At 40.1% G+C, this 61595-nt stretch overlaps 1 pseudogene across 1 annotated transcript; it reads right to left on the bottom strand.

The window, feature by feature from the left end:
- Nucleotides 1-1358: 1358 nt before the first annotated feature.
- LOC306652637 (5'-AMP-activated protein kinase subunit beta-2-like) lies at nucleotides 1359-7041 on the bottom strand (annotated as a pseudogene). Its single transcript has 5 exons — nucleotides 7004-7041; nucleotides 6583-6775; nucleotides 2618-2784; nucleotides 1714-1807; nucleotides 1359-1481 (listed from the first exon to the last, which is right to left on the bottom strand). The product of its transcript is annotated as a 5'-AMP-activated protein kinase subunit beta-2-like (transcript).
- Between the last annotated feature and the right edge of the window lie 54554 nt (nucleotides 7042-61595).

Genomic DNA, 61595 nt, shown 5'->3' with positions numbered 1-61595 from the left:
TACTATGCAGTTTTGGAAACAACATGTCACCCTTATGCCCTGTGATTATTAGTATGTTCCACTTCAGAACTTGTGAGTGCTGTGAAACACTGAGTCCAACCCCTGATTTTACTGTTATGGAATACAGAACCAAAAGAATTGAGGGCCTTGTCCACAATGGTAAAACTACTTAGCAGTAGAGGCAAGTTTTGAATTCAAAGTGAGAATACTCCGTATAAATACAGTGCACAGTTCCTTAGACAGGAATATCTCTTACTGTAAAGTAGCAAAATGGTAATTATGAATGTGGTTTGGAGAATATTTGCATTACTGACATACTAAATTAAGTAGAGATGAAGGTCTTGGAAAAATAATATTATAGAAAACAAAAGGAGCTGGGGATTTAGCTCAGCTGATAGAGTGGTCTTGAAAGCCCATGGTCCTGGGTTCAATCCTCAGTACTGCAAGAAAAAATAAAATAAAATAAAATAAAAGTATATAGAGATCTTTTCTGATACTAGGAAATTTTTTAAATCAAAAATTTACAAAATTTTGATTATATGCAAAAGAATTGCCTGATATTGTGTGTGTGGTTGTTTTTTAAGCTACTTTTCCCCAATGACTACTATACTTGTAGGGTTTCATAAAACTACAGAACTTACAACTGATTTATCAAACTGGCAGATTAAGCTGAGGCAGCTTAGTAAGACAAACAAGGCACATCTAGTCTCTGCTGGATGATAACACCGCAGGTCAATGGAAAACTTGAAATATTACTAGAAAGAGTTTTCAAACAATAGGCTATAGCCCACTACTGGTCTGTATAAAATACAATAGCAGCCATGTTCTGTGGCACATGCTTGTAGTCCCAGTGACCCAAAAGGCTGAGGCAGGAGGATCTCAAATGCAAGGTCAGTCACAGCAATTTAGTGAGACCCTATTTCAAAATAAATGGGGTTGTGTTTAAGGCTCAGTTGGTAGAGGGTCTCAGAGTTCAATTTCAGTACCTAAATAAATAAATATTTTTAAAAAACAAAAGAAAACATCGCAGGGAATAAAGGCAAACATTATACCACATATTACACATCTGTATATCTGTGTATGCGTGTATTGGGCTGCAATGCAAAATAAATGTCTTACTGTAGATACTTGGTTAAAAAGTTAAATTACACTAGACTGAGACTTTTTTGGTATAAAGAATAGGATCTAAATGTTTATATAAGAAATATGTGCACATATATAAATGATTCAGAAGATTGCTGAGAAGAAATGAAAATAAAAAACAAAATTAAAAAATTACTTTCAAGAAGGAAATTTAAAAACCACTTCAGTTTTACAAGAAAGACAAGGCAAAAGAGAGCAAATATTATAAAATTACTTCAACAAGATGTCTCACAGCTTTCCATGAATCTAGTTTTTGTTGAAGCATCAAACACCTCAAAATCAGATTTCTTGACATGGGTCAAATTGGTAATCCTGCCAACCTGGCTCATAACCATAGACTGAAACAATAAGCAGAAAAAAAAATTCTTGAATTCCCTTTTCAAATCCCTCTCTTCCACCCATCCTCCTCTCTGCATCTATTAAAGGTTACAAATGGTCATACTCAGCATCTCCATCTTTTATTGAGAGGAATTCTTTAGGGTAAGGGAACTACTACCATCAATTCAGAGAGCAATGATAGTTAAAATGAGGCTGCTAAGTCATGGTGACCTTTGGAAATCAAAGCCTTACCTCTGATGGATCATGAACCCACTGTCCAACTACAAAAACTTGTATTGGTTCTCTCCCAGCAGAGAGATACAAGATGGCAATGAAGTCATTATGGCTGTAGAAAAAAACAGAAGGTCAGTCAAGTTCCCTTAAGAAGACAGAATATAGAAAACCAAGTGGTAATTATAGTATTATGCCAATGACTTCCCATATCCCTAAGCCACTGTGTCCCTTCTGTAAAAAATAATGTATACATCCAATCTCTTTATCTATATCATCTTGGACATATGTTTCCAACCCCTCCAACAACTTTGTTTCTTAAGCCAATGCCTAGAAAAAAAATAGCCAATGATCTCCCAAAATGGTTCACCTTGGTATAACTATTTTGCTCTAGCAAAACAGAACCCTCACAAGTATAAGCACCTTAACATACTTGGGATATAGGAGTCCTTAAGATACTTTCCATATTTTGGTGAGCCATTACTGGAAAATGACCTATCTGGTTATCTGGGCCATTCTAATAATCAGTTAATTCATCATTGCTCTGCAAGTACCACATAACACTACCACCTCTAATTTTACAGTGCATTTTGCTTTAGCACAGAAGTAACAGAAAGATTCTGTCAGTTACAGGCTTCCTCCAAGCATAGAAAGACTTGTGTAACACCATCCTAAAGAATACACCCACAAAGCTATTATAAATTCTCTTGAGGTAATGAGATTCTAAGTGGTAATGCATATGACTCACAATGAGGTTAAAAAATAATGCCATAGATACTAAGTGATCACAGAATAGGACATATTCCAAAGAAAGCATCTAGAGGGTGGAGATGGGAAGTCCAGCCTGTTCACTTCTATTAGAAAGGATAACAGGTCAGGCTCTATTCCTGGACCCCTCAGACTCAACCAAGACACTTATCTTCACCTCTTAATCAGCAGAATCTTGGTGCTCCAGTTAGTGAAAGACCCAGAAATGAAGACCTCCTTGCCTCCTTCAGACCAGTGGATAACAGTAGGCTGGGCCTGCTGGGTGGGCTTTATGGAGTCATGCAAATCCTGCTGCCATGATACAAACTCTTTGCCCCCAGGGAGCTGTAAGAAGGAATAGGTTATCTGTAGAATAAATTGTAACCCAAGAATTCTTACAAAAGATCATTCTCCTTCTTAGAGTAGTGAGAGGTGCTAGGCTTCAGCTAAGTAAATAAGCCTTAAAATTAGAATAAATCAGATTTTTAGAAACCACAGAAAAAGAACTCATCTTGAACCAAAAATGGTCAAAGGGCTTATGTTCAAGTGCAGCATAAATCATATTCTAACTTTTGAGTTTGCATAAATTACTTACCCTTCAGAGTCTCAAAATTGCCCTTAAAAAAAAAGAAAAGAAAAAGAAAACCCTACTCCCTACTGCCAGTTTAATTCATAGGCAGGCAATTATAACACACTTCTGAGTACCTCTTAAAAGAGAAAAAAAAATTGAAGACCAAAGATGGCTGTATTTTTAAAAATTAAGTCAGGTATATATTTTTCACAAGCAACTATAAACAGATCTCAAACATCAACTGTAAGGAAGGTTACAGATACCAAACTTCATGAAAAAATTATAAACTCTACTTTAGATAAGTCACAAAAAGAAGAGACATTAAACATTTAATATTAAAGGTCTGGGGAAGTAGCTCAGTGCCAGTGCACTTGACTAGCCTATGTGAGGCCCTGGATTCAAGCCCCACAAATACAGATTAATCAGTTAATTAATTAAAAATTTTTAAAAAGACCACTGATTTTATAAAATGGAGAAATAGTGGGTGTGAATGTAGCTTAGCGGTAGAGGACTTGGCCTAGTTAGTGAGAGACAGTACTAGAACCAAAAAGTGGTTATGAAATCATACTTGCTCACCTATGACAGCTTTATTTTATTTGAGGTACAGGAATGCAAATTTTGGCACCTCAAACAGTGACAGACAATAAAAACATTTTCCTTTAACAAAAACAATTATATAATCAAAATATATAATCAAATAAAGTTTGCAGGATTCTGAAAAATATTCACTCCTTAGTTTGTTTGTTTCTTTTTTATTACCATAACTTTAGACCAGTAGTTGGCAAACTGCAGCCAGTAAGCCAGGTGCTTTTAGAAAGTTTTTACTGAAAAATAGCTACACTCATTTGTATGCCTATTATCTACAACTGTTTTCATGCCACTGTGGAAGCAGTTGTGAAAGATTGTATTATCTACATAGTCTAAAATATTTATCATGTTGTTCCTTAACAGAAAATATTTGCTAAGCCCTGCCTTAAACTGGTAACAGGTAAAAAGTATTTTACACTGTTAAGTAAAGATATTACCAAACAAAATAAAGTGCATCAAAAAAAAAAAAAAAAACCAGCTAATTTACTTAGGATTTTTTTTGTGTGTGGTGGTGGTGGGGAATGGAAAAGTCTACTTTCCATACTGTCTCTCACTATTCCTCAAAGCTACAGTCTGAGAAACTAGGCACATGATCTAAAGTAAAATTCAAGGTCTGGGGATGTAGCCTGGTGATAAAGCACTTGCCTAGAATGCATGAGGCCTTGGGTTCCAGCCCCAGAAGCACAGATTAATTACTTAATTTACTAAAAGAAAGAAAAAAATCTGAAAAAAAAAAAAAAACTGAAGAGGCTTTTACAATATTACAAGGAATTAGCATAAGAAAAACCCTAGTATCCATATTCTAAAAGTAATGCATTCTGACAGGCTGCATTAGACAGGAATTTTTGCATATGCCTAAGAATAACCTAAGATTCTGATTCAGACATAGGATCTGGGAATCTATTTTTAAAATCATCCCTGATAAGACTGTGATTATGTTAAAATAGAGGGAAAAAAAAAACTCTTCTTTTGAGGTACATCATAATTTGTTATGACATCTGGAATTTGCTTCAAAAAATTGGTGGAAAAAATTGGTGGAGGAATAGTAGATTAGGGTATGGATTATATACATTCATTCATGCTTTTATCTATATCTAAACTTGGTAAGAGGTACACAGGGTTCTTTACACTGTTCTCCCTACTTTGTGAATGATTCAAATATTCCATAAAGCATTTAAACAAATCTCAGGTGATTCCAATACATAAATAAGATTGAGAACCACTGAATTAGTCTGCTGCAAAAGGCTGGCATCCAATGGAGCCCCCACTGCCACTGTTTCTATCAATTATTTTACAACTTAGGATTTTCATTTAGAATTTGAAAGCCACAAACTACGAATGCTCCAACATTTGGAGCAAAGACCTTCCACTTATTACATGACATTTCTGTGGTAGGATTGAATGCAGCTGACTATAAAAAAGGTTGATTACTTTTAGTAAAACAGCAGAACCACTGATAAAAGAGGCAAAACAACAATTAACATTATAGTTTGAAGAGGCTATAGTACAACACGGAAGAAAAGGGTCGGTCAAAAACCCTTAGATTTGCATGGGACCATAAGAATTATATGAACCATTTTCTTGTTTTCCAAATGGCAAGAATGGAGTCAGGGAAAGATTGATTCAGAATAGGCCCAAATTCACACAGAACAATTTGGCTTTAATTCAGGATACCAATGACTTCAGTCATGGTTTGACAAATATGATGTACTTAAATCCTGAGTGATTGATGTAGGAAAGGGGGTAAAAATACAATGAGGTTGATCACCTTGGGAAAGTTTTAAAGAAGTAAATACAGATAGCTGGGTAGAGAGACCACATGATGAGGAAGAAGTTCTGAAGTGGGAGAGGAAAGAAAGGAATGGAGAAAAAGTCCCATGAAATCCCCCTTTCAACCACTCTATTTCTCCCTCTATGATGATGTTCTCAATTGGGATCCAAAAAAATAAAATAAAATAAAATAAACCATAGCATCCAAATTCCATGTACTACTTCTGTGGCAAATAAAACTAATTTCTCTATAAAGCTTCAAACATATCTCCCAATTTCCTCAATCCCTCCATTTTTCTATTTCACCCCTGAACAGCCTACCAGAAAGAATTAAATGAATTTATGCTGACCCTTCTAAGTTATTAGAAACATTAGAATGGTAATCACATTGCTGTCAGCTCCATCTGCCTTTTCTGTTAGGGGGGAACACAATTGACCTCTTCCTGTAACTCCTTCAATTGAAAGCAAGGTTTTTAGGGAAGAAATGAATTGTTGTTGTAGGCTAAGGAAAAATTTTAAAGGACTACTGTGGAGTGGAGCTATCTGGGAATCACTGGCTCTCCCTCTTGAGAAGTTGGCCTGAAAGCACAGCTGGCCTGAAAGCATAGTCACCCACAACTACAAAATATAGGACAAAAACTGAACAGTCAACTAAATGATGCCCTTTATTGATCTCCAAGTCTAGGCACAGTATTCTAGTTAACAAGTGGTGGGTGCCCACAGCCATGCCAAGGAGGAAAATAATCTAAAGTGCAGAGTTCCCAAAAGAGCAAAAAGGATCCAAACAAAGAGAAAATTCCAGGGAAAAAAATCACTTAGCCATTTCAAGGAAAATGTAAGCAACTGTGCTAGGGCCAGTGGCTCAATCTACCCCTCAAGTTTTCCACCAAAGCTTACAACCTATAAATTGTTAGAAGAATCAAGGATGGTGAGGGCGGGGGAGAAGTCTATGGTTCCTGCCCTAAATATGTGGCTCAAGGCTTAGTCAAACCACCAAGAAAAAAAAAAAATTCCACGTCTGCCTTATATTGAGGCAGCATCACAAGAAGAATTTACGATTCAATGCCTCCCTCCCCGGAATATGCCTTTAATTAAAAAAAAATATATTCCTGTAACTCAGTTTAGTGTGTTGAAAAGGAGCCAAGGAAAGGAGGAGGAGTCCAGAAGCCAAGTAGCAGCTGCACCACCACGGTAGGGGGCGCGGAGATGAGTACCTTGCAGTCCAGCAGGCTGAAGACGCCTGGGTCGCTGATGCTCCCCACCATGATCTTATGCTCCTTGCCCGCGGCATGGCCGTGTTGCCTTCTGCGCATGCAGCCATGGTGCGGTGACACTCCACAGACACCCAGTCGCTGGTGGTGTTTCCCATGGCTGCAGCTTGATTCGGGGGCCACTTAGTGCAGAGAGCTATAACTGGTGGGGAACAAACAACCCAGTAGCCGAGTGAGGGGCACCCCGGCCCCGCCTCTGAGCCTGGGGACCCGGGAAGCGAATCCCCGCCACAGGAAACCATGCCCCATGGTCCCCAACCTCATCACCTACAGGAACTCCCGCAAGCTCCCAGGGTCTCCCGCCACCCCCACTCTGGAAACCCGCCCTCGGGACTCCCCTGCAGTACCACGCCCACTCCTGCACCCCGATCACCTCCAGCGATGCGCTCCCTCTTCCGGGCACCACGGGAGTGTTGGTCGTTGGCAGTTGGGCAAGCAAGGCCACCAATAAAGTTATTGAAATTGAAGCTGAACCCCTGGCCAGGGATCTGGGTTTCCTCCTAAAATGGCTACAAGTTCCTTGGCACGAGGCCACTCTTGAGCACTCCTGCAGCCGGCTACCCACGGCTCCCCAGCTCACCCACCTCTCTAGCTGCTGCCACCTCCATGGTGGGTGCGCACAGCCTCCAGCGCCTGCGTGGGGGTGCTGGACAGGGACCGCCCTGTGGGGTCGCCACAACCGAAGCACCAGAGCTGTGGGCCCCGTGCTGCCTGGCGAGTGGACAGCTCAGAGGACGCCAGGGCCTCAGTGCCACAGGACCAGTGCAGCTTTCTCTATGGCTGCCTCACGTGGCATCAGGTGTGCTGAAACATTCTATGAGTCGCATCTCTGAGCGGTGACCAGGAGAGGAATAACACCATGGACTTCATCTCCAGACAGAGGGAATTAGAGGTCAAGATTCGAGACTGATACTGTGCAGAGCCACAGGAAGAAGTAGTCAGCCTGAATTGGGGTCCTGGGGAATAATTTGAGATGGAGTGTCTAATAGTAGATAGACAAATTAGTGAATCGTTAGAAGAAGGAGAATGGTCTTATAAGCTAAGAAATAACATTTTTGCAATGATTAACTCCAGAAGAAATAAACTCCAAGAGAAAGAGCAATAAAAAAATTAACATTAGGAGGCACACAAAATGTATAAAAATGTCACAGACAATTCTAGGGTTGGGAGGAGACCAAGATTTTATGATAATGGGACTTATCACTACCTATGAGCAACCTTTATTACTCAATATGTGTTATATATACAGACCAGCAGCATTCATGTATAACCTGGGAGCTTGTTACAATCTATGCAGATCCGAGGTCCCATCCTCATGTACAGAACAAGAATCTGCTTTTTTTAAATTGTAAACAAATGAGATGCATCTTGTTTCTCTGTACATGAAGTAGAGGCATACAATTTGTGTAATCATTCATTTACATAGGGAAATAGTTTTTGACTCATTCTGTTTTTTCCCTTCCTCCACCACTCCCACCCCTCTTTTCACTCTTTATAGTCCCTCCTTCCTCCGTTCTTGCCCTCATCCCATCCCCCATTATGTATCATCATCCGCTTATTAGCGAGATCATTCATCCTTTGGTTTTTTGAGATTGGCTCATCTCATGTAGCATGATATTCTCCAACTTCATCCATTTGCCTACTAATGCCATAATTTTATTATACTCTATGGCTGAGAAATATTCCATTGTGTGTGTGTGTGTGTGTGTGTGTGTGTGTGTGTGTGTGTGTATCACAGTTTCTTTATCCATTCGTCAATTGAGGGGCATCTAGGTTGGTTCCACAAACTGGCCCTTGTGAATTCAGCAGGTATGAACATTGATGTGGCTATGTCTCTGTAGTATGCTGATTTTAAGTCTTTTGGGTATAGACCAAGGAGTGGGATAGCTGGGTCAAATGGTGGTTCCATTCCAAGTTTCTAAGGAATCTCCACACTGCTTTCCAGAGTGGCTGTACTAATTTGCAGCCCCACCAGCAATGTATAAGTGTACCTTTTTCCCCACACTCTCGCCAACAAATATTGTTGCTTGTGTTCTCGATAATCACCATTCTGATTGGGGTGAGATGGAATCTTAGTGTAGTTTTGATCTGCATTTCTCCTATTACTAGAGATGTTGAACATTTTTTCATATATCTTTTGATTGCTTGTTGGTCTTCTGTGAAGTGTCTGTTCATTTCCTTTGCCCATTTGTTGGTTGGATTATTTGTATTATTGGTTTAGTTTTTGTAGAATCTGCATTTTAGCAAGTGTATTTTAAAGTGTGAGAATCACCGCTTTGACAGTTGATAACAGCATAGATCCAGATTTGATCCCTTTTCATATTCTGCACACACTGTGTAGAAAGCAAGATATCAGTAAACATTTGCTGACTGAAGAGTACAGGAATACTGCTCACTACATTTCTTACAAGATATGCCACTTAGGGCTAGTGATGGGGAAGGCAGCCAAAGCTGGGGAACTCCAAGTCACACAGGCCATTGTTTCTGAGTGAGTGGCATTGTTTGTTGTAAAGTTCATTCTTATATTATGAAGTTGAAAAATCTACTTAAAATATACTGCACCCCCATTCTTTGCTCTGTTTCCTTATGAACTCATCTTCTTGCTGTTGATCAAAAAAAGTTTAAGGGAAGAGGTGCAATTTTACCAAAACTGCTTGCTCACCCCTCCAAATTCTTGACTGCCTGAGTACCTCCTTTTAGTTATCCTTACTTTTTCCCCTCTCACCTCCAATTCCTTTGTCTTTCCCCGGGGAATGACTGGGGATTGAACCCAGGGCTTATGTGCATGGGATGCAAGCACTCTACCAACTGAGCTATATCCCGAGCCTTGCTTCTGTTCTCTTAGAGGAAGAAGAGCAGCAGCAAGATGATTAGTTGACTGAGGAGAGGAGACAAGTATTTGACATTTGAACAGGTAGGAGGTGTGAAATAATCAAGTAGAATAGTAGGATAGAGAATTGACTAGAAAACCTAAGTGCTAATGGCAGATTGTACTGAAGGTCTAGGTATGTTTGGTGGTTATGAATTTAAGACAAGCCAATTCACCATAGTGGTATTTTTGTCTTACCATATTTAGTTTTTTGGGTGCAGGCACATACCAAGGTAAAGTTTATCCAAGCAGGTTTGGAGAAGGGCAACAAAGGAGTTGAGAGTGTATATCAGAGTGGGATTATAATGCTGGGTGGTGGAATTTAAGCCTGTTGGTCTGGAAAATGAAGAGCAGATTGATGGAGGACCCAGTGGAGTCAAAGAACTGGCTGATGGCAGTAAGTACCAGAGGGGATGAGCTTAGTATGTAAGTGATGGTTTGGAGAATAGAATTTTGACATTGAGATTTCAGTGATGTTGCATTTATTAGCACGGTCTTAGATATGATCATAGGTGTAGGTAGATGAGATGATCATAAAATCCTTGGAATAAGGTTACAGAACTGAAAAATGAGATGACAGAGAGCAGTAAAGACCCACTTTAATATTCATTCCCTCATCCTTTTCAATAACCTTGTTATGTTGTCTTTCTGTATATAGACATATTTCTCAGTTTCCCTGGTATCTAGATATGTGATTACATTCTTCCAGTGAGATCTAAGTGGAAATTCTATATGGAACTTCAGTTAAATCTGCTTAAAAGAAAGGGTATGTCCTTACATTTCTCCCCCCTTCTGTGTGACTGTTCATTGAATGGCTGAAATCCAGCAGTCACCTTGGACCGTGAGGTAGCTGAGAGTAGTACAGCAGAAAACAACAACAACAACAACAACAAAAACTATGGAGCTGTTATATATCAGGCCTGTCTACCTCTGGACTTTTTTATATGAGAGGAAAATAAGCTTCATCTTGTTTACATCATTTTATGGGGCTATTCTATTATATATAGCCAAACCTAATCCTAACTAATATGTTGGATGGATGAAAGTTATAACCTAGATACTATGAGTAGTATCTAGGACTAGTTATGTTTACAGAGAAAGGCACAAAGCTTGATACTAAAATATTTACAGAATGAAGGGGAGTAAATGGGTCTGAAAATAACTACAATGAGGAGAGGTGGTGGCCAGTACTTCAAAGGAGCAGGATCAACATAAAAAGCAAAGTGGGGTATATGTCTTCTTCATTCCTCATGCTGCCTAGAGTTCCTCATTGCTGTTTCTCTTTACTTTATCAAATCCTCCTGCTCAGTTAGATTATGTTATATTAGATCAACTTAATTTGAGAGTTATCAGGTAAACACATAGTAATATAAATGAATGGTATAGTTAATGTTCTTCCTCTAAGAAAATTTCACTAGATTGTAGCTCTGGGTCAAATCCTGAATCAAATAAATACATTTCTTTTTTTAAAGTAATTTTTATTTTTGAAATAGTTTTGATTTAAGAAAGGTTGCAAAGATATTTCAAAGTTCTTGGATATACCACACCTAGTTTTCCTTATTGTTTACACATTATTATGGTACATTTGTCACAACTCATAAACCAACATTGACACATTATTATTAATCAAAATGCCTACTTTATTTATATTCACCTATTTTTAAAATTGATCCTCTCTTTATTCCAGAATATCCACTACGTTTTTTGACAGATCTCCTTAGGCTCCTCTATACTGTGACAGTTGCTAAAAAATTCCTTGTTTTTGATGATCTTGAAAGTTTTGAAGTGGTCAGGTAGTTTGTAGAATATTTTCAATTTGAGATTATTGATACTTTTATCATGGTTAAACTGGGTTATGGTTTAGGGGAGAAATACCACAGAAGTAAGTGACCCTCTTATCATATCATTTCAAGGGTACATACTGTCAGTATGACTTATCATGTTGATGTTAATCTTGATCACCTAGCTGCAGTGGTATTTTTCAAATTTTTCCACTGCAGTCACTTTTTCGTCCTTTCCATACTGTAAGTTTTGGGAGGAAGTCAATCTATGCAGCCCATTTTAGAAGTAGAAAATTGTGTTCCATCTCCTTGAGAAGAAACTATATAAATTCAGAATTCTTTTGTATGGGAGAGTTGTCTGTTTTATATCATTTATTAATTTATTCATTTATTTATTTAATCATTTATTTATATCACTATGGACTCTATTTTTATGTCTTATATTCTAATACTAGGTTATCTATTTTATTGTTCAAATTTTCCACTATATGATGGCTCTGGTGTCCCTTTGACATATGCTTATTCAGTCTCTGTTTTGAGCACTTTCTTACTCTCTGGCATTACAAGAATGCATTTTTCTTTGGTAACCAGATTTAAAACAATTGGAAAAATTTTACATTAATGTATATAAATACATGTATATAATCTTAATATAAAGAGCAAAATATGTAAGTAGAATATTAGTACATATGCATCAATAACTAAGGCTTTGCATCTTGAATTGTTTTGAGTGCAATGTTCTATTCACATCTTGCTTTCAGCTTCGTTGAGAAAATGATCAATGATTTCATTTTTGGTAGCCTTGCATAATAGAAATCAAATCAATTTAAAAATAAACACTTTAAAGAGGATATTGGGATGTTATTAGTAATAACTAGAAATTATTAAAGGATTATTAATTCAATACACTTACATTCTAAAACAGAGGTAAGTTTATATTATAAAAGGAGAAAATTTAAGAAGAGAAATTCAATTTACTTTTGAGGAAGAATAATCTGCAGATCAAAAAATACTAGTTCTACTTTAATAGATGACAAATCCCCTGTATCATAAATATTAGACAAGGAAAAAGACCTAAGAAATAATATCAACTTTCAGTACTTTAGTTCTTGAAAAAGTGAAATGATAGGCAGCTGTCCAATAATTATGTGAGGACTGGGGATATAGCTCAGTTGGTACAGCACTTGCCTTGCAAGTACAAGGCCCTGGGTTCAATTCCCAGCACCACCAAAGCAAAACAACAACAAAAAAAAATCATGTGATTAAGAAGTTTTAGCTCTCACATTTCTAATTCTCTTATGTACATTTGTATTTGTTGGATGTACTTTTAGTTGTTCAAATTTATCCTGTAGTTAAAAATTTGGCAGCAATCCAAATTTATGAACATATTGCACAACAGCTATTAATGAATATACACTTGACTGGTACTTTCAGCACCTTTCCCTATGGAGTTCATTGTGCTTGACAGCTACCAATTTCTCATGAACTAGAACAAAGCAAAACTTCAACATACGAGAAAAAAATAGCAGCAGCAGCACTGGATGTAAACCCAAGTTTCTGCTTTCTATTTCTTTGCTCTGTTTTTGAAAACTACACAGTATGACAGAAGAAAAAGAGCTATTAGAAAAATATTCCTACATTTTAGACATAACCTCTTTAAATTTTTATTACTTAGAATCTACTTGAAGGAATAGGAGAAAATTAGAGTAGGAGGAGACAAAACACATTTGTAGTTCACATTACAATAGTTGGCAGCTACTTATTTCCTAAAGTAAAATTCTGATTAGATTCAATCTGAAAACTAAGAGATCAAAAAAGATAGGACAACTACTTTAAAAAAATCCCAATTGTCTAAACAAAGTAGAACCCATGGGTTGTTGCTAAATTATTAAAACAACCTATGAGCCTAGAAAGTTGAAAGTAATTTTTTTATAAAGAAAATAAAGACATGTTGCTTAGGGAGAGGAGCAAAAATGACCACTTATCAGGTACATTAGTAAATAATAAGTAAAACAAAATGTCTTATCATAGACAACTATTTTAAGATCATTATTTATATTATCTCTCAGAAAACATAGTTATAATATTAAAAACAAACAAAAATTGAGCTTTTAATAGAAAATCAAATCCTACCAGAAAAATTACATGGAGTCAGCCATTTGTTAGAGATGCTGATTTAGGGTCCCCACCATAATATTTGATAATCAACATGCCTAAGGACATAATATAAAAATGACTAAAGAACTTCCCTGAGTTCACAGTCTAGAAATTATTGAAAGAAAAAAAGTGACAGATTACAAAAGTAAGGGGGGATGAATCAACACAAATGAAAACCCAGGATTTCATTGCAGAAAAAAGCAGAAAGAGGATCAATGCTTCTGAAAGAGAAATAAAAGTATTTTCTGGGAAATTTGAATCTGAGAGTTGTTCCATCTTGTTAGGTTTGGAAGCCATCTCTAGATTGAGCTTCCCAATGAAAGCCAGGGCATTGACAATGGGACATCTAAAAATAAACCATAATCACCTCAAGGAAAATATCAGCTAACATAAACCTGTCCATTGTCTTTGTTGAAGCTATGGAATTACTCTTTTCAATTACTCCTGTCTTCATAGGCTTCCTGATATGATGATCTGTGGTTAAGATGGCTTTTCAAACCCCATCACACTTTCCAGGGACATATAGATGAAACTGGAGCAGAGTACATGGTCCCCAAAATAACTGTAATGTTAGCTTGGGGTCAGTGAAGGAAAGAGATAGATTAGGCTTGACTCCCAGCAAAACAGTAATCCCTTCCATGCTATCAATGCAGTCTCTCTGAATGGTATGATATTGGCTCTCCACGTACCTAAAAGTAGAGAAGATAGAAGTCATGGCCTATCAACAAGGCATTCAATTATATGATCAATCAATCAGTGATTTCTGAGTGCTGGTATTGATTTTATATTGGACTATTAGCTGTATTAAATAGTGAAAAAAAGATATTTGTCACCATCCTTAAAGATCTTACAAATCTACTAGTAAGAGATAAGATATGTATACACGTAACAGAACTCAAAGGTTTTGATAAATTTCGTGGGTTTGACTGTACAATAACTGTACAAAAGGGCACTTAAGAGGGAGTTATATTAGGCCTTTGAAGGATGTAAAAGATATAGATAAGATGAGAACAAAGAAAAGTATTAAAAATCAGGGAACAGCAGCAAAGTGAAAGAATAAATCAGGAATGGGTCAAAGAATATTTATGGTCAATGCCTAAATTAGTAGAAAACAAGAATAGACAGCATTGCAGATTCAGAAGACTGATGCAAAAGAGGGAACTCACCACAAAAATCCTCAAACATGGGATTCTCAATTATTTTGATGGCAATGGTGGTGGGGTGGTGGGTGTCCACAGATCAGGGCTTCCCAGGGAAAATGTTAACTTGGAATCCTGAAAGGATGAGGAAGGGTGACTTATCCTACAAAAGGACATGGCCCTCCAGATGGATCCAGATGAAATGATTACAAAAAGTGCTTTTGGAGAGCTAAAGAGACTTTTTAGTGGGAAAATGCAGTGAACAGTAAAATATGTGGAAGAAGTGTGACTAGGAGACTTTCACTTGCTACTTTCTGTAATAAAAAGAAGGAACAATGGAACACAAAGGAAATAAGAGGAACGTTAAATTAAGCCGGCTGAGGGATCCAAAAACAAGGACAGAAAAAAATGATTAGAAAATAAATTCTTGAGATGGAATTCTGAAGGAACTGGTAGATGGTCAAGTAGTACTTTATCAAAATGGGGCTGGAGTTTCAAAGAGATTAAATAGGAAAGAATTTGAGAGCTTTGCTCTTTGGAGATGATATTAACTCAGGTGTTTGTATGCATGCTCTTATTTATCTTATAGAAATAGATCAAGAGCTGGAGTTTTCATGAAGGTTTCACAAAAGGATTCACTAGTTCCAGTCTTGCAGGATTGTTATGAGGATTAAATAAGTTCCATGTACATGAAATGTTGAATGTAACTGTCAACCCTTAATAAAGTTCAAATTATATCCTTGGGGACTGCTTATAGTAAGAAGGTGGTGGGACAAGAAAAAGTCAAAGGAAGGACAGCTGAAAAGTCCAAATAAAACAGTTTAGTGCCAGAAAAGAAGGGAAAGAAAGCACTCCAAGAGAAAATGTTTAAAAATGCCAAGCTCAGTAGTGAAAGACTGGAACCTGGTCATGGATGACCTTCAAGGGAACAGTGTCAGGAGTAAGGAGGTGAGTTTAAAATGCAGGGACTCTGAGGAGCAAGGGGAGAGGACTAAGAGATTAGGATGTAGAAACTTTAGATGTTTTGGCAATCAAAGAGGGGAAGAAAATAGGAGAGCACCTGGTAAGGATAAGAAGATTAAATAAAAAATTACTTTCTCTTCTTCCAAAATAGGGGAGTTATGCTAGTATAGTCAGTTGCAGAAAACCACCATTTTGGGGACTTCAACAATCAATTTCCAATTTTTCTGAATAAAAACAACCCTAGGTTTGAGCTCAAGTTCAGACTTCTGAATCACTGTGTTCACCAAAGCACAAAGCAGTCAGCTGATGTTATTATCTTACCACATCACATTCACTTTTCATGCTCCAAACCAGTCTAACCTGCATGTGCTATTCACCTGATGATAGCCAGGAAAGCAGTCACTTCAGATTTGAAAATCTACTTCACAGGTTTGAAATTATTAATTCAACATAATCTTCCTTCCTTTGGCAGCTCTATTACTGCTTCAAGTAATTCCTCCCAAAATAACATACCTTTTCTCCATGAGTTTTTTTCTATCTAACTTTTCTTTTAAGTCCTAAACATAGTCTTTGTACACTTTTCTTGAGTTTTCTCTCCTTTCTTATTCACATTGAAACTGTTAGTAATATTTCCCCATTCAGTTGTCACCAATATTGTTCCATTTTTCATAAAAATTCTCAAATTAACAAGAGGAAACTGAAATGTAGTAAAATATTGTTTGAATTAAGAAATATGTAGAAAAAATTACCATACATCATCCTGGGAGAATTTCTTATATTTTTGCCATTTCCTCTTGAATTTTAGTTTTTCCTGCCATCTTTTACTTTGTGAGAAAAAATTCTTTAGCCCTAAAGAAAAAAATTTAAAATTTGAGTGTAAATTACCTCAGTAAAAACAATGATCCCATTAACAATTACTGTGTTACAAGAAATTCAAAGAAATATAGAATAATTTTGTGTACTCAAGAGATTACAGTGTAAGGCCCCCAAAAAGGAAACCCCAACTCTGTCCCATGGATGGACGACAACCCTAATCAACTGCAGGAGGCGTCACTTGATGCAAACCGCAAGAGGTGTTTATTCCAGCATGCTGGGACCCAACTTAAGGAGTCGAGTCCCTAGCAGAAAATCTTGTAGGTTTATAAAGGCAGAAACCACACATCGGGAGGGGTCGCACATGAAAGGGAAAAGGGGGACAAAGCTGCCGGGAAATTTCAAAGGGGGTCTGGGTTTGCTGATAACATACAACATGTTTCACAATGTTTTACAACAGGGCGTAGATTCTGGTCAATAGTTTCTGGTAATTCTACTGTTTGAGCACTATCTAGCTATCTGGCTCAATTTACCCTTTTACTCCCTGTTTGGGGCTGATTTCTTGGAACAGCTTTAGGGGCTTTGTTCCCATTACTGGGAGGGTGACCTTAGGGAGTTGAGACAGTGGGAGGGAGACCTTAGGGAGTTGAGATAACTGGGAGGGTGACCTTAGGGAGTTAAGATAAAACAGACAGCTTAAAAAAAATGTCCATTCTTTCATTTCTCCATTTTCTTTCCTGGTAAGTTCTAATCATGGAACTTCTGTCTCTATGTACTCTTCTCCAAAGCTATTTCCTTGGCGGAGGGACTGGTATTGTTGCCTGAGCATTAGTGCCTGTACAGCACTTACTCTTCTCCTGATGAAGGTGACTAGGCGATTTCAGGCAGGCAAGAGCCGAGGGGGTGGGCCACCAATTAGCAGCCCCTTGTTTGAAGTCCTTGATAAACAGTCCTTGATAAAGGCAGGTAAATTTGGTAATCAATGGCCTCCAGAGATCCTTGACATTCCATTCTTCCAGGGGCAGTCTCCAACTTGCAGAGGCAGATGACCTCATGGCTTTATTTCCTCGATTTGACCCGATCCCCTATTTCTACACTAACTACCTATTCCCAATTCTGGCTTCATTCCCCCCTTTAGCTGTAGGAACCCATAACTGCTTATTAAGGAAATGAAAAGGGGCGTCGGTCATTCTGGCTGCTTCGAAGCTGAATGGGGGCAGCGAGGGGCAAGCAGTTTGGAGTTCCCTCTTTTTTAAAAAATCGGGTCAATCGAGGGGTCCCAGGAAGAAGCCTGGTTGGGGAAGAGCAGGTTGTAAAGTCATCTGGGGGTGGCTGCTTCTATGATAGAAGAACAAAAAAATATGAGTACTGAAATGAGATTAGCACAAAGTAAATGTTGCAGCATCTGAAACATGCCACTGAGTATCACAAAAATGACAGAAGTTAATCTCTTACCAGGAGGTGAAAGAACTGAGAAATTGTTCCCATAACTAGGCCTAGCAAAGGCTGGAGAGGGCAAGGCCTTTATTTGGGGACTTTAACATTGTCCCGAAAATATAGTTAAGCTACTTAATGTCATCTGATTTTGTAAAATATCCCTTTATTGGTATAACCTGTGTTTAGTAGAGATCTCTATACTTCTGTTACTTAGATATAGAAAATCATACTGGCAAACATAGATTAAGTCTACCTGTGTAGCTTAGGAAGGTCTGCAGGCCTTAAACTGACTAAAAACTTCTGACTCTGGCAGTTTCTTTGATAGTTATCAGGCTACATCTTAAGTTACATTTAACTATTATTTCCTTTAAATGCCCAAGAATGGCTATACTTTGGTTTTAACTGTTTTGCTGGGTGTCTAAGATCAAGCTGGTCAAATTGACCTGGTTCCTGTCTTGTTAAAGAGTCAGCCGAGTTCCCACAGGGGTCACTCATACAGAACTTAAGAGCGGCTCCTTAGCTCCACCAGTGACTTTGATTAGGCAGGGTCTCTTGATGAGGTGACTTCCTTTAGAAACATCAAGGGACGTTTCCCCTTTTCCATGACCCTCCTCTGCAGCAGATGCACTGGATGATTTTTCATCCTCTAGTCTCAACAATCTCCTTGATCAGGAGGTTGTGTGACCCAGAGTTGCAACGCTCCTTAGAGAAGTTCTCTTATTCCCTGGGTTCAGGCTAACGATGAGGGCAAGACCCAAATATGGACTTTTCTTGACCTCTGTATTTAACTCCAATTTCTAAGTTTGATCTTAATTATCCAGCAAGCCAATCTCACCAGTCATAAATTAAGAGTAATGGGCTTTAACTTTAATGTCCACAACTTTACAGTTATTTAACCTTTTATCTAACTGGAGTCTGCATTAGTACTGGAAGTTACCACTATCTATTCTATAGGTGATGGCTTATTATCACAAGTTACCTAGGTTGTGTGTTCTTGGAGCAGCTACTTCTGCAAAACATTAACAGGTAACAGTTTTACAAAATGAAATTAGCAAAAGTAAAAATATATTCAGCTTTCATAATAGCTATCTTGAATTTCGATTGAGAACTACATTCTATCCCCTATTTGAGATCACAGTACTTTTACAACAAGAACCAATCTTTTGACTATAACTTTAAATAAGCTGAAGTCTGACTTATTTTGGAGTCACTCTAACATGCAGTAAGGTGGGAGGCAGAGCCTTATGTCAGGTAAGGCAGGGCTCTTTACAGATCTTAAGTGTTCTAATTCTGATGTTGATCTTTGCTTCTTCCTTAAATATCATTAAGTAGTTTACATATACTGTTTCCTGAGTCTATATAAATTTTATAATTAACACAATTTAACATAGTATCTAAAACATGAATCAAAGAAAGGCTGAGAGAGCTTTTGTTATTTCCACAATCCGAGAGTGCTGAGACTCGAACCCAGGCCTCCCGCTTGAGAGTCAGGAACTCTACGAGATGAGCTAAATGGCCTGCACTGAGAGAGCTTTTAACTTTCCTCTTGTGATTAAATGGCAAAATGTTTTCATGTTTTCTTTCATGTTTCACAATATTAACCTTTAAACAAATCAGACTCTAATGTTTAGAAATACATTTACATTTGAAATTCTTTATCCCAGTGTAAAAAGTAACAAATTTTACACAAACCCTATTGATAGCAGGTCCTTTTATAGAACATTAAATGATAGAAATAAATCCCCAATAAAATTTACTCTTTATAAGTTTAAGATTATCATTACAGACAAGTTTAATCTGGAGGATAGCAGAGCTTAATAAATTCCTTGCTTTAAAAACTTGTGGTCCTGAAAAATATGAACACATTTAATATACAACTAGTGACCATTTCACAAATACCTTGACACTTTTATCTTACCAAATTGAATTTTTAAAGAGAAGTGTAGACTCTGTAACAAAGTACAATACTCTATAATAGTTGTTTAACCATAATTGTATACACCCCAATTTTTAAGACTAATTGTTCTAAAGAATAAAACTTAATAGACACAAAGTTAAGAGTAAATTAGTGTTTCAAATCCTTGTCATTTTACCATGTCATTCTACCATATAGATTAAACTTTGGTTTATATCAGAACGTTAGTATTTCACCTTAGGAAAAACCTTCAATAGTTTTAGCTGTCTCACATACATATAACCAACTTAGTTACACACAAACTTGTTGAAAATTGCCCTTTACTTACACAGACTTTCTTAGCACTTACTTAGATCCTCAGGTATTTCATCACACAAGCACTTTCTTACCCAGAAACATTTCCTTTTTCCTTTTACTAAATATATTTCCATACCCAGAACCATTTATTTTCTCTTTCCTATTCGTTGACCCCTTTTTGTTCACATTCTGAAACAACTCTTATGAAATTTCTGAATTTAGATAAATTACTCTATTTTAATAAGATTAAATATTCTGTTGTTTATAGTACTCTAATTGAAACAGTTGAAACTTTTGGGACCCTTTGTATATAGAATTGCACTTGTTAGGACATAACTCTTAGTAACCTTGTTTTTAGTTTAGTGATGACACAAAGCAAGTTTAAACCCTTTTATTTACCAACCTATGAAAATACCAATAATGTTTAAGTATGATACCCCATGGAATTTAAGGAGTTAAAAGTACTCGATGTTATTTAACAATTAGCATTGTAACTTTGTAAATTAATCAGATGTCTCTACAAACACATTAGAGTAATCCCATACATGTTAACTCTAATTCACTTATTCTGTAAAAACCAAGATATCAGACAAGTGTCCTGTACAGTATTCGCTGTCTCTTTCCTATTGAAGAAAAGTCCTAGAAACAATTGATACTAGACACTTTATTAACATCAATATTTTATTAGCTTGACCACCTAGAGACTTGTGAATTATTTTCAAAGACATTTTGCTTTTATTAGTTTACCCAATTTGAACCTTTTTAAATCATGTGAATTAAAAGTAGCTGGATCCATTTTTAAATCTTAATTTTAGGAGCGCTCAGTTTTGATACAGACAAAACATGACATCAGACAGCACAACATACAAATAACACAAAATCAAGGCCTTGTAACTTTATAGGTGAATCTCCATTGCAATGTAGCAGATGTTCAAAACCTCTAGTTGAATAAAAATAGAACTGATCAAAAAATCATGAGCTTAAAAAATATAATTAAAAACCCCAAGAGTCCTGGAAAAAATCATATGGCCATTAATTACTGTAAGGTTCCATATGCAGTCTGATCCACACAAAAGATGGCCCCTGAGCGGCTTCTTCTTCCCATAAGTCTCAGCTTCCTGCCACCTATTTTCCCGCCGGCGGCAAGCTGGACCAATCAGAAACCCACACGTCACTTTCTCCCTTAACCCGGAAGCCCCAACAGTATATATGTAAGCCTCATCTTGTAATAAAGCAGACTTCTCCGGTGACTTGCCAACCGTCTCCATCTTTTATTGGTGCCGAAACCCGGAACGGAGTTAGCCTTCAACGGCACTCCGTTCCTCTGTTGGCAGGCCACCCTCGTCCTCTTGCTCCGGCGCTGGCTCTCGACACTCAACACCGGCTTCGAAAATTCGTAAGTTTCCCCCTGGAAGAGCACACCTTACCTCAGCTATACGTGGGAGTACTAGCCGTGACCGTCCGGTAGCCTCCCGACGCTGAGTTAAGGGGGGACAACCTCCCACCACGACCTTCATGGTCACAGTGGACCCCTGTGCCCTTCCGTCAGAACACAAAAGAGGCCAATAGAAGACACTTTATGAGGAGTGAGGAGCTTAATCTACCCCCGGGGAACCCCAGTCACCTTTCCTCTCCAACTGCCTAAATCCAGTACTGGTAACCTCGTGGCCATCCGGGTTCCTTACCCCTTTGGGAATAGCGATTGATGTGATGATCTCCATCGTGCTTTCCCTTCCGTTCCGTCTCCGGAACCTCCGGATCCTTCTCAAGGCATTGGGGACGCCCTTTACCTTGTAGATTGATCCCCCTCCGGGTCTCTCTCGAGGCATTGGGGACGCCCTTTACCTTGCAGACTGCTCCCTCCTCGCCCGAGGTCTTCCGCTCCCTACACCCTTCTTCCCTCTAACCATGGGGACCTCCCCATCTTCCCCGGTGGCAGACATGCCCCTCCAGTGTCTCCTCAAAAATTTTGGACCTCTTTCCCTTAAGCCTGACATCAAACCCAAATTATTGACAAAATTCTGATCCAAATCTTTTAAGGGACCTTTTCAACTATTACCAGCGCCTGAACAAGTGGAAGGAGATCCCTTATGTCGTCCTCCCCTCCCCCATCCTCCTCTCTTGATTCTTTTGACCCGGCCGATGAGCCTCCCCCTTATAGGGCCCCTCCTCTCAACCCTATACTCCCGGAGCCACCTTCCTCCCCTCTCCCTCCCCCGCCACCTTGGCTCCCGCGCCCATAGCTCCTACACCCACCGCTCCACCTATTTCCTTCAGCCCGCCGCTCACGCGCTCCCATGGACCCCCTCGGCCCCTCCCACTTTTATGGCCCCATTAAGGGAGGTAGCTGGAGCTGAAGGTATTGTCCGTGTCCACGTCCCCTTCTCCCTGGCTGATTTATCTCAGATGGAGCGCAAATTGGGCTCCTATTCCTCCGATCCTACCACTTACATAAAGGAATTCCAATGGATTTTACAAGCCTACAGCTTAACTTTTAAAGATATATTTATGCTCCTCGCCAACACCCTCCTGACTGAGGAACGGCGACGAGTTTGGGATGCAGCTCAAACTCATGCGAATGAAACATATCGCACAGATCCTACTTTCCCTCTAGGGCCTGAAGCGGTCCCAGAAATCGACAAGCCCGAGATCGGTTTGCCTCGTGTCTCATTATGGGTTTAAAAAAGGCGGCCCGCAAAGTAGTTAATTTTCAGAAGGTCCAGGAAATTATCCAAAAAAAGGATGAAACCCCCACTGAGTTTCTAGAGAGGCTTATTCAGGCCCTCAGGCAATATACCACACTGGATCCGGACACAGATGAGGGCCGTCATATCCTTATGACCAGTTTCCTAGCTCAGTCCTACCCCGACATTAAGGCAAATTAAAAAAATTGGAACATGGACCGGCAACTCCTCAAAGTGAGATTCTGTCGCTGGCCTTTAAGGTTTTCCATGGACGAGATGACAAAAAAGAACGCCTAAGGCATAAGGCCAGGCAAACTGATTTACTAATGGTTGCTCAAATGATCAGGGGGACTCCTCATCCTGTTCCCCATTCACAGAAATTCCCGATCCCTACAAGGGCCCCTCCTGGAGCTTGCTTTAAATGTGGAAAAGAGGGTCATTGGTCACGCTCCTGTCCTCAGCCACGGCCCCCCAATAAACCCTGTCCCAAATGTAAACAAATAGGACATTGGGGCTCCGATTGCCCCTTCTCCCGAAGGGGTGAAGGGCCAATCGCTAGAATGCCCCCCTCTTGTCCTCCGATAGTGGGATTAGCTGAAGAGGACTGACGGAGCCCTGGGCCACACCCGACCCTCAATATCACTCGCGAGCCTAGGGTAACCCTTGTAGTGGATGGCCGGTCTGTCACCTTTTTATTAGATACAGGAGCAACCTTCTCACTTTTGACAGAGTTCCATGGTGCCACCACTCCTAGTTCCACTCCTATTGTCGGGGTAGGAGGGAAATGCATATATCCACTCAGAACTCCCCCACTTCTGTGTCGCCTTAAGAATTCCTCTTCACATTTTATCCACTCCTTTTTAGTCATGCCTCAATGCCCAATTCCCTTGTTGGGACGGGACATTCTTTCCCAATTCAAGGCGTCTATTTCCTTCCCACTTTTCGATGCCTCTACTTCCTTTTTTATGGCCCTATTGCAGGATCCTACCTCCTCACATCCACGTATCTCCCACCCTGTTAACCCCTCAGTTTGGGACACGGACAACCCTCCATAGCTCAGTGCCCCCCAGTCTCCATCCAATTACGGGACCCTACCAAATTTATTCATCAGCCTCAGTATCCCTTAACCACCTCTACCCTTCTCGGACTTTCTCCCATTATTTCTGACCTTCTTCACAAAGGATATCTACGTCCCACTCAGTCCCCCTATAACACCCCCATTCTGGGTATAAAAAAACCTAATGGTTCCTACCATTTGGTACAGGACCTCCGCTCCATAAATGCCGCTGTCATACCCATCCACCCTCTTGTTCCCAATCCCTACACTCTACTCTCTCTCATCCCAGCTTCTTCCACTCACTTCTCAGTTCTGTACTTGAAGGATGCCTTCTTTTCCGTACCTCTAGACCCTTCCTCACAGGACCTTTTTGCCTTCACATGGACTGACCCCCACACACGACACTCCGAACAGCTCACTTGGACGGTTCTTCCTCAGGGTTTTAGGGACAGCCCACATCTATTTGGACAGACCCTCTCCCATGACCTCAAAAATTTCTACCCCACTTGTCCTCTTTCCACACTTTTGCAGTATGTTGATGATCTCCTTCTCTGTAGCCCTTCTTGGGATATCTCTCAACGGGACACGGCTGCCTTGCTTAACTTTTTGGCCCAACATGGATACAAAGTGACACCTTCTAAAGCTCAAATCTCAGCCTCCCAAGTCACTTACCTAGAGTTCTTACTCACACCACAACATAAATCCATTACAACTGACAGGAAACAAGCCCTTTCGTCCTGGCCCGTATCTAAAACCAAGGCTGAAATTCTCTCTTTTTTGGGCTTAGCAGGGTATTTTCGTGCTTGGATCCCTAACTTTTCTCTTTTAGCCAAACCCCTTTACGATCTCTCTAAAGGAGACCCAAATGAACCACTCCCCTCCTCCCCTAAAACGCCTTTTAATAACCTACGTCTCAAACTCCTATCTGCCCCTGCATTACACTTACCAGATTTAACAAGGTCCTTTCTTCTCTATGTTCATGAAAATCAGGGACAGGCCCTAGGGGTACTGGGACAAATGCAGGGCCCCACATTTGCCCCAGTAGCCTATTTATCAAAACAACTTGACCCCACAGTAAGGGGATGGGCCCCTTGTCTCAGGGTCCTTGCAGCTGCCCAAAAACTACAGCAGGAAACTTTTAAACTTACTTTTGGAGCCCCCTTAACTATATGCTCTCCACACCATCTAAAGGATCTCCTAGCTTACAAGTCCCTGCATACTTTACCCTCCTCACGAGTTTTAGCCCTAATTACTTCCTTTTTAGAAAACCCTTCTATATCCTTTCAATCCTGTTCTCCTCTCAACCCAGCCACTCTTCTTCCTGTTCACCCTACCCCAGATTTCACACACATGCCTCCTGTTCGCCGACACCGGTACCTCCTAGTTTTCCTAGATACCTTTAGTGGCTGGATTGAGGCATTTCCTACTACCAACAAAAGGGCCTCCACTGTCACCAATCACCTCCTTACCTCCATCATCCCACGCTTTGGGATGCCTACCTCCCTTCAATCGGACAACGGACCGGAATTCACAGCTCAAGTAATCCAATCTCTCTCTCAATCTCTAGCCTTACCCTGGCATCTACACTGCCCATATCGTCCCCAGGCCTCAGGTAAGGTTGAAAGAGCAAATCGGTCCATAAAGGAGACTCTCACCAAACTTTCCCTAGAACTCCACTTAGACTGGATTCGCCTTCTCCCTCTGGCACTTTTTAAACTACGCTTACTTCCAAAGAAACCTACCAATTTGTCCCCTTTTGAGGTGATGTATGGAAGATCTCCTGTACCCCCCGGAATCGTTCCTACCTCCCTAAACATCCCAAATATCCTCAGCCTTCCTCTCCTTTCTCACCTTAGAGCTGAACTTTGGAAACATCAAGACTGGTTACTTCCCCGTCCTCTTGCAACCTCCCCTCCTCCCTCCTTGAACCCAGGGGATCTTGCCTATTATACTCCACCAACCAACCACACCTGAACCCTTATCTCCTAAATGGCTGGGACCATACCCAGTAATCCTTAGTACCCCCACTGCAGCTAAACTCAATCCTGACCCTATAAATATGGGCAAGCCGAACATCTATACCAGTTCCGTGGATCCCTCTAATCCTTTGAAACTCCATCTCTCGCACCTCTCACCCATTCAGGAGGAATGCTGCTTTTTTCCCCTTCTTTTCCCTGACCCTAGCTGGATTTGGTCCACCTGTCAACAAACTGGAACTCATTAAAACCCTATATGGACAACCCTGTGCAACTTGCAAAGGGGCCTCAACCCCGGGAGCAGTGACCACCACAGGGAAAAATTATGTAGTTGCCTCCCTCTATTAGGTCCACTTATTGGAGTTCTTTGCATCATTTTCTTCCTCCCCTGTCTCATAAGGTTCGTTAGAGACCAAGTACAAAAAATTTCTAACCAAGCCTTTAACCAGCTTCTCCTCAGGAATTATCAACTGCTACCTACTGGGAACAACGCCTGGTGACATCCTGCTATGATGGACTTCCCCCAACTTCTTCCAAGGCTAATATCCTTTCTACGGACCTTGGACACTGATGCATGGCTCCTCCACCTGACTAATGACTGTTCTCCCCTCACAACCAACCCCCCCTGCCCTGGGCCCCTTGACGACGCCCCTGATCAGCAGGAAGCAGCCAGATTGAAAATCAACGTCCCGAATTCCCATAAACCAAAGAGGGGGGAATGTAAGGTTCCATATGCAGTCCGATCCACACCAAAGATGGCCCCTGAGCGGCTTCTTCTTCCCATAAGTCTCGGCTTCCCGCCACCTATTTTCCCACCAGCGGCAAGCTGGACCAATCAGAAACCCACACGTCACTTTCTCCTTTAACCCGGAAGCCCCAAGAGTATATATGTAAGCCTCATCTTGTAATAAAGCGGACTTCTCCGGTGACTTGCCAACCGTCTCCATCTTTTAATTACTTTATTAAAGTACCATAAAATTTACTTTGCTGGAGTTTTAAAGACTCTTTTTACCTTTTCTTTCCCTGGGTTTGAGACCAGTCTCCTACTGAGCCTTTAGGCTTCTTTTATTTATATTTCAATGCAAGCCTGGACTGAGATCTGGAAGGATCTAACAGGTTTTAACAGAAACTCTGGGTCTAAGGAATTTTAGCCATCTCATCCGGACAGGTTGGATGTTAAAATTATGAGACCTTATTTTTCATTACTTTTGAGACTGAAGCTACTTTGCTAAGTTACCCTTCAGGGTTGTTGGGAGAGGGAGTCCAGACAAGGAACCTTTGGGGTCCACCTGAGAGTAGCCCGGGCCGAAAAACACCAGTTGTTCCAACCCTTCCTCCACCTCCGCCACAAACACACAACAGAACCAGATACAGACGGGCGCCAATCTCTGATCCACCAATTGAACCCCATCAGTGCCCTTACCGACAGAGACTACCAGGCGTCCCTGGCTCTCCTTCCACCCTTAGGGCGTCCCCCAGGGCTGCAACCTGTGGCCCCCCAGGCACGTCTACCGACCACTGTCCGGCCACTCTCATGGGTCACCGAATGGTTGCCACTGAAACCGAAAGCGCGCTCACAGAACCAGACCAACTAACAAAACACAAGACAAAGACAGACAACTTCGGGGTACCCCCTCTTACCTCCAAGGTCGACTCCGCGGATGAGAGGGGCCATCTTTTCCCGGACGAGCCCCCAAATGTAAGGCCCCCAAAAAGGAAACCCCAACTCTGTCCCATGGATGGACGGCAACCCCAATCAACTGCAGGAGGCATCACTTGATGCAAACCGCAAGAGGTGTTTATTCCAGCATGCTGGGACCCGACTTAAGGAGTCGAGTCCCTAGCAGAAAATCTTGTAGGTTTATAAAGGCAGAAACCACACATCGGGAGGGGTCGCACATGAAAGGGAAAAGGGGGACAAAGCTGCCGGGAAATTTCAAAGGGGGTCTGGGTCTGCTGATAACATACAACATGTTTCACAATGTTTTACAACAGGGTGTAGATTCTGGTCAATAGTTTCTGGTAATTCTACTGTTTGAGCACTATCTAGCTATCTGGCTCAATTTACCCTTTTACTCCCTGTTTGGGGCTGATTTCTTGGAACAGCTTTAGGGGCTTTGTTCCCATTACTGGGAGGTTGACCTTAGAGAGTTGAGACAATGGGAGGGAGACGTTTGGGAGTTGAGATAACTGGGAGGGTGACCCTAGGGAGTTAAGATAAAACAGACAGCTTAAAAAAAAAGTCCATTCTTTCAATAGTTTGCTTGATTACCCAATCCAGCCACCTTCAAAATATAATAAGTAGAGCATACCTAATTGGCAAAATAGAAATCTGAAATGTTTCAAACACCAATACTCTTTTAACGCTGACAAGATGCCACAAGTAGAAAATTCAGCACTTGACCTCATGTGATAGCTCACAGTCAAAAAACAGGCACATTAAAACTCTTGTATAAAATTACCTTATGGCTATGTTTATAAGGTACATATAAAAATAAGTGAATTTCATTTTTAGATTTGGGTTCCATCTCCAAGATAGGCCATTATATATATGCAAATATTCCAAACTCTGAAAATGCATGAATTTCAAAACACCTGTAGTCCTAAGCATTTTGGATAAAGAATATTCACCTGTATCAATATGTGTAGCTTACTTTATTCTGCTTTTTCTTAACATGTTTACTGTACTCTGCTTTCCAACAAATACCTGCCTCCTCCCTAACAGAGTCTTTGAATTGGTATGGACACATGGAAATGACAAGTGGTCTTAAAAGCACATGGAAAATGAGATACAAGGTCAAAGGAAAGTTGGATGTGGTGACACAACCTGCAATCCCAGCACTTGGGAGGATGAAGTAGGATAATTTGAGTCCAGGGGTTAAATCAGTCTGAACAATGTAATAAAACACCATCTCAAAAAAGGAGGGGTCTGGAGAAATACACCTACACAGGTATCTTAATAACCAATGTATTTTTATACAATGGAGAGTAAAGGAAGTAAACTGCCTGGGTCCAGCCCTAGCAGGAGTCCATGGGTTCCACACTGGTAAATGGGGCGTGGGGAGACAGCCTAGGCGATGGATGGAGAATGAAAGACACAGACTCTAGTTCTGGTGCAATCAATCCCACTTTATTCTGGGGAAGGCTGGGTTTATATACACTTTTCTTCAGGCTATTGAAGCCAGAATTGGGAACAGGTAGTTAGTGTAGAAATAGGGGATCAGGTCAAATCGAGGAAATGGAGGCCACAAAATCATCTGCCTCTGGAAGTTGGAAACTGCCCCTGGAAGAATGGAATGTCAAGGATCTCTGGAGCCCATTGATTACCAAATTTACCTGCCTTTATCAAGGACTGCAAGCCAGGAGCTGCTAATTAATGCCCCTGGGCCCTTGCCTGCCTGAATCACCTTATCCCTCCCCCTGCCCATGGCTTCTCACATAATGCAAAACCAGGCCTAGTCAAGTAGGCAGGAAGGAGAGATAAGGGGGACAGAAAACTAGAGAACAAAAGAGAATTTAACCTATAAAAGATGTAGGGTGCGCTCACTTCTGGGGACTTTAGAACATCAGCCATGGCCCCCTTCTCCCTGCCGGGAGAAGTCTGTATTATTAGCTTTAAATAAAACCTGCTTACTATGCTTGCCTTGGCGTGCTTCTCTAGTGTTCAATCTTCAACATTAGAAGGAGCAGAACTCGGCACCAGTAAATGGCGGTATCAAATTTGGAGGTCCCACCGAGATTTACGCCAAGGTAAGTAAGCTTCTTTCTCCACGCACCTCACATCTGTTTGAGGTGCATCTTTCTGTCTCTTTATTTTTGGAGGGCAAGATGGGCACCCGCCGTCGGCTACTTAAATGCAGTTAGTGCAGCCGCCATTCTTAAGACTCGGGTGAAAGGTTTCCCGGCCCAGGCAAGTTTCCAATCACCTGCTCTGTAGGCACGTTGGACTCTGCTGAAGCTGTTTCCTACTTTTCTGTCCAGGCCTGGAGTGCATTTGCCGCCAGTACACGGTGTCCCTAGTCCTGATCTGCCCAGGATGCGTGGAGGTGGAGGAAGGGTTGGAACAACTGCGGGGTTCTCGGCCCGGGCTACTCTCGGGTGGACCTCAAAGGTTCCTTCTCCGGACTCCCCCTCCCGACAGCCCTGAGGGGTATCCAGAGTGATTGGTAGAATGGCACCGAGGGAAAGCGCCAATTACCTTTGCCTCCGTATGGGCCACACAGTGCACAACACTCTCGCACATCCACTCCCTCCTGGATTCTCCCCTTCCCTTGCCAGTCAGACATTAGGAATTCAAACTGTAGGATTAAGGCCTGGGATGATTAGTATGAAAATGCCCAGGTTCCCTTTGTTTGCATAGTTAGCCTTCACTAGTCTAGACACTAGAGTCTCCCCATTACTGTTCCTGTGCTTAAATGTGCTCATGGTGTTCTCTTTAAGCTGCAAGAGGGAGGCATTTAAAAACCCCTCCCGTGAGACCCTCCAAGCAAAGGGCGTTATACGCCTAACAACCAATAGATGTCCCCTCACCCTCCGGAGATTCCTTTAGTCTACAGGACAAAAAGATTGGCAAAAGGCACACTTTTTACTTTTGTCATCATTTTTCATAATTAGGAATTTATAGTGGCAGGAAGAAAGCAGTAATGCCCTTAAGTCTGAATCCTCCCAGGGTCTCTAGCACAGGGCAAACTAGGACCCTAGCACTTTGCCGAAGAAGGCCAGAAATAACTTTGGCAAAGCCAGGTAGTGAAAGATGGGTTTTTCTGGACCATAAGGAAGCTCAAAGTTAGGGAGACGTCTCTAATATTTCTAACTCAGAAGGGAGCTTCTCTCTCAACAGTATTGCCTGTTTCACCACTAGCCTGCATACTGCTAAATTGCAAATGATCAAGAAAAGTACCTTTCATATGTTACCATGCTTGACATCAATAATTTCTACCATGAGAGGAGAAAGCCTTGAGGAATCGCCCACTAAGGGAGGAAAATTGAGGGGACCCTCCCAACTTAAGACAGAGAAAAATAAATTTAAGGAGGCTCTTGGAGGATCCTAATAAATATTGAGATGTTTTAAAACTTATGCCAGGTATGACTTCACCTGGAAAATTATGCTATTAACCATCTAGAGAACAGGCAGTTCACAGAAACCATCCTAATTGGGATTCGAATAATGAGTAGGATGCCTAAAAAACTATTATGCAGCCTTCAGGAAAGTCCTACTATTTTCATGGAGAGACTTAGGAAAGCAATAAGAAAACACACCACTCTGAATCCTGAATCCATAAAGGGCCACCTACTTTTAAAGTATAAATTTATCATTTAGTCAGCCCCAAATATTTAGAGGAAATTACAAGAATTGGCACGTGGCCCTGATCAATCCTCAGATGATCTTCTCCAGCTTGCATCTTCCGTTTTTTTAATAGACATCAAAAAGAAAGAAAAGGGAACATATAGGCAAGAAAAAGGACTTATTAAAGATCATTCAAACTGATAGAAACTTTTAATGCCTTGCAATAGTCCATGCAATTTGCCCATTTTAGGAGTTAAAAAGCAAACTGACTAGTCCAAAACCTTAGAATAATGAAGCAGTAATTTCCCCCACCCTGTAGTTCTTAATCCATACACTTTTATCTTGGATTCCAACTGCTGCTTGGTTTACTAAGTTAGATTTAAAAGATGACTTTTCCTGTTTATGCTAGACTCTGAATGGCAATTTCTGTTTGCCTTTGAGGAACAAGATACTGTATCTCAACTAACCTAGACAGCGTTGCCTCAGGATTTAGATGGCCCTCACCTGTTCCAGACAAACTTTAGCTAAGGACTTAACAAAATTCAGAGATAAAACATCTGTAATTGTTCTCCAGTAAGTAAATGACATCCTTTATGTGCCTCCACCCAGAAGGAATAACAAAAGGACATTACAGAACTCCTAAACTTCTTAGCTAATAGGAATTATAAGATCTCAAAAAATAAAGCTTAATTACATCATCAACAGGTTCAATACTACAGGAAATAGCCACCATAGGACAATATTCTGCCCCAGGAATATCAAGAAGGGGCCTTACTTCAAGCTCCTGTCCTCAGCTTACCTATGAAGCAAGATTTATCTTGTTAGTCACAAAGGGGAAAATAAATCCTGGATAAGAAGCCATAGGCAGATCAATAACCAATGGCATATCTCACTGAGGAACTTAGCAAAGTGGCTTCATTCTCAAAAGTAATGGAAAATAAGGTCTCGTAATTTTCTTTAACATCCAACCTGTCCTGATGAGATGGCTAAAATGCCCTAGGCACAAAGTTTGTGTTAAAACCTGTTAGATCCTTCCAGATCTCCATCAAGGCTTACATTGAAATGTGAATAAAGGAAGCTTAAAGGCTCAGTAGGAGACCGGTCTCAAACCCAAGGAAAAAAATGTAAAAAGAGCCTTATCTAAACTCTAGCAAAAGTAAATTTTATGGTACTTCACTAAAGTAATTAACGGCCGGCCTTATCATTTTTCCAGGACTCTTGTTTCTTTTTAATTATATGTTTTTTTGAGTTCATGATTTTTTTGATCGGTTCTATTTTTTAATCAACTAGAGTTTTTGAACATCTGTTACATTGCAATGGAGATTCACCTATAAAGTTACAAGGCCTTTGATTTTGTGTTATTTGTATGTTGTGCCGTCTGATGTCATGTTTGTCTGTATCAAAACTGAGCACTCCTAAAATTAAAATTTAAAAATGGATCCAGATACTCTCAATTCACGTGATTTAAAAAGGTTCAACTTGGGTAAACTAATAAAAGTAAAATGTCTTTGAAAATAACTCGCAAGTCTCTAGGTAGTCAAGCTAATAAAATATTGATGTTAATAAAATGTATAATATCAATTGTTTCTAGGACTTTTCTTCAACAGGGAAGAGATAGCAAATACTGTTCAGGACACTTGTCTTGATATCTTGGTTTTTACAGAATAAGTGAATTAGAGTGAACATGTATGGGATTACTCAAATGTGTTTGTAGAGACATCGGATTAATTTACAAAGTTAAAATGCTAATTATTAAATAACATCGAGTACTTTTAACTCCTTAAATTCCATGGGGTATCATACTTAAACATTATTGGTGTTTTCATAGGTTGGTAAATAAAAGGGTTATGTCCTAACAAGTGCAATTCTATATACAAAGGGTCCCAAAAGTTTCAACTGTGTTTCAATTAGAGTACTATAAACAACAAAATATTTAATCTTATTAAAATAGAGTAATTTATCTAAATTCAGAAATTTCATAAGAGCTGTTTCAGAATGTGAACAAAAAGGGGTCAACAAATAGGAAAGAGAAAATAAAATATTCTGGGTATGGAAATATATTTAGTAAGAGGGAAAAGGAAATGTTTCTGGGTAAGAAAGTGCTTGTGTGATGAAATACATGAGGGTCTAAGTGAGTGCTAAGAAAGTCTATGTGTAAGTAAAGTTTGCATGTAACTAAGTTGGTTGTATGTGTGTGAGACAGCTAAAGCTATTTAAGGTTTTTCCTAAGGTGAAATACTAATGTTCTGATATAAACCAAAGTTTAATCTATATGGTAAAATGACAAGGATTTCTTAGAAACACTAATTTACTCTTAACTTTGTGTCTATAAGTTTTATTCTTTAGAACAATTAGTCTTAAAAATTAGGGTTTATACAATTAGGGTTAAACAACTGTTAGAGTATTGTACTATGTTACAGAGTCTACATTTTTCTTTAAAAACTAAATTTGGTAAGATAAAAGTGTCAAGGTAATTGCGAAATGGTCACTAGTTGTATATTAAATGTGTTCATATTTTTCAGGTACACAAGTTTTTAAAGCAGGGAATTTATAAAGCTGCGATTCTCCAGATTAAACTTGTCTGTAATGGTAATTTTAAACTTATAAAGAGTAAATTTTATTGGGGATTTATTTCTATCATTTAATGTTCTATTATAGGACCTGCTATCAATAGGGTATGTGTAAAATTTGTTACTTTTCACACTGAGATAAAGAATTTCAAATGTAAATGTATTTCTAAACATTAGAGTCTGACTTGTTTAAAGCTTAATATTGTGAAACATGAAAATATTTTGCCACTTTATCACACAAAAGGAAAGTGAAAAGCTCTCTCAGGCTTTCTTTAATTCATGTTTTAGATATAATGTTAAATTGTTTTAACTAGTGTTTATATAGACTCAGGAAACAATAAATGTAAGCTTCTTAAAATGACATTTAAGAAAGAAGGAAAGATCAACATCAGAATTAGAACACTTAAGAATCTTTAAAGAGCCATGCCTTACCTGAGATAAGGCTCTGCCTCCCACCTCACTGTGTGTAGAATGGCTCCAAAATAAGCCAGACTTCAGCTTATTTAAAGTTATAGTCAAAAGATTGGTTCTTGTTGTAAAAGTAGTGTGATCTCAAATAGGGGATATAATGTGGTTCTAAGTCAAAATTCAAGATAGCTATTATACAAACAAAATATATTTTTACTCTTGCTAATTTCATTTAGTAAAACTGTTACCTGTTAATGTTTTGCAGAAGTAGCTGCTTCAAGAACACTCAACCTAGGTAACTTGTGATAATAAGCCATCACCTATAGAACAGATAGTGGTAACTTCTAGTACTAATACAGACTCCAGTTAGATAAAAGGGTAAATAACTGTAAAGTTATAGACATTGAAGTTAAAGCCCAGTACTCTTACTTTATGACTGAGACTGGCTTGCTGAATAATTAAGATCAAACACAAAATTGGAATTAAATACAGAGGTCAAGAAAAGTCCATATTTGGGTCTTGCCCTCTACGTCGGCCTGAACCCAGGGAATAAGAGAACTTCTCTAAGGAGCGTTGCAACTCTGGGTCACACAACCTCCTGATCAAGGAGATTGTTGAGACTAGAGGATGAAAAATCACCCAGTGCATCTGCTGCAGAGGAGGGTCATGGAAAAAGGGAAACGTCCCTTAATGCTTCCAAAGGAAGTCACCTCATCAAGAGACCCTGCCTAACCAAAGTCACTGGTGGAACTAGGAAGCCACTCTTAAGTTCTCTATGAGTGACCCCTGTGGGAACTCAACTGACTCTTTAACAAGACAGGAACCAGGTCAATTTGACCAGCTTGATCTTAGATACCCAGCAAAACAGTTAAAACCAAAGTATAGCCATTCTTGGGCATTTAAAAGAAATAATAGTTAAATGTAACTTAAGATGTACACTTGTACTAGCCCACTGGAATAAAGACTGGAAGCTACAAATGAAAGAAAGATTCTTCAGCAAATGTGCCTGATAACTATCAAGAGAAACCGCCAGAGTCAGAAGTTTTAGTCAGTTTAAGACCTTCCTAAGCTACACAGGTATGATTATCTAGCCCTAAGTAACAGAAGTATAGAGATATCTACTAAACACAAGTTATACCAATGAAGGGATATTTTACAAAATCAGAAAACATTAAGTAGCTTAACTATATTTTCTGGGGACATCAATGACATTAAGTGTTAAATGTTGTGTTTACATTCCTGATAACCTGGACAATGTTAAAGTCCCCAAATAAAGGCCTTGTCCTCTCCAGCTTTTGCTATGCCTGGTTATGGGAACAATTTCTCAGTTCTTCCACTTCCTGGTGAGACATTGACTTCTGTCATTTTCATGATACTCAGTGGCATGTTTCAGATGCTGCAACATTTATTTTGTACTAATCTTAGTTCAGTACTCATGTCTTTTTGTTCTTCTATCATAGAAGCACCCACCCCCAGATGACTTTACAACCTGCTCTTACCCAACCAGACTTCTACCTTGGACCCCTCAATTAACCCAATTTTTAGAAAAGGAACTCCAAGCTGCTTGCCCCACGCCACCCACTTCCAGCTCGAAGAAGTCAGAGCGGTCATTGACCTCCTTCCCCGGCAGCATGTAGTTCCTAAGATTAGAGGGGGGAATGAAGCCAGAATTGGGAATAGGTAGTTAGTGTAGAAATAGGGGATCAGGTCAAATCGAGGAAATGGAGGCCATAAAATCATCTGCCTCTGGAAGTTGGAAACTGCCCCTGGAAGAATGGAATGTCAAGGATCTCCGGAGTCCATTGATTACCAAATTTACCTGCCTTTATCAAGGACTGCAAACCAGAAGCTGCTAATTAATGCCCCTGGGCCCTTGCCTGCCTGAATCACCTTATCCCTCCCCCTGCCCATGGCTTCTCACTTAATGCAAAACCAGGCCTAGTCACGTAGGCAGGAAGGAGAGATAACGGGGAGGGGGGGGTGGGAGAAAACTAGAGAACAAAAGAGAATTTAACCTATAAAAGATGTAGGGTGCGCTCACTTCTGGGGACTTTAGAACATCAGCCATGGCCCCCTTCTCCCTGCCGGGAGAAGTCTGTATTATTAGCTTTAAATAAAACCTGCTTACTATGCTTGCCTTGGCGTGCTTCTCTAGTGTTCAATCTTCAACATTAGAAGGAGCATAACTCAGCATCGGTAAACGGAGGTATCACTGTGATGACAGGCTTATGATTAGTAAAATCAAAGAAGTTTCCAAAGCATAGGCAGGAATTGTTTTTACCAAAAGATTGTGAGAAATCAGTAACCGTACAGATTACAAATATCTAAGTCAATGAGCTAATACAATGTTTATTTTCTTAATATCTAAACTCTATGTGACCTAAAACTATTATTATTCTCACGGTTAAAGCGATAGACAAATAATCTCACATGACCATTTCTACTAGGTCCATCTGATTAATATCTAAATTGCTAAGTTACAGGAGGGCAACAGTCCCAATGGTTCCCATGGCTAAGTTTTTTAACTGAATAGATTACATTGTCTTATGTAGCTCTTTTTCCCAGAACAGGGCATTGTGTACCAATGTTTATTATAGGGGTGACCTATTCTTTGTAGGAAGGAAGGAATGTTGTGAAACCTTATTCTTTTACCTTACCACCACACATAAACAAAACCATCATCTGGATTAAACCACCCTGTAGGAGACAGGGGGAGATCTATATCTACCTTCTCTAAGGGCTTGACTTTAGGGGGGTAGCAGGGCTTGCCATTGATAAAATGAGCTAGTCCATATCTAGTAGCTACTGTGGGAGGTGCTTTTTGCATACTCATGGTTGGAAAGACAGACGGTTCTGTGGCCAAAATTATGTACTGCATTACATGTTCATAACAAGCACCCCAGGAAGAAGACACATCACACAGTGGTAAAAGATTTTTTACTACTTGTGGCTGAGAAGGAGTTATAGTCCCTAATATTTTATTAATACTCTTGGAAATTCTGTAGTATTCCCTTCACCCTCAGTGATTACTACCAAGGAATTGTATGAGTAATATAATATTAGAAACAAAGCAGAAAAAGGACCAGATCCTGGAGGCAAGCATCTGGCATCTCCCAGGATGATAAGTCCTTGCAAACATCATTCCCCCAGTGGATCCTTATCAAGCACTGGTTGGGTTGCCAGGCACCCCCGCAAGAGGAATCATGATAGGAAAGTGCAAGTGGTACTACCTGAGGAGAAAATAAAAATATACTGAATCCCAGGAAACTGTCACAAGAAATGAGAAAATAGAAACCCTGAATTCCCAGTGTTCTTATTGGACACCTACCAGTGGAGGTGGAATTTCAAAGTGCTTAGATCGATTCTACGTTTGAATCCTCTAACAAATTATAAAAATGTTTTGGGGGATGGAAGGACAACTAGACTCCAAATAATGATCATGGGACTGATAGAGAAGTACATCTAAGGAAAAAGTTCTCAAGGTAGCCATCAGCAACATGCAAAATATGTTCAGTCCATTAAAGGATGTTTGTAATATCAGTCTCCACAGCTATGTAACAAAAAATTGTGAAAAGGAGGTCTATAGCTCCATAAACATTCTTAACAGCCACTCAGGATAGCTTCCTTCTCAGAAATCCACTTATTAAACAAATATATTGGGTAGAAAATATATGCCAGGTATCATTATTGGTTCTAGAATATAATAGTGAACCATATAGGTATGTCTGTGTTAAGGAAAGTCAGAGAAGTCAGAGCATTATGATGAAAGTTTTTTTTTGTGTGTGGAAGCTGTTCATTAGGTATTAAAATTTTGCCCAGAGGATAATAAAAAAGAAATCCCCATGCTGTATATTCAGCAGATTTTAACTTCAAATCCATTTAGAGTTTAAAAACCACAAAACTGATAATCAGGCAGAATAATGGCTACCCTCCCAAAATCATTCCTGCCTCAATTCATTTCACTGCTGTTCAGTAATTGTGAAACCTGGCTAGGATGCTTAAGGGGACTCAAAATGTGGGGGTCTCACTCTAGGCATGAATAATAACTGACATGTAACCATATGCAGAGCTGTCAGTTTTATAAGTGATTGATGTAATTTTTCTTTCACTTACTCCCTATGATCACTGTACAAAGGGGGTATTACTATTATCCCTTCCTAAAGATTAAAAAACAGTGGGCAGAGAGGTTTAATGATTTGCCCAAGGCCATACTTCTTGTAAATGACTGTCTTTGAATCTAAAACAGTGCTCTTAACCTCTACACTAGGGTGTGACTGGATTTCAAGAGTAAAATTTTATGTTACTAAAAACAAGTTAACAAGGTTTTCAGACCACATCTGATTATGATAAAGGTATAGGGATTTGCTAAGGGGATTCATTTTAGATCTGAATAAGACTACAGTAAGAATTAGTTCCCAAAATGGAGTCAAGAAACAACACATTTGTTCAACTAAGAAATGTCATAAGGCCACTTTTAAGTAGCTGGCCAACACTGTGTTAGTTTTTATGATGTGAAATACACCTGTGACACCTCAATTCCATTCGCTTGTTCAGAAAATGAGTTTAAAAGTAAACCAAGTTAGAGATCAATGAAGGTGACTGATACTTTTTGGCACTTAATAAGCATACCATTTAAATAGATAAAATTGTTAATGGTTACTAACAAGTTGCAGGGTTGGTTGTGCATATTGAAACAATTTAACTTTAAAACTGAGTATGTGTAAGGGCAAGAAAACCCATTTGCAGGTGCCCTCTACCCTCTTGTAGAAAACAAAGGACTTTGAACTTCTCAAAGCAAGAAGTTTACAGCAAACAAAACTATCAAATTTTATACCTTATTCAAGGATAAGAAATGTCAGAAAAAGACTTGGATTTTTAATAGAAAAAGTAATGTTGAAGATTAGAGGTGGGTATTCCTGGAAGGAGTTGTTAGCAGGTAATTCTAGCTCATTTACCTTTAAGATATATCAGAAGCAACCACCCTACATTTTCTAAAACCTCTGATTCTGTTTGCTTTCAGACACCACATCTATGGGTCTTGAAAATGGGGAAAACACTATGCCTGTGGACTTCACAAGCTAATGAGGTTACCATGGAACCTCAACCATGAAGGATAACTCCTGATCTCTTGAGTGAGATGCAGACAGTTGGGTGATCTCCAGATATATTTCTAGCTAAAGTATCTTGGTCTTTAACAATACCCTGGAAATTCAAATTTGTGTTTTTCATTTTTTAAAAAAAGGTGGGACTTGGGTTATGGCTTCCTGGTAGAGCACTTGCCTAACATGTGTGAGGCACTGGGTTCATTTCTCAGCACGACATATAAAAAAATAAATAAAGGTCTATCAACATCTAAAAAATATTTTTTAAAAAAGTGGTCTATTTAGTTCTCAACAATGTTATAGGACTACTATTATTGTCCTCACTATGAATTGTAAGGAAACCCCAACTCTGTCCCATGGATGGACGGCAACCCCAATCAACTGCAGGAGGCATCACTTGATGCAAACCGCAAGAGGTGTTTATTCCAGCGCGCTGGGACCCGACTCGAGGAGTCAAGTCCCTAGCAGAAAATCTTGTAGGTTTATAAAGGCAGAAACCACACATCGGGAGGGGTCACACATGAAAGGGGGAAAAGGGGGAACAAAGCTGCCAGGAAATTTCAAAGGGGGTCTGGGTTTGCTGACAACATGTTTCACAATGTTTTACAACAGGTGTAGATTCTGGTCAATAGTTTCTGGTAATCCTACTGTTTGAGCACTATCTGGCTATCAGGCTCAATTTACTCTTTTACTCTCTGTTTGGGGCTGTTTCCTGGAACAGCTTTAAGGGCTTTGTTCCCATTACTGGGAGGGAAACCTTAGGGAGTTGAGATAAAACAGACAGCTTAAAAAAATGTCCATTCTTTCAGAATTACTATGCACATGGGCCTTTTGGAAGCACTCTCAGATTATTTAAGTCCTCTGATATTGAAGATTATTTTACATTCCATTTTTGAGCATAATGGGGTATCAAAATGGAAAACTCCCTTGGCTAAATGTTACAACTGTACCTCAGGAATACAGATATATGTGCAACATGTATGTTCATTTTTCAAACCTAAGACCAAGCCTTTGTGCAGTTAGGGTATAAGATGGCTTTGGGATCTTATAAACCCAGAGGAAGAGGAAGGTCACAGAGTGCTCTTAAGATTTCAGCATAGGGTGAATCAGGAGGAACATTTGGCTTTATGCAATTTTACTGCTGAGATGATCTTCTCCTTACATGAAAATCTGTCAGAAAAGTTAAACTCCAGCAGTAGTACACTCAAAGCCTTCAGGGACTAGCTAGGTAGATTGCATAAATATTCTCCTGCTGGACCAAAAAGAGTGAAATTACTTGTAACCAATTTGAAAAAAGTATTAAATTAGAATGAAAAAAAAATGTTGGGCACAATGGCACAGGCTTGTCATCCTAACTACTCAGGAGGCTAATGCAGGAAGATCACAGTTTGAGGCCAGCCTTGGCAACTTAGCCAGACTACCCATGCCCCAAATAAAATAAAATAAAAAGGAATGAGGATGTAGCTCAGTATGACAGTGCTTGCCAAACACACATAAAACCTTGAGTTAAATTCCAGTACTTTAAACAAATGAAATAGGAAAACAAGAACTGCTCTGTCAAACAAAAGACACACAGACAAGTTTCAGTGCAAAGTTATCTACAATCTCTGACCTGTGTTATCAATGAATTTTTTATAATTTTTTAGTGTGTGCCTTACCTTTGGTATTGAAAGGAAGTGACAATTCTCAGAGGTGACTGGGCAAGATTTCTGTAAAGCACTTCCTGCTATACTTAAATGCACAGTCTCATTGGTATATATTCTTAGGCTCTTGGGCTCTGTGGGTTTTACATTTATTATATAAATCTGATGCCTGAGATATATAATTACATCAAAGTCAAGTGTTGTTTTTCCTTGCTTGGCAGAAAGAAAACCCAAATTGCTTTCAACTCAATGTAGGGCACTCACCTAATCCTAACCCATCCCAAAAATCCAAGTTCATGAATTCAAGAAGAGGTCTGAAACATTTTTCCCTATAGTCACATCTTTTACTGAAGCTCTGTATCTGATGCACTAGATGCTGCCAACTAGTATCCTATTGTAACCCAGTAGATCAAGGACATACTGGACAGCAAATATAACCTGTACACTAACCTGTTCTTTAATCATGTTGCTTTGGTTGGGGTTGATGCTGACCGAGATCTATCAAAGGCATGATTTGGTTACTGTTAGTGTTACTCTGCTGCTGTTGCCAAAGGGCATTCCCTTTTGTGGAGGAATAAAACAGAATTAATAAAAGCATTATGACTATATAGCCTGAACAATGAATGAAAAAGGAATTGAGCTAGCCTTCATTCTGGCAGTTAATACTGACTCACTAGAAAATATTGAACAAGTTTCCAAAACTTTCTGTGCCTTAGTTTGCCCATTTGTTAAATGTCCTCTCTTTTCCTCAGGGTTATAACAATCATAGGTCCTATATTTTCAAATTGTTCTAAAGGCCCCTCACTCAAGTATTTAAGAATACTTTCTCAGTGCTACCTATTGGCCAGACACTGTTCTAGGTACAAATCCAATACATCCTAAAGGTGAATTTATTATCTTCCTTCCCTCAAACCAGATTTTCTCTCTTATAATCTCTCAGTGGTAGCACAAAAATCCATATCCCAGGGTAAACACCTGTGGGAATCCTCCTGGAATCTGTTTCTCTCACTTTCAACCATGTGCTTATCAATGACCAAATACCTTCAAATGCATCTTCACTTTTCTTTCAGAATTAGAGATTGAACCCAGGGCCCCACACATGCTAGGTAATTGTTCTACCATTGAGCTACATAGCTTTTCATTTTACATACCTTTTAATTCATTTTACAGTCATTTTTACTTTGAGACTGTCTCACTAAGTTTCCTGGGGTTACCCTGAAGTTGCCATCCTCCTATCTCAGCCTCCTAAGTAGCTGGGATTACAGGTGTTCTCCACTGTACACAACTCTGTCACCAATTTTTAAATGTATTTATTATCCCTTATAAATATTGTCTCAATAGCTTTGCCTTTGTGATCCCTCTGAACTAAACTCTCTTCCTCTGATTTTACATACTTGGCTTACCATCATTCATACCTTAATTTGAATGTCATTTTTCTAGTGACATCCTCTTCAACCTACTCTACTCAGCTCCTCCACAGTCCTATTCTCAATATCATACCTTCTTAGCACTATTCTACCTGACAGTTTATTTGTACTTTCTTTACTTTTTATATTCTTCATCACTAGAACCTGAGCTCCACAATTGCAGGGACCTTATCTCTCATGTTCACTTCTATTCTAGACACTGGGGATATGACCAACTTTATTATAACTCTCTATTGTATTCATCTGGCAAATATCCAACCCTGGTAAGACTCAATTCCCTAACTCTTCCCCACCTGCAGCCAACACACACCATGCTTCCTGGTCTCCTGACCATCAAATTCAAGTGGCCCTCACTGCTGCTTGGCAATGATACCATATTCCTCTCATGCTTTCACTCTCCATTTTCCTAGACAACTCTTTCACATCTTTCTGTCCTCAAACCCCCAACATCCCTCCCACATAAGCTCACCAGATGCCATTTTTTCTTATTTCATTTAGACAATAGAGTCAGGAGAGATCAGGTTCTGTCACTACCAAATCTGTTTTCATACTGTGCCTTCTACTGTCTACGCCAAACCCTCTACTTGTGCATTATTAGATCTCACCTCCTCTCACTCAAGAACATTACCCTGGTATCATTAGATTATATCTCCACTGGATCATTTCCATCAGCATTCAATATGCTGTAACATCACCATCTTAAAACAAAATAAACTGCCCTTGAACTGGTAGTTACTGCTGCCAACTTTTTGCTTCCTTTTACATCAAAACTCTTCAAAAGAGGTGAGATAGACTGTCTCCACCTTCTTTCCTCTCATTCTCTTTATGTATTAACTCCAGCCAGGCACTGGACTCCTTGCCAAGACCATTGAAAACCATATTGTTGATCAATTTAGTGCTTATTTTCTATTCTATCTTTACTCCACATCTTAACAGCATTTGATGCAGACCATCACTCTTGAAACCCTATTTCATTTGGTCTTAGAAGTACTATATTCTTAGTTCTCATACTATTTTACTGGTTGATCTTAGTCTATTAAGCTGTCTCCTCTTCTCAATTTCTAAATATGAGTTGACCAAGGATTAGTATTTTTTCATAGTTCCAGTCATGGTCTTGGGGATATTATAACTTAGCTCCATCCTAAAATTATGACTTCCTTATCTGTGCTGAGTTCTAACCCTTTCCCCTGAACTCTAGAATAGTCTATCCAGTTAACTATACAAAACCTGTACTTGGATCTGTATTACTGTCTCATTATACTCTGTCCAAAATTGAATTGTTTTTTTCTCAACATGAATTCCTTTTGAAAAAAGCTTTCAATACATATATTTTACAAAATTTAATGGACATAATAATTGTACATATTTATGGGATATAGTGACATTTCATTATGTGTATACAATGTGAAATAATCAGATCCAGGTAATTGATTTATCAATCACCTCAAATATTTATCATTATATTGTTAGAAACATTCACTATCCTCTATACTATTTTAAAATATTCAATTAATTATCATCAACCATAAGAACTCCATTGTGCTAGAGAGCATTAGAAGTTATTCCCCCTATCCAGCTGCACTTCTGTGCCTACTAACCATCCTTTCTCCATTCCCCTCTTCTTCTCACTCTTCCTAGACTCTGGTAATCATTATTCTACTCTCCACTTCTATGATATCAATTATTTCAGTTTCCACATTTAAGTGAAAATATGCAGTGTTTTTTGTGCATGACTTATTTCACTTAATGTCCCACAGGCTCTTCCATGTTGCTCCAAATGATAGAATTTCATCCTTTTTGGCTGAAAAATATTCCATTGTATATATGTGCCACATTTTCTTTATTCATTCATTCACAAAAGGGCACCTAGGTTGATTCCATATCTTGGCTATTATAAATAGTGCTGTACAAACCATGGAAGTGATACCTCTGACATACTGATTACATTTCCTTTAGATATACACTCAGTAATGGAGTTTCTGGATCATATGGTAGTTCTATTTTTAGCTTTTGTAGTTTTTTTTTTTTGAGGTTCCCCATAGCCATTTTCATAATGGCTGTACTAATTTACATTCCCACCAGCAATGTATGACAGTCCTTCTATGTTGGCATACTTGTCAGCACAAAAAGGAACTCATCATGTTCCCCAAACTCTTCATTCTGTCTTCCTCCTTCCATATGGCAACTCCATTCTACCACATGCTAATATCGTATCCTTGAAATCACCTTATATTCTCCCTTTTCTCCCCAATTCTCAATTTGTGAATCTTCTAGGCATTACCTGTTCAATATATCTAATCACCACACCACTATTACCATGCTGGCATCTTTTCCCCAGACTATTGCAATATACTCCTAACTGAAGTCTCTGCTTCTTCCCTTTAGGCTCATTTCATACAGCATTCAGGGTAAAACTTCTAAATGTTTTGTGTGACTTGCACACCTGGAGTCTCTCAGCTAGCCTTTCCAAACTATATTTTAAATGTCAGACTCAATATATCAATGCTCTACTTAGCTTATAGCTAGGACCCCATTTCTGAAATGTTTAAGATAAAAATAATCAGCATCCTCCTGTTTAAGTGGCAGGTGGTTGATATCATTTCTTTACCAGCTAGATAAATATAGTGCATGAGAATCTGGATGGGAGGAAATAAGTCAAACAGAGAACAGGATGCAAAAAACACTCAGTAGCAGTTTCATAGAAGAGAGGATTTTCCAGAGAAGTCACCAAAGGATATAAATCATAAGATTTTGAGAAAACACCCAAATAGGGGAGTAAAACAGAAACGTAGGCTGCCTTTGCTAAAAGCCCTGTCTCTTCTTTTGGACTTGCTGATGCCCAATGGGTAACTAAAAGCAGGATAAAGTTTGGCATCTCTGTCTTCATTTAGTGTATCTCTTTTATTACCTTATTAAACTTTGGGTTGGATTCCTGCTCAACTCTGGATTGACGCCATCCAGCAGAATCAATTTGGTGCGACGAAAGAGTAGCGAGGCTCTTGAATTCCGAACAGTTATTGATGAAACAGGAAGCCTGGGAACTGGAACCTCGAACCTGGAACCTCCAACCTTGAACATGGGGCCTCAAACCTCGAACCCTGGCGCTCAAGGAGCACCAGCTTATATCCCCTCCAGTAGGTGAAGGGTAGGGCTAACGCCAATTATGCAAAGATTAGGCAAGGATCTAGCTGCCCAATCATGGTAACGGTCAAAGTGAGCAGGCCCCATCAGGAGCACTTGGGAACACCTGTGCACGTGTTGTCTGCATGGACTTAATTGGATATGGCCAATGACAAATCACCTGGGTGTGCCTATGTTAATCAACCACCTCAACACCAATGTTAACAAAGCAACCTCTGGCTGGCTGCCAGGCACCAAAACAGTGCAGTCCACATGGCATAGCCCCCAAATCTCCCCCATCCTTATGTGAAATAAAAGGAAGCTAGCAGGGATTGTGTCTGTCTTAGGTCCTGGGAATCAACATCCTGTTCTTACCCATCATCAAAGGATACCAAAATGGGTTTGGCCTTTCTGTCTTAGGATGGTAAAGTGTTTTCCTGTGGTTACACATCTTTCACTACCAATCCAGCATACTAAGCCATATACTGGGAGATTGTTCCACTTCAAGGGCGACCAAGGCCTATTTTTGATCACATTATGAGCCTGTTGACTGGCTTTGAGGTGTTTGTAAATGTAGAATAGAATCAACACAAGAGGAATGGAGCCCTTCTTTAGATACTTGTTAATATTGATGGAACCCCTCAAGAAGTGCAGTGTAGTATTTGGTGAAGCATAACAACAACTCGGGTTGCGAGTTGCCCTCTGTTTACTGGGGATCTGGGAATTCAAGCATTGTGCTTTGGATGGTAAGGATTGACACAAAACCACTCTTTGCAAGAACTCACACCACAAGAAGGAAATCAGAGACATTAGGCATATGACACGCTGGCGGTGGATAGAAACAAGTCAAGAAAGAAAAGGATTTGACAATTTGCAAATGCTTGAGGAACGCTTTTCTTTCTCATTAAGTGTATTAAAATGTTGGTTATTATGGAATCACTTCTGTTTTGATACTCAGGTTTTGCCAATTTAGGGTCTTCAAACTTGAATATTCGTAGACTTTTGGTGATTAAATTTCTGAGATTGTGGTGCACTCTTCATTCGGAGAGCTGGGGATTAGACTTGTATATGCCAGGATCAACTGGTTTAAATTGTAGGTCATGGGGTAGGTGCTGTGATGCTGGGACAGCCTTTGCTCATGGTTCTTTTGCCAGAAAAAATATGAAACAGCATACAAATATACGGCTGTCCCTAGGGAGCTACAGAAAAGAGACAGGAATTTGCAAGGTCATAGATGTACTTTCAAGGGAAATTAGGCTCGGTGTTCATGGTTGCATACAGAATGAAAGGGCGATAACTACTTCCTGTATGTATTTGTAGTGCATGATGAGACTGAATATAGATAGTGGAGTTTGAGGGTTGACATTGAACAATGGTGAGATTCATAGTGTCTCTTCTCCAAAGTGGTTTTCCAGCCTGAACAATGTCCAGTGTTTCTTGACCCCCAAGCACCCTTAGTGTCCCCTTTTAATTACTCACCTTGGAAGCTTTGCACCATTCCACGTTCAGCATGTTGTATGTTGAAACCTGATGTTATGCCCTGTGAAACTGTGCTAATCATGCCATCAGCAGGCTGTGATTTGTTTTGTCGGCTTCTAGTCTGCTCCCTTCCAGGGCTGGTTAGGTTACGCCTGGCAATATATCACAGGCTGTTGGGACAGAGGGGCATTTATCTGGTAAAGAAGACAAATCATTGTGTGAACAGAGATTGGCAAGACATTTCTGCACCTTGAGGAGATTTGATGCACCCCTGGAGAAATCCCAGCAGGTAAATATCTGGATACAACCTATTCTTAATGCAGCAGCCAAGGAGGGGTCTGACAGTTGGAGTGAGCACACAACAACTCACCTTGCTTGTTGGGTTCATCTTGTCCTCCGCACAACATGCTGAGTGCCTGATTCCTTCCTCTCTTCATAAGCCAACAGAGGAGGCACACACCTTCACAGGGAACACGCACATCCCACGTAACAGCTGTAACCCAAGACATGGAATGTAATGTGTCCCAATTCAATGATCCCTTAAGCCACAGCACTGCACTGCATGCTCTACTGAGCTGAGCACTCACAGCCTTCATTCTCTGTGGCTGCTAGTCCTCTAGGCTACTTTCCTGACCCTGAAGGCCATTCCTGTGCTGGTGTTATGGCCCATCATGTAGAGTGCTTGCCTGTCACGTTCAGGTTCCAGTCCCCAGCACTGATGGATTGTGGAAATTCCAAACAAACAAAAGAAACCAATTCAGAATCCTCTCCCCTCTTTCTTTTCTTTTCTCTTCTCCTCACCTCACAAAATGAATCAACACTGGAAAACAGCACCAGTTTCACATGCAACCCTTTTCCACTGACACCTTTCAGTTTGCAAATGTGCTCCAAGGAAGCAGTGATGCCCACTCACCTGCGTTTCTTCAGAGTACTATTTCCACGACCTCACTCTACTCTCCTTAGGACAGTGATTATGGGTCTCTCCTGAGAATGCTTATGCGAATAATCTTCACAACCTTCTTCCACTCACATTTTTCACCAGGTTTCAGTTGCAGGAAATTTAAAATGACAGCCACACTTGTAGCTGGAATGATCCAGGCTTTTTGGAAACACTCCCATTCTCTCTGCCAATGAAGGGGACTTCCACAACTGAGCACTTTCCACATGAACCTCAATGTCAACAAGGAAACCAAGAAGTGAACACAAAAGACCGCTGCTCTTGTCCCTGCACTTTCTCTGACAGTCTGCTTTGCAGTGGCTTGCATGTGACTTCTTGATGAATAAAGTAAGTATTTGGGGCTGAATCAATATTAGCATCTATGGAAAGCATCAGGAGGGTCACGGGGGCTTCACAACCCACTCAACCAATTTCATTGAAGCTCCAGTGTCAAGAGGAATGGAGCCCTTTTTTAGGTACTTGTTAATATTGATGGAACCCCTCATGAGGTGCAGTGTAGTATTGGGTGAAGCATAAAAACACCTCGGGTTGTGAGTTGCCCTCATGTTTACCAGGGATCTGGGAATTCATGCGTTGTGCTTTGGAGGATAAGGATTGACACAAAACCACTCTTTGCAAGAACTCACACCGGAAGAAGGAAATCTGAGATATTAGGCAAATGGCACGTTGGTGGTGGATAGAAACAAGTCAAGAAAGAAAAAGTTTTGACAATTTGCAAATGCTTGAGGAACGCTTTTCCTTCTCATTAATGTATTAAAATGTTGGTTATTATGGAACCACTTCTGTTTTGATATTCAGGTTTTCCCTATTTAGGGTCTTCAAACTTGAATATTCGTACACCTTTTGGGGATTAAATTTCTGAGATTGTGGTGACCTCTTCATTCGGAGAGCTGGGGATTTGAGTTGTATATGCCAGTATCAACTGACTTAAATTGTAGGTCGTGGGTAGGTGCTGTGATGCTGGGGCAGCCTTTGCTCATGATTTGTGTGCCAGAAAAATAGAAATCAGCATGTGTATATGCGGCTGTCCCTTGGGAGCTACAGAAAAGAGACAGGAATTTGCAAGGGCATTGATGTACTTTCAAGGGAAATTAGGGTCGGTGTTAATGGTTGCATACAGAATGAAAGGGTGATAACTACTTCCTGTATTTGAGGTGTATGTTGAGTCTAAATATAGGTCATGGAGTTTGTGCGTTGACCATGAACAATTACGAGATTCATAGTGTCTCCTCTCCAAAGTTGTTTTCCAGCCTGAACAACGTCCAGCTTTTCTTGCCCCGCAAGCGCCGGTAGTGTCTCCTTTTGATTACTCACCTTGAAAGGTTTGCACCATTCCACCTTCAGCGTGTTGTATGTTGAAACCTGGTGTTATGCTCTGTGAAACTATGGTTATCATGAAATCAGCAGGCTGTTATTTGTTTTGTCAGCTTCTAGTCTGCACCCTGCCAGGGCTGGTTAGAGGACTCCTGGCAATATCCCACAGGCTGTTGGGATAGAGGGGCATTTGTCTGGTCAAGAAGACAAAAAACTGTTTGAACAGAGTTTGGCAAGACATTTCTGCACCTTGAGGAGATTTGATGCGCCCCTGCAGAAATCCCAGCAGGTAAGTATCTGAATACCGCCTATTTTTAATGCAGCAGCCAAGGAGGGGCCTGGCAGTTGGAGTGAGCACACAATGACTCACCTTGCTTGTTGGGTTCATCCTGTCCTCCGCACAACATGCTGAGTGCATGATTCCTTCCTCTCTTCATAAGCCAATAGAGGAGGCGCACACCTTCACAGGGAACATGCACATCCCACATAACAGCTGTTTCCTTTCCAGACTTTGTAAATTAGGAGGGGAAACCTGAGAGATGGAATGTGATGTGTCCCAATTCAATGATCACTTAAGCCACAGCGCTACACTGCATGCTCTAGTGAGCTGAGTGCTCACCAGCCTTCACTCTGTGTGGCTGCTAGTCTTCTAGGCTAGTTTCCTGACTGAGGAAGATGGGGGTTTTCCCAGTCCTCAAGGAGTGTGGTCAGAGGGCAAATCCACTCATGCCAGTGCTAATCTTGTTGAGCTATGTCCACTCAGTCACCGCTCAGTCCCAGCCTGTTCCACTGGAACTTGTGGGGGCTTATAGCCTGCAGCAGGAGGCAGTTGTGCAAGCTCTCCTCATGAATGGTGCGGGCAATGGAGCAGAGCGCCTCCTAGCGGGCCCGGGTGGAAGTGAGAGATGTCAGGCTTCAGTGGGAACCCTTGTCTTGCTTGGGCATGGAGGGGTTTATTGCCCTCGGGCTGCATACCGCTTACAGCCTGGTTTCTCTTTGACCAGGCAACAAGAATAGTATTACTTCTTTAAAAACGCAGTACCCTGACAGCCCCTCCCTTCTTTTATCCTCTCACCCTCGCAGCTGAGTAGGTGCTCCTCTTGAATATTGGCTTGTAGCAGACAGGAGCAGAATGATCTCTGGTTCCCATGGGAACCGTGACGCCACTGTTGTCTCAGGCTGCTCCTCCTTTCATGATGTTCCATAGTTCTTGGAGATTCTGTTCATGATTTCTTACCATCTTCTCTGTTTGTTAAATTTTGTTTTCAAGATTAAATATTTTGTCTTCATTGTCTGAGGTTCTGTCTTCCAAGTGGCCTAGTCTTCTGGTGATGCTTTCCATTGAGTTTTTTATTTGGTTTATTGTTTCCCTCATTTCAAGGATTTCAGTTTGGTTTATTTGATAATATCTATCACTTTTGAAATGATCTTTTGCTTCCTGCAGTTGCTCTTTCAGCTTATTGATATTATAATTCATTGCCTGCATTTGCTCTCTTATCTCATCCTTTGCTTTGCAAATCATTTTAATCATATATAATCTGAAGTCCTTTTCTGATATTTCTTCTAACATACTGACATTGGATTCTATTCATATAGAATTTAGATTTGTTTGGATCATTATCTTCCCTTGTTTTTTCCTGTTGCTCATGTATCTTCTCCCCTAGCAGTCCAGATCTGGGGTATTGCAAATTTCCCCCTATAGGCTTATAGTGGCCCTATAGATTTCCAAAATATTTTTTTGAGGAGGTGATCAACATTATCAATGCCCAATTCAGATACTATGCAATCATAGGCCAAATAGCCCATATGAAGACAATAACAATATTGTCATAATAAACAGAATGAGTTCAAATATTATCTTAAGTGAAACAAACTGATTTGCAATAAGGTCTGCAGTTTCCAATGGAGGACAAAGAGCATGCAGAGGGATGTGAAATGTAGCTGTTAATGGGATAAGAAAAGAATATACAGAAGTTCTAGATAATAAAATGTGTGAGAGTGTAATCAAAAGAAATTGGATGTTAGCATAAAAAACAGGGAGGAAGAGACTCTGAGGGAACAGGTAAATAAAAAGTAAAGAGAGCAAGAAAAGTAAAGAAATGAATACTTAAAATAGTTCAAAGGAGAAAAAAGAAAATCTACAGTATAACAGTCATATACTAATGAAACCTCCCAGTGTTCAGTAGCCTGATGTATGAGAGGTACTTGACAATGAGCTTCAAGCCTCCAACAAGCATCTCAGGATGGGATTTGCCTCATCTAAAGATTGGAGCTATGGCTTCCAGGATTATCCAAGATGGCCACTCTGGCTTCGAAATTTGTTGGCAAATGGGGAGCTGCAGCTCAGAGTGTGGATGTGGTCAGCAGGAGGTCCTGGAGGCAGGGTGCGTTTGGTCAGACAGGGGTCCTGGAAGTCGGGTGTGTTTGGTGTCGTTGTGGGATCCTGGAGGCCAGGTGCAATCAGTTGGTCTGGTGTCCAGGTGATAGGATGCAGTCAGTTGGTCTGGGGGTCCTGGCGGCCCGGAGCAGTCAGTTGATGCAAGGGCCCCAGAGGCAGTGAGTGATCTGTTGGGCTGAGGGATCCTGGATATGGGGCTCAGTCAGTCTGGCCAGTGGTCCTATGGGGCCTTGATGTTGTTACAAAATGGCAGCAGCCACATGTAATCAAACCTGCAGGTACTGTAACAGTTAAATACCAGGCAATAGCAGGCAGCTGGTGCTCCACTGGTGGTTGGTGATCATTTTCCTGACAGTTGTTGGACGATTGGGAGGTGAACCACATATGTTGGGTGATGGATAAGAGAAAGGCAGGTGATGGACAGGCAAGAGGCAGGCAAATGGTGTATGATAGGCACCTGACAGTGAGCAATCCTCACTCAAAAAACACGAAGATATGCTGACAGACTGCAGGTGATCACAGCAGACAAATGGGGTAAACAGCAGGGGATTGATAAGCAGCAAAAAGTGCCTCACCAAGAAACAGATATCCTATGCTTGAAACGAGTTACGGAGCCACAAGGAACACAGCCTCTCTCTAGTCTGCCATCTTGGATTCCTGAATTTATTCTTGCTACTCATATCAGAGATCTCACTGTTCACTGTAGAAATTCCTCCCTACATAACTGAGATAGCCTTTCTACTATGTCAAACAGGCCTCCTACAGCCCTCATAGATCCCTCTGCCCACCTAATATATACCTCCATACCCAACCCTGAGAACCCTCCAAACACACATCAGTGTGCTATCCCTCTGAATTTCAATTAGCCCTCACTACACATCTCAGTTAACCTACATGGCAAAGCTCAGAATCATCTCATGATTCCTAACTTCAGACCATATACATGCCCATTCACAACATTAAGGGACCCTCGCTTCTACATCAATTTCTCCTCCTTCCTCAACTAACAGAGCTCTCACTACTCACATCAAAAAACCATACAAACACAACTAACTGACCCTTTCTACTCATCTCTGTGGATCCTATCTATACACTCGAGTCAGCCCTCTTAACTGAAAGGACCCTCACACACACTTCTTGTAGCTTTCTAACACACATCATAGAACCATCCTGCACACGTCCTAAAGTCCACAAAACACAGCTCAGAGCCCACATGCTACCAACTTCACAGAGACTTCTCTACACACCTCATTTCAACCTTCATACACAACAAAGTGTACCCTCCATACTCAAATCTAGTTCCTACACACATCAGAGAAGTCCCTACATAACTCAGTGAGTTAAACCATACTTCTTTTTTTTAAAGCATATAAAATTTTATTGGCAATAGAAACAAGAATAAGCATACCTTTATTCCAAAATTTTCTAATTTTTGAAGTAATGGAAATTGTCATATATTCATAAAATATAGACAAAAATAAAACAGCGTTACATGAATTGAGGAAACCTCTCCTACAACATGAAATGTAGTCTATAAAATGAAAAAATAAAGAAAAGGAAAATTTAACCAACCATAGATATATTATTTACAAACACGTTCATATAACTACAATCTGTAACTATCACTACATACCACTAAAGAGCATTTATTGTGAAACTTGACTTTCATTTCACAGAAAATCCATAACAAGTATTTATTTATAAAGAGCACATGTAAGTGAATTTTAATGAATATATAAATAATATTAAACTGCATTAGGATATTAATTTATTAAAGTGGCTTGACCTAGAATTTTTCAAAAATGTGCACATTATCACCTGGAGGCCCACAAATAACAGAAAATATTTTAGATCATGCTGTCAAACACTAGCAAAGGGGAGTTGGGTGGTTAATTTAAATGAGCTTGGACATCACTGTAGACACACAGGTTATTTTAAAGAATTTTAAAACATGATAAACAAAGGGAAGTACATATTCAATGATAATAGGAGAAATAAATATAAGCTTCTGAAAAATCCTTTCTGCTAATAACATCTCCATCAACATTTTTTGAGTTTGGCTTCTTTCTTAAACTTTGGGTTTCTCAACTGTGTCTTCTTATAAGTGTGGTCACAATGTTTTATATCACTGAATTACACTCAGTATCACTTTTCTAAAGTGAAGGATATGTAACATATGAAGGAATGGAGAGATTAAAGACTAAAAGAAATGTCATTAACATTTTATTTATACCAAAATGCCTGTTTTTCTTGGAAGAACAAATCTGAAAAACATTCTTATAGAGAAGTTCCCAGAAGATGTTCATCAAGTGAAGAAAATTAAATAATCATAATTAATTAAAAATTGTAAAGGGAAGTTATGCATACCCAGGAAGACCAAGTTTCTGTAATTCTCTAACATCACATCTCTATGTAAGTTTTGTTGAGATGGCTGAAGGCATTTCCACTCCTCTTCAGTGAAATCAATGGCCACATCCCTGAATGTCAACAGTTCTTGTAAGCCAGTGTGTCCATCTTGGATTATCTGAGAAGTGGAAGTGTCCATCATTAGGTGGGTCAAGTCCCATCCTGAGATGCCTGCTGGAAACTGGAAGCTCATTGTCATGTTCCTCTCATGCAGCAGGTTACTGAAGAATGGGAGCATCAGACATTATGGAGTGGTACTAAAAGGAAGAGGGCATGAAGGTGTTCTCGGGGCATCATTAATGTTCTATTTCTTGATGTAAGCAATGGTACATGGTATGTTTCCTTTATGGTAATTCAAGGAACTCTATAATTTCAATGCTTTCCTGTTCTTGCTGTGCTTCATAAAATCAGTTTTATTGCATGAATGGCTCTGGAAGCTTTCTGCTTAAAGCTCCCTGATTTCATTCAGGGCAGTGTCTCTCCAGTTTATTGAACCATTTCCTGGTATTCAGGAGGCAGTCCTTCTCCCTAGGGATCTTCATCCCCTGTACAGCAGAGCAACCTGGGGTTCCTAAGCAGGAGAGTGAAGCCTAGAGCTGAATGGCCAATATGGCAGACTCCAACAATACTTCTTTGCAAGAAGAAACAATGTTTCTTTGCAGTCCCTCTATAAATACCTCAAAGAGCCTATATGCTCACTTCATAGAGGTCTCAATATATACACTTCAGAGAACAATTTTGACTCTCCACCATGGACTTTCCTATACACCACAAATACTGACTCTTGCTCTGAACCTAACCCTAACCATAAGCATAAACCTAAGTCCTCCCTACTTGCCACAGAGTCCTCCCTGATCCTGAAACTGACCATGACTTGATCCTGACATTAAACCTTAACCCTAGGCCTAACCTAATTGTAACCTCATAGTGCTCTCCCTTCTACACCAGATTTTCTCCCTACTCATCTCACCAACTTTTACTACTCACCTCAAATGGCCCTCCAAACATAGTTCACTGAGTTCTTTCTACAATTTCCAGTGCACACACCTGTGCAACACTGTGAGCCATCCCAACTCACTTCATGGGGCCCATGCACAGAAAAAAAGGAGCCCTAGGACAAGCTTCATATAGCCCTCTTTTACAATTCATACACACCTCCTTACAGCTCAGCAGCTGCACACTACCAATCTTAGAGACCACTCTCTACACACATCATAGTATGCTTCAAAAATATCAATGGAAAACATGCTTATATCAAGAGTAGTACCTCCTTGTGTAGACAACCTGAGGTAGAAATCCATATATACCTTATTGAGTATAAATGATATTCCTATACAAGACCTTTGTACTAATTATACTTCTATGTGGTGCTCTTTAAACACCTCAGAGAGAATTTCTACTCACCTCAGTGAGCACTCACTACACATCTCAGAGAGCTCTTTCCACTCACCTCAGAGGACTTTTTTATAAACTGCAAAAGTCCTATTTATTCAGTTATGTGAGCCCTCCCTCTCATAGCAAGAAGTCCACTGACAAACCTTATAAATCCCCCCTACATCTTTCAGAAGTCCTTCCCTACATACATCAGAGAGACCTCCCTACACAAAGAAAACCTGCTTTAACACCCCAGAGAACACTTCCTACACATCACAAACTCATTCCCCTACACATCTAAGTAATCCCAACTTACTCACTTCAAGAGCCCTTCCCACACATCTCAAAGTGTCATCCATAAACAGCTTAGGGATGCTTCCTCCACCCTTTTTTGAGCAATACCCAAACAACTCAGATAGCCCTCCATATGCATCCCAGCAAACACTCCATATAAACACCAGAGAGATGTTAATTCAAACCTCAGAATGACCATGCTACAAACCAGTGCTACAAACACAGCACAGATAGACCTCATTTGTATCCAAAATATTTCCTACTCATCTGTGGGTGCTGCATATACACACATAACAGAGCCCCCATCATTCTCCATTGAAAGACCTCACAACCACTTCAGATAGTTCTTATACTCTCCTCAAACAGCCCTTCCACCAAACACACTGTGTTCTCCCTACACATATCAGAGTGATCTCACTATTCACTTCAGGGGTTCCTCCCTCCACAACTGTGTTAACATCTCCAGTCATAAGGCCCAATTACACCCCCATAGTTTCCTTGGCATATCTAATATAAAACTACCTACACACCTGTTAGAACCCTCATACACACATAAGAATGCCATTCTTATGCATTTAAATGAGCCCTCACTATACACCTCAGAGAACCTACATTACAAAGTTCAGAGAGTCTTTCCTACACATTTCAGCAAGTCTGACCTACATGTGACAGAGACCCCCCTTAACACTTCATAAGATCCTCCCTTCTATAACAGATTTTCCTCCATAATTCTCTTACAGAGCTCTTACTATTCAGCGAGAGTCCCTCCAGAAACAACTCACTGAGTTCTCTCTATTCCTCTCAGTACACATTCTTTATAGTTCTGAGTGACCCCTCCCAAGTCATCTCAGAAGGACCACCCACAAACAATGTAGAGACTCTGAAACACATCAAAGATTTCTTATAATGACCTTATAGAAGTTCCTCTAAACAGATCAGAGACTGCAAGCTACCAACTTCAAAGTCCTCTCTAACACCTCAAAGTAAACTTCATTCATATCAAAGAAAGCCCTTCCTACTTACCTCAATAGCAGGCTCTACACACCTCAAAGAGACTTCCCTACATACCTCAGCAAGTACAAATTAGATTCCTTTAAAAGCCCTCTTTACTAACTACACTTTATTTCAAGTACTCTCTATATCCCTCTGAAAGCAATTCTACTCACCTCATAAAGCCCTCAATGCATGCCTAAGGGAGCTCTCTCAATTCACAACAGAGGCCTTCCTTATGCCTTGAAAGTACTGACCCCAACCCACAACCTAATACTAACTCTAACCCTAACACTAAGCCCACCATACATATCACAGAGAGCCCTTGCTGACATTGACAATGACCATGATCCTGACCTTGACATATTACTAGTGCTAATGCTAACCTTAACCACATAGAACCTTCTACATCAGTTTTTTTCTCCCTACTCTTGTTACAGAGCTCTTGTGCCTTACCTTAAATGGCCAAACACTACTCAGTAAGCCCTTTCTACAAGTCAAAGAACACTATTCCTATGCACCTCTGTAAGCCATCCAAGCTCACCTGAGGAAACCCTGCCACACACCAGTAGGAGATCTCAAACACAATTTGTAGAGCTCTCTTACACATGTCATAGTTCCCTCCCTCCACAGTCATATACTACCAACCTGAAGAACCTCCTGAATAATCTCAGAGTACCCTCTTTAGAATCAAAGAAATTTGGTTCTACTTACCTCAAATACATTTCCTACACACTTCAGAGGGATATCCTTACATGTCTCAGTTTATACAAATTATATTCCTTTGCAAATCAGTTCTATTAATTAAACTTCTTTGCAAGTGCACTATAAATACCTCAGACTCTATCTACTGATGACAGAAAGTCCTCAATATACATCTCAAGAGCCCTTTTGACTCACCACAGAGGCCATCTCTATAAATTGCAAATACTGAACCTAAATCAGAGCTTTACACTAACCCTAATTTAAGCCTAAATCTGAGCCCTCCTTACATACCATGGAGCCCTCCCTGACACTGACATTGACCATGAATCTCAATCTGATGCTAAATCCTGACCCTAAGCCTAACATAATAGTGCATTTCCTCATTCATCAGTTTGTTCTCCCTACTTATCTCTCAAATCTCTGACTACTCCCCTCAAATGGCCCTTGAAACACAATTCAGTGAGCCCTTTCTACACTTTATAGAGCACCTCTGATTCACTTTTGTGAATCCTCTGAACTCATCTCAGGGGGCACTTCCACATGTATAAAGGAGGTCTCTGACATACATAATAGTACCCTGGCTACACAGCTCAGAGAACACTCTCTACAAACCTCAGAGGCCCCTCTGTACACACACCTTAGTTTCCTGTACACACATCAAAGAATACTCTCAGTACACATCTGAAAAACTGTCCCTACATACCTCAGAGGGACATCATTACAGACCTCAGTGAGTACTCACTATGGTTTTTTGGAAGTCTTCTAATCACCTCAGAAAGCCTCTGTATTCACCTCAGGGAACCCTCATAATATACCACAGAGAGCTCTTACAACAAATTTAGAGAGCCATTTAAACACACCACAAAGGCCTTCCCATTACAATTCAAATACTCATTAGGATCCTAACACCAACACTGAACCAAATCTTAACCCGCTAACTCTGACACTAACCCCCTAATTCTAATACTAATGCTAAGTATAACCCTAGTCTAAGCCCTAACGTCAAAAACTAACCTTAAACCTAACACTAAGCCTTCATTCTTAGCTCAGAATCATCTCCATACAAAAGTCACAGAAGCCTCCCTACACATCTGAGTGCCCTCATGATACATTGAAAAATGTCCTTATTATATGTCTCAAGAGAATTCTCTACACATCTGAAACAGACATATCCCTAGACAAATAAGTGAGTACATACAATACTCCTTTTCAAGCCCTTCTAAACACTTGATTGAACCTTTCTGTTAACTTCATAAAACCCTTACTACATTCTTAAGAAATCTCTTTTGACTGGCCTTCCATATACACCAAAAATACTCCTAATTCCTTAAATGAGCACTCACATTCATGTCAATTAGCCCTCCTACGAACCTTATAAAGCCCTTCTACACTCCTCAGAGACCCCTCCCACAATACCTCATAGAGCCATCCTTACACAATGAAAAGAAACCACTTTCACACCTTGGAGAAATTTCATACAAATTTCCTCAAACATACCTCCCTATACGTCTAAGGATTTCCTCCCTAATCACAATAAGAACCCGTCCTACACAACTCTAAATCCCATCTATACACACCTTGGGGAAATGCCCTCCACAGTTCATTGAGTAAACCCTAAACAACTCAGAAAGCCCTCCTTATACACCCCAGAGAGTAATCCCTAAAAATGTCTGAGAAATGTTAATTCAAACCTCAGAATATTTGGGCTACTCACCTCAGCCAACCCTACTCACACATCTCAGATAGACCTCAATATTCACCAACAACTCTCCCTACTCACTTCCAGTTGCCTTACATACACACCTCAGAGATTTCAGCTACTATCCTAAAAGAAACTTTCCACCACAGGGTGTTCTCCTTGTTATATCAGATGGAACTCTGTATTTACTTCACAGGGCCCTCAATACACAACTGAGATAGCACTCCTGCATAGGCAAAAGCCATTTTTCACAGCTCATAAATAGCTTCTGTACACCTAATGGAGATTTATCTTCACACTTCAGAGAGCTCACACAACAAACCTCAGGAAGTCCTTCCCTTCCTACGCACCTTGCTGTCACCTTCCTCCACATATCAGAAAGCCCTCCACACTCGTATCAAGCACACTTCTTACAAAATAGAGGATCATACATTCACACCATAGAAGTCCATACTACACAGATAATTTATCAATCCCTACAGAACTGGGAGAGCAATTGCCAAATACTACACACTGCCTTTCTACACTACTTGTACAATTCAGAGGACTCTGTTACACACTCAAATAGCTCTCCTTTTAAACCTGTTTGTCCTCCTTATTGATGTCAGAATTCTCCCATTACTCACCTTAGAAATACATGTCTACACCCCGCAGAGAGTACATACCTCTTATGAAAGTGGACACTCCCTAAACACCCCATTCAACTATCCTCTTTACAAATATCAGATAGGCTTCCATACAAACCACAGAATGACATTTCATCAAACTTCAAACCTCAAAAAATGCTACCTGTGCATTTCAGGTAGCCTACACTATTCATGAAAAAGCCCTTTCTATTCACTGCCAAAGACCAAAACTACAAAACTCAGAGAGTCCTCTTGATACTCCATTGAGTGCACTACAAAAACACCTCAGAGATTCCCTATACTATCATCAAAGGATCCTCCCATCAAATTTTAGTATGTTCTCCATACTGAGATCAAATATATCACACTATTCACTTCAAAGTGATTTCCCTACACAACTGAGACAGCAATTTTCCTCAGACATAAAGCCTCATTGATTCATGATTCTTCTGCACACCTAATAGGGACCACCCTAAACACCCCTGAGAGGCTTCCCTTCACATATCAGTGTGCCATCCCTATGCATTTCAATGAATCCTCACCAAACTCCTCAGGGAACCTACTCAACAAAGCTCAGAGAGCCCTCCCTACTCATCTAAGTGAATTCTACCTATACACCAAAGAGTTACTCCACTCAACACCTCATAATGCCTCCCTTTCTATATAAATTTGTCCTCCATACTCATTTTATAGAGCTCTCCCTGCTCACCTCAAATTGTTCTCTGAGCACAACTCAATATAGTTCTTTCTACTCATTTCAGCAAACACTCTGTATAGGCTTGTGCAAGCACTCTTAACCCCTCACTGTTGGACCACTAACACATGTCTAATAGCCCTCTGACATGTCATAGAGTTCTCTGACACATCTCATAGTGTACTCTACACAGCTCAAAGACCATACACTACTAACCTCAGTAAGCCATACTTAAACACCATAGAGCCTCCTCCATGCACAAAATAAAAGCTCTCCCTAATCACCTCAAAGCAATCTCTACAAACCTCAAAGAGACATCCGTACATACCTCACTGAATACAAACTATACTTGTTTTAAAACCCCTTTTGCTAACCATTATTCTTTGCAAGCTCTCTCTAAATACCTCAAATTAGTCTATCTACACACCTCAAAGAGCCTTCAATGTATACCTCAGAGAACACTTTTGAGTTTTTACATAGACCTTCTATGTACACCACAAATGCTGATCCTGATCCTGAACCTAACCTGAAACCTAACCCTAACTCTAACCCCATGCTCTCCCTACGTAAAATAGAGGGCCCTCCTTGACCATAATACTGACCATGATTATGACCTTGACCCTAAACCCTAGACCTAACCACAACCTATGCCCTAACCTCATAGTTTTCTCCCTTCTACATCAGTTTACTCTCCCTACTCATCTCTGAGAGATCTCACTTCTTCCCTCAATAGGCCCTACAAACAAAACTCACTGAACCCTTCCTACACATCACAAAGCACCTTTCCTCTGCACTACTCTGTCCCCTCCCAACTCACATCAGTGGCACATCCATACACATTAAATTGTCCTATGACACACATCATGGAACGCTCCTACACTCCTCATAAAGCCCTCTTTGCAGAGTTCAGAGGCCACATGCTACCAACCTCAGAGGGCACTCCCTACACATCTGAGTATACCCTCATACACTTGAAAGGTAGCCCTCTTTACCCACATTAAGTGCAGTCCTTAATACCTCAGAGAATTATCCCTACACACATCAGTGAAGCATGTCTATATACCTCACTGGGTACAAAATATACTCCTTTCCAAGAAATCCCTACTATTTTCCTTGGCAAGCCTTCTTTAAACACAGCAGAGAGCCTGTCTACTCACCTTTGAAAGTTTTCAATACACACCTCAAAGAGTACTTTCAACTCATCACTGAGTCATTCTTCATACACTGAAAATACTGACCATGACCCTTAACATAACCCTAATCCTAACCATAACCATAAACACAAGCCTTCCCTACATACCACAGAGGGCTGTCCTCGACACTGATACTAAGCAAAATATGGATCCTGATGCAAAACTGTAAGCCACACCATAA

The sequence above is a fragment of the Sciurus vulgaris genome (genome assembly GCF_902686455.1).
Source record: "Sciurus vulgaris genome assembly, contig: HiC_scaffold_370_arrow_ctg1, whole genome shotgun sequence".
NCBI classification, from domain to species: domain Eukaryota; kingdom Metazoa; phylum Chordata; class Mammalia; order Rodentia; family Sciuridae; genus Sciurus; species Sciurus vulgaris.
This window is presented reverse-complemented; position numbering and strand designations above follow the sequence as displayed.